The sequence below is a fragment of the Sebastes fasciatus genome, chromosome 6 (assembly GCF_043250625.1).
Source record: "Sebastes fasciatus isolate fSebFas1 chromosome 6, fSebFas1.pri, whole genome shotgun sequence".
NCBI lineage: Eukaryota > Metazoa > Chordata > Actinopteri > Perciformes > Sebastidae > Sebastes > Sebastes fasciatus.
In genome coordinates this window covers 1,169,399-1,241,487 of record NC_133800.1, presented here as the reverse complement: position 1 = coordinate 1,241,487, position 72,089 = coordinate 1,169,399, and the positions used below count along the sequence as shown (strand labels likewise).

The following is a 72,089-nucleotide window of genomic DNA, read 5'->3' as shown; positions in this document are numbered from 1 at the left end:
TATTAATATATGCTTTTTTATTAAATTTACTTGAAAGACAAGTTGTTACCTTGGTTTGTGTCTTGTTTTAACAGAAACTGCCACCACATGACCTTACTGCCCTTTATGCTACCCCATGTCCTACTATAGAATCTGTTTTGTCCTATAGTTTTGATATCTGTACAGTTATACTTTAACTGGAGCTCTTTTCTCATAGAAAAGAAAACTGTGGTGCAATAGATTCCTTTGTGGCTTAAAAACATGTTGCAGTTACACACAAGTCTGGACATGTGTTGGGTCACATCACGACCCAAAGAAACCAAACGTCTCCAGGGGTTTCCTGCAGCAGGACAGTTTGTCATCAGTAAAACTGAACACTACACAGGCTTTTAATCTTAATGCTGCTGCTGTATACTTATGATAAGGAGCTGACAGCAGACAACACATCTCCATTGTAGTTTAACTGCGTCACTCACACGGGCCATTGAAATTCTTTCCAACAGTCTTGGGTTCATTCAGTGACAGTTCAATGCCAAATAAAGCACCCTGAGGCGGAGCCCATCACGCCTATGATTATGGAAGAGGTCCAAACATAATGAGAGATCATTAGAAGTTGCTGCATGATTAATTCATAACATCATTGGCACACTGATGAGCTACAGTTCTGGTAATCTTTCATCAAAGGATGCAAAAACAGGATGTCTGATCAAATAGAGGATCTGAAGTTGAGCAGGGTAAAACACAGAGAAAGTAAAGAAATATCAGAAAGAGGAAGTCGGGTAATTCACACATTTCTTCCTGAAACCTGAAACGGAAAATCGACTTCTTCATGTGAATTTTGTAAAAGGTTAAAATCCCCCCAAAGCTTCATTTAGTTGGCTGAATGAAAACATTGGTTTGCTGAAGTCCTGTAAATATGAATTATTGACACTATTAAACTCTGCTTATGTCCATAAACTAAATTAAATCTCACCTAGCTCTGAAATATGTTGAATCATTTTCATTGTGCCCACATTGTATAATACAGATCATTGTGTTACATGTTGTTTAAAGGTTGAACTGGGATCTCTCTAAAATACTTGAGAAAGCAGTTGCCAGTCAGCTGTGTGACTTTCTACAGAACATTCATTTATTCAAGGATTATCAGTCAGGATTTAGAGTGCACCATAGCACAGAGACAGCACTAGTGAAAATTACAAATGACCTTCTAATGGCATCGGACAAAGGACTTTTCTCTGTGCTTGTCTTGTTAGATCTTAGTGCTGCTTTCGACACCATTGACCATCACATCCTATTACAGAGACTGGAACACGATATCAATTCCGATAGTTGTATTATCATTCTTTTACATCCACTGCTATTGAATTTTGTTATCAGTCCTACTTGTATTAGTTATTACAGCTGTTGTGTAATTATTGTGCTCTCTCTCTTTTTCTCTCTCTCTCTCTCTCTCTCTCTCTCTCTCTCTCTCTCTCTCTCTCTCTCTCTCTCTCTCTCTCTCTATCTCTCTCTCTCTCTGTAGTATGAGGTTGTAACATGTAGTATGAGATTGTAACATGTAGTATGAACTTGTAATGTGTAGTATGAACTTGTAATGTGTAGTATGAGGTTGTTGTGTAGTATGAGGTTGTTATGTGTAGTATGAGGTTGTTATGTGTAGTATGAGGTTGTTATGTGTAGTATGAGGTTGTAATGTGTAGTATGAGGTTGTAATGTGTAGTATGAGGTTGTTATGTGTAGTATGAGGTTGTAATGTGTAGTATGAGGTTGTAATGTGTAGTATGAGGTTGTTATGTGTAGTATGAGGTTGTAATGTGTAGTATGAGGTTGTTATGTGTAGTATGAGGTTGTAATGTGTAGTATGAGGTTGTTATGTGTAGTATGAGGTTGTAATGTGTAGTATGAGGTTGTTATGTGTAGTATGAGGTTGTTATGTGTAGTATGAGGATGTAATGTGTAGTATGAGGTTGTAACGTGTAGTATGAGGTTGTAATGTGTAGTATGAGGTTGTAATGTGTAGTATGAGGATGTAATGTGTAGTATGAGGTTGTAACATGTAGTATGAGGTTGTAATGTGTAGTATGAGGTTGTAATTTGTAGTATGAGGTTGTAACGTGTAGTATGAGGTTGTAACATGTAGTATGAGGTTGTAATGTGTAGTATGAGGTTTTAACGTGTAGTATAAGGTTGTAACGTGTAGTATGAGGTTGTAATGTGTAGTATGAAGTTGAAATGTGTAGTATGAGGATGTAATGTATAGTATGAGGTTGTAACGTGTAGTATGAGGTTGTAACGTGTAGTATGAGGTTGTAACATGTAGTATGAGGTTGTAATGTGTAGTATGAGGTTGTAATTTGTAGTATGAGGTTGTAACGTGTAGTATGAGGTTGTAACATGTAGTATGAGGTTGTAATGTGTAGTATGAGGTTTTAACGTGTAGTATAAGGTTGTAACGTGTAGTATGAGGTTGTAATGTGTAGTATGAAGTTGAAATGTGTAGTATGAGGATGTAATGTATAGTATGAGGTTGTAACGTGTAGTATGAGGTTGTAACGTGTAGTACGAGGTTGTTACGTGTAGTGTGTAGTTGTAACGTGTAGTATGAGGTTGTAATATGTAGTATGAGGATGTAATGTGTAGTATGAGGTTGTAATGTGTAGTATGAAGTTGAAATGTGTAGTATGAGGATGTAATGTGTAGTATGAGGTTGTAACGTGTAGTATGAGGTTGTAACGTGTAGTACGAGGTTGTAACGTGTAGTATGTAGTTGTAACGTGTAGTATGAGGTTGTAACGTGTAGTATGAGGTTGTAACGTGTAGTAAGAGGTTGTAACGTGTAGTATGTAGTTGTAACGTGTAGTATGAGGTTGTAATGTGTAGTATGTAGTTGTAACGTGTAGTATGAGGTTGTAATGTGTAGTATGAGGTTGTAACGTGTAGTACGAGGTTGTAACGTGTAGTATGAAATTGTAATGTGTAGTATGAGGTTGTAATGTGTAATGGATTTTCCATTTAGATATTTGGTTGGAATTGTTTGTTTTTATTTAAATTGAGACAAAAGCCTTTATATCTAAACGAACTGTATTATTATATTCTTTTCAAGCCATAATCATCAGTGATCAGTTATGTCCATTATGACATGACATTGTTAGTAATTCTGTGAAGTATTACAGTGATAGTAGTGATATGTCTTTTTAATAGTAGGCACTAAAGAGAGGGGAGGTGGCACTCAGAGCCTCACCATTGGTCAACACAGACCTAATGAACCATGAATAAACAAAAGTAATATCACTGATAAGGTGCTGTTATCAGAGGGGAAGTAGGAAAAAGCCTGGTTCTATTAACCGTAATAGTATATAATAATAAGAATAAGAATAATAATAATAATAAGAAGAATAATAAGAATAATATATCTGTTTGTTGGTTACTACCTTACCCAACAAACAACCAAGATCAGTAGTCTGGAGTAGTGAAGAAGCAACACTATCATCATGTATTATACACATTACAGTTACACTACTTAATACTTTTGTATAGTATAGTATAGTATAGTATAGTATAGTATAGCATAGCATAGCATAGTATCGTGCAGTATAGTATAGCATAGGCCTACCATAGCGCAGTATAGTATAGCATAGCATAGTATAGTGCAGAATAGCATAGCATAGCATTGCATAGTATAGTATAGTATAGTATAGTATAGTATAGTATGGTGCAGAATAGTATAATATAGTATAGCATAGCATAACATAGTATAGTATAGTTTAGCATAGTATATATACTGGGGAAAAAAAGTTAGTAAACTTGTGTTTGATGGATTATTTCTCTGTTGTTACAGTGTTACAGTCATTGTATTTTACATGGTTGGAAAGCCTGTTTATTTACCTTCACAATGATGTCCAACTTGTGAGGATCATGCATTTGTGGGATGAGCAGCACAGCTGATTATGTGGGTAGCGCCCAAGAAAAATGTTCCAAAATGCTCTGCCAATGGTAAACAGTGTATTCTCATAAGGCTACGAGGAAGCCTGCAATGACTGCCCTTCACCGTTGGCGCTGGTGTCGACAACACAGACAATGGAACCTGAACATGTGGGGGAATGTCATGTTCAGTGATGAGTCCAGGTTCTGTCTGCCAAAGTTGGATGGCAGGGTCAAAGTATGGAGACGACTCGGAGAACGCTATGCTGATTGTTGCACCGATGGAGTAACAGCTTTTGGTGGGGGCAGTGTCATGGTGTGGGGGTGGCATCTCCCTCACTGGCAAAACAAGGCTTGTCATCATTGAAGGCCATCTCAATGCAGGGAGATATCGGGATGAGATTCTGCAGCCAGTGGCGATCCCATATCTCCACAATCTGGGACCTAACTTCATCCTCCAAGAAACAACGCTCGCCCCCACAGAGCCAGGGTTATCACAGACTACCTCCACAATATGGGAGTAGAGAGAATGGAACGGCCTGCCGAGAGTCCACACCTCAACCCAATTCAACACTTGTAGGATCAGCTTGGGCGTGCTGTACGTGTTAGCGTGACCAACACAACCACATTGGCTGACCTGCAACGGATCCTAGTTGAGGAATGGAACGCCATCCCACAGCAACATGTGACCAGGTTGGTGACCAGCATGAGGAGGAGGTGCCAGGCTGTTGTGGCTGCATATGGATCTTCCACCGCTACTGAGGCTCCTGACGGTGTATTAAATGAATAAAGTGTAAAATAGCCAATATGTCTTGTTTGTTCCTTGTTACTGATAGAGAGTTCAATCATCCAATCCACCAAACAACTCAAAACAAGAGTCAGTACCAACAGGAGAATACACTGTTTACCATTGACGGAGCATTTTGGCAAATTTTTCTTGGGCGCTCCCCACATAATCAGCTGTGCTGCTCATCCCACAAATGCATGATCCTTACCAGTTGGACATCATTGTAAAGGTAAATAAACAGGCTTTCCAACGATGTAAAATACAATTAGCATTAACATTGTAACAACAGAGAAATAATCCACCAAACACAAGTTTCTGAACTTTTTTTTCCCAGTTTATATATACGTATAAAAATATATATAGGATATAGGCTGTGTCAACTGTTGCCTCATCAGAGTGAACATATAATCATCATAATACATCTGGGAAATAGGATTATGTACTGTATATAGGATATAGGATTATAAAGATAAGATACGATAAAATAAGATATTCCTTTATTAGTCCCACAGTGGGGAAATTTGCAGTGTGCAGTGTGATATATATATAGGATATAGGATTATATACTGTGTATAGGATATATGATTATATATATATATATAGGATATATGATTATATACTGGATATAGGATATAGGATTACATATATATATAGGATATAGGATTATATACTGTGTATAGGATATAGGCTATAGGATGATATTACATTTGTCTAACTGAGGCAGCATATGGGACTGGTCAGACTGGTCAGACTAGTCAGAGCTGCTGGGGTCAGAGACCCGGCCAACAAAAGGCTTCTTCAGGGAAAAACAAAGACCACATTCATCACCAGGGTGACCATCATTTCCTCATTCTGGTCCATAGATGGTAGACTCACATCACATGACCACAGCAGGCTGAGTCCAGGTCATTTCCCATCAGTAACAAACAGGCTTTCACTGGATCTCTGTGTTGGTGTTTGTCTGAGAGGCTGCTGTGTTTAGTCATGAGGATAAAACCTGTATATTTCTGTTGAAACAGAACAGCACATTGATTCATTCTGTCGGGACTCAGAGGATATCTGTTGTTGAGTCAACAGGAGAGGTGGGCCTGTTAGCACACGTTCAGCAGTCTGGTTGCATTCTAGTTTCACCTCATTCAGTCGTCCTTCTACAGCTCCTGCAGTCTGAATGCAGTCTGGGATGTTTTTAAAAGATGTTTCATCATCCTTATTTGAAACCAGATGTGTGCACAGTGAAGGCATTCTGGCCAGTAGTCTCACCAGCTGGGCCTGGTTTATACTATACCACCCTTCTTTTCTTACTGCATTCTTCCCAGTATACTCCAACTAATACCACCCAATTTTGTTTTAACATTTGCAAAGTGAAACGTCCCTTTCAGTGAGGTGATACGATACTCCAGATACTACACAAACATTTGGTTTTTGCTTTGTGAATAAACTGAAGAGAAACCAAAAGTGTGAGACTGAGAGTGTCTTCATAGTTTAACCAGAGAGGCTGCTGGGAATCCCCCCTAAGATCTACTTCCTCCTATCTCACATCACTCCGACTCTCTGTGTCCATCTGGTGGCAGCTCAACAAACGGCCAAGATACTGTAATATTTATTACATATCAGAGCACTGAAACCATTAAATAATACAAGTCACCAGAAAAAGACCCTTCAGCTAATCAAACAGAAAATGGAAAACAATCTTTAACACAGTGAGAGAGAAAATGATGTTGGTCTCACACAGCATGGATTAGATCAGCATGTTTGATTAGGAGGACTACTGTGCCCCAGAACCACACTGCAAATAACGGATTATCTGTTTAAATCACATACAGTTTCCATTGTATATTTCTGAGTTTATAAAAAGAAAGTACATACTAAAGCATTAAATAAATAGCCGCAAAAAGAGCAGATACTTTCATTAACACATTGGTTAAATTATCTTACATATACGTAAGACTATGCGGACTATTTACACTTCTTAGTGGGATTATTTAGACCAGTTTAAAGCTAAACTGCAGGACTTTGTGTTTTGGAATATAATGTGATATATATGATTTCTGAGGGTCGACTGGTTGACATGGAGCCAGCAGGGGGAACCATAGAGGGGCTGTAAGTGACCTCTGTCAGCTGGTTGATCCTCCATCACTGTTAGTGTGAGAACAGATATGGGCCTGAATACAGACCCTAAACAGCTGACCTTAAACAGCTGACCCTGGTGTTTATTGAATTAAAGTATAAAAGCCATATGTTAAAGTGTGGAGCTCTTGTGCCCCCAAAGCTGTGCTTGGTTTCTCTCAATGTATACGCTCAAGTGACCTCAGCTGACCTTCACAGCAGCTTCACAGTCAGAATGTGTCATATCTCTGCTACAACGCTGTTCCAAAATCCTCCAATGTCTAAACTATTTCATAAATATCAACAGAATTGAATGGATTGTCACTGATGAACATTTCCATCTGATTATTGTATGGAATATGCACAGAGGTGGTTCCATGGATATTTGTCTGTTTATAGCTGATCTGTACCGATTGTGTCAAATCAGCCTCCCTTAACATCAGGTCCTCTGCTTGGTCCTTTAATAGTCACAGTATTGGAAGGTTCGGAGTGTGGTAAGTCCTTACAACCAGGATGAAAAACCAGGCGGGATGGAGGTGTATGACTTTGTTGAAAGATGAGCCGATGCGTGAAACAGTTTTCCACAGAGCTCGGCTCTTTTTCCTGGTGATCTTTAGCAAGTGACCAAAAGAACATCCCAATCTCCCCCGTGGCAAACAGGCAGCTGGACAATGAAACAGGTTTCTTTCAGGTAACACAGACTTCGGTGACTGAAAAGACATTCAACATGCTCACTCTCACAAATTAGCTCTCACTCCCAAGCTGCTCTTCTTCTTGTAGGGGTTCTACTTTGGTAGGTTTTGGTTATTAGCAAATTAATTAAATAAATAATAATAGAATTATTAATATTAATAAAGATTATCAATAAACATCAATAATAAATGGGGCACCACCCTGGAATCAGGGACCAATGACCAAAACGTTAATATAGTCTCATTATATATGCTAAACTATCAATTTGGAACGTTGATTAATAATTAAATTAATAACTATAACCAAAATAGATAGTAAAGGTTGAAGGATATCGGAGTTCTTGACATAGCAGAGGTTGGCATTATTCACTCTTGTGCAACATTAAAGAGACCAGCATGTATATTCCACAAACATTTATTTACAAGATAATAAAGGTTCAAGACACAATATTAATCTAACTAAATAACTAAACTAAACAAACCAAACACAGTGTGTGTGTGTGTGTGTGAGTGTGTGTGTGTGTGTGTGTGTGTGTGTGTGTGTGTGTGAGAGAGAGAGAGGGGGGGGGAAACAAGATGGGTTCTTGTCTCAAAATGTCTGTATGGCCTACAAACAAAATGGCGGGCACTGTAAAACTACAAAGATGGCTGAATCAAAGATGGCGGAATCAAAGATGGCTGAATCAAAGATGGCCATCAGCATGTCACCACATGACCTCTTTGTTCTTCTGAGAAGAAGGACAGAGGGGGGGGGGGGGTGATGTGGGGTTAAGATTATCTGAAGCTGTATGTTTATGTTTAACTAATTCACAGTTTCTGTATGTGATCTTTATGTGTGTTAGATATGCAGTGGGTTAGAAAAGATGGTTAGTTGCATGCAAGACCTTGTCTATGTGAAGCATAAACTAAACACATCAGATGTGGCGAAGCCAGTTACCCAAAAATCAAATACAGATAAATCACCACAGTCAAACTCAATGAATAACATTAAACCAAATCAATACAAGTACTTTCTAGAAATCAAAGTTGGACAGTCTTGCTCAGCCCTGTGCGATTGCTAATGCTAAGGCCCAGTACGTTACCAATCCATGGAAGAACCGGTTTTGTGATTCCATGTGTTGAAGTTGTGGTTCCAAGTCAAAGATGTCGTCTTTGATGTGCACAAATCAAGTTGTGCAGATTGGAGGAAGCTGGTCGCTCCAATACTTCTTCCTTTTGGTTCCTTTAGTTGCTATGACTGTTTCCTAACAGGCCATTGATCAGAACCAGAACTGTTTTGCAAGTTCTGGACTTGAGAGCCGTTCACCTCAACCAGGTCAGCCTGGGTTGAGGAGATGAAGAGCAGAGAGAGCGCAGCAGCTCACCTCTGGCACGTCAGGAGAGATGAGCAGACATTCCTCTGGTTTTGTTCTGGCTGAATTTCACACCTCTGGGTGAAATGTTACTGTAGCCAATGAGGACTAAGCTGAGTCCTGTGGTCAAGGAGAGCATACCTCCAGGATTCTGGGAGACAGTTCACTGTGTCTGCCACCCGAAATGGCAGGTCCCTACATCCCCCCTGTTGTGGTCTTAAGATGTGTGTCATCCTTGAAGAGCAAAACAGAAGGTCGAACAGTTCACAGATCCTTGGAAACAACCTGTAGGTTGTACAGTCCAATCCCTGGGGACAACTGAAAAGTTGTTAAATCCATGATTGAAAAAGTTCATTCAACAGTTCATTCCATTTTGTAATGTCTGGGCAGTTCATTAACCAATTGGGCATTGGTTAAGACTATCTATCCTGGCTAAGCAAGAACAGTCCCTAAGTTACAAATAAAACCAGATAAACAAAAACAATAGCATTGTATAAAATACCTAACTATGTTTCTCTGTTATTTTATAGGTTAGTGAAGAACAGGAATGTTAGAGGTGTTAAGTTGTTAAGGTGAGAGGCGGAGAGTGTCACCTAAAACAATGCGGACAGGTGTATGACTGGTTCTGTACAGTCATAATGTGGTGTCCTAAGCTAGTGTTGTGCACTAGTGATCTCTAAACAAGATACTACTAAGGAGTTGGTCCAAGTGTACTTGTAAAGTTGGACAGTGGTGTCTGAGTTGAGTTTTTTTGCTGTTGCTAACAAACTCAAGTTTTCCCTAGTATCTGCAAAAGAGGAAAGGAAAATTAAGGCACCGTGATCTAGCGTCAGTCTCACTGTTAGCTAGGTGTTAGCTAGTACCGTGGGAAGGTAGCTCTGGATCTCTGATGCTTACCTCGTGGCTCAGGGCTGTAACGCTCCAGGTAGCCAGAGGCAGAGAGGCACTCAGAGTAGCTATCACTGTCTGCTAGATTATGTCCATGTTCTGAACCTTGTTCAGAGTCTGAAATGTGGTCAGAGATGCTGTGGTCATCGTCAGACCGGTCACGCCAATTCTGGGAAAGAATTTCAGCGTATGGCTTTCTAACACTTCTGTTGTGTGAATGCCTATCTCTATGCAAATGGGGGACATGGCGGTTACGCTCAGTGTCCCTATGCAACCTCTTCTGACCCCCCTTCGACCTGTTGTGAAGGTGGGCTTTTGAGGTGGCAGATCTGCTTGACACGTCAGTGTTTGAGCTGGTGGGCTCAGTTAATTTACCCCCCCTTTTGGAAATGACCAGAGTTTCCCAAGCTATCTGTGTCATCTTCCTTATCTCACACAGTGAGGGGTTACCCTCATGCATCCTTAGTACGACGTGAGTGCGTACACAGGGATGCAGATTCTGCAGAAACAAGGACTTGAAGAAGGCGTTTTCTTCTAAGCCTGGCGCATTCTTACCTTGGAAGTATGCATGCCTTAAACGTTTGTAGTAATCCCTAGGATTCTCACTACGTGAATGTTTAATCTGAAGGGCTGCAAACATCGCTGAGGTCTCGTCAGCTGTGGAAGAGAATTCTTCTATCAGTGCACGACGAAGCTTACTATAGTCATTTCTGACACTGGGAGGTTGTGACTGTATAAACTTGTGCACAGCTTTAGAGCTGGTTTTCCACACAAGTTTAACCTTCTCCCTTTGGGTGGCGTGTGTTAAGTCAATTAGATTGTGATCTAATTCCTTAAAATAGTCATCAATGTGTTGATCACAGTTGCCTGGATCAAAACATTCAATGTCCTTAGCTATGAATTCCAGCACTTCATGGCGTGGAGTCCTTTCTGCCGAAGGCAAGACTAAATTAGCATTACAATGCACTGGTGCATCACATGCTAATGTTCTCTCTGGCTGAGAGGCAGAGGCTGGACAGCTGTCATCACCCTTGTGACAGAGTGGAAAGGAGGCTGAGCAGGCTGAACTTTTGGAGGGAGGAGCACAGAGGAAGGTGTCATTTCTCTGTGGCTGAGAAGAACATGTGGCAGGATATCTTCTTGAAGATAAACTACATGTGTCTTCACTGTCAGTTTCAGAACAATAAGTAGTCAGGTAGCTGTTCACTCTTTCTCTCAGCGGAGGTTGAGGATCTGACTTAATTCCCAAAGATTTTAAGTCGGTTGGAAATCTTTCACTTCTGAGTGGAGAGGGAGTTAACCTCTCATCAAATGAGGGGAGTGAATCGGAGTAACCAGAATCACAGTGACTGACAGGTGGGGAAAGACATTCTAGTCTAAGCCCTAACAATTTCTCTTTGTATTGAAAAAGAGCTAACTCTGCTGAATGCAGGTCTTCTAAGTAACGCATGGCTTTCTTATCAGCTGTCTGAACTTCATGGAGGAGACTAGCACTTTGCGTTCTTAGGCTATCTACCTCTTTTTCCAGGGCTGCTTTACTCTGAATGGCAAGACTGGTCTGCCTGTGAAAAATCAGAAGCAAGCATTTTAACAATGAGTCTTTGGATGCGGTCTGCGCATCAAACCTGTCTGTGAGGAGCGATTCCATTTCTTTCCTGCACTCACTGAAACTCAACCTGCTGATGAGTTCAGGGCAGCCGGGGTTTAGGCTCTGTGCTAGGGAAGAAATAAAAAGCTCTACACAGGGGTTCTCCATTGTTAAACCTGGAATGGAGGGTGAAACTAAACAGGATGTCTAGTACAAAACAAAACAATGTTGTTGGCTATGGTGTTGCGTTGGCAGACACCTTGTGGTGTAGTTTGGGAGGTACACTAGCAAAACAACAATACCCTGGCCTACACTATGGGGGGTAGCTCCCCGTGGAGTAGCTCCTGTGGAGGAGGGGACCAACTAGTGACTCTAGTGGGCATCAAACAAAAGGCCAGTAAAGTAAACAAAGGTTTATAAAATAAGTTTGCTTACACACAACATGCACTAACTGAAATGCAAAGCAGTTACAGTTGTGATGATGTCTCTTAAGCTAGACATAGCAGAGGTTGGCATTATTCACTCTTGTGCAACATTAAAGAGACCAGCATGTATATTCCACAAACATTTATTTACAAGATAATAAAGGTTCAAAACACAATATTAATCTAACTAAATAACTAAACTAAACAAACCAAACACAGTGTGTGTGTGTGTGTGTGGGTGTGTGTGTGTGAGAGAGAGAGAGGGGGGGGGAAACAAGATGGGTTCTTGTCTCAAAATGTCAAGAACTCCGATATCCTTCAACCTTTACTATCTATTTTGGTTATAGTTATTAATTTAATTATTAATCAACGTTCCAAATTGATAGTTTAGCATATATAATGAGACTATATTAACGTTTTGGTCATTGGTCCCTGATTCCAGGGTGGTGCCCCGTTTATTATTGATGTTTATTGATAATCTTTATTAATATTAATAATTCTATTATTATTTATTAATTAATTTGCTAATAACCAAAACCTACCAAAGTAGAACCCCTACATTCTTCTTATTGATATAATATTTTCTTCCCTTCTTTTCCAGCCCACCTGTCTCCCTGCTCCAACATGTTTCTGTATAACGTACAGATGCCTTCCAGTTTCCTGCTCATCCCAGTACTCCTGCCATACTTTTTGTGCATAGTTCTTGATGAATGGTTTAGCCTCAGCTTTACTTAATGGAATTTGTAATTCTATATTCTTAATTCTTAGTGTTTGTTAGGCCAGAATGTCTACCTGCTCATTTCCTTCCACACCAACATGAGCAGGAACCCATATGAATCGTGTACCTGTGCCTTGTATTTCCATCCTATACATAATGAGAAATATTTCATTAATTATATCCGTTCTGACTGATGATCTACCAGATCCTATACTTGTGAGTGCTGAAAAACTGTCCGATGCAATAACGGTGTTTTTTATTTCCCTCTCCTCTATCCACTGCAGGGCCAATAATATTGCCAATATTTCTGTAGTATATACTGACACATCATTTGATGCTTGTTTCTTGATGTAGGTCTCACTCACCGGGATATAAACTGCTGCACCTGCACACCCTGTCTCAGGATCTTTGGAACCATCTGTAAATAAGAACACGGAGTCTGTGAAGTGCTGATCAGAATAGTTCTGGACTATGCGTCATGCTGGAATTTTCTTTGACTTCTCCTTCAATTCCTGCTGTATTTTGAGGTCAACATTTGGTAAGGGGAATAACCAGGGAGGAATAGAGGAAAATGAAACTGTAGAGCAATACTGGAATTGACATAACCCTATGTTTTCTGCCTTTGCATCACCTACCCACCCAAAGCTTATGTTCCCAGCAGTCTGTCAAAACACTTTTGGTAGGGTGAGTTTCATAATGCCCCTGAAGATTAACCCAGTATGCCAGCATTCATTTTATTCTTCTAATCCGTAGGGGCATTTCTCCCACTTCCACTTGCATTGCTGATACCGGAGATGTTCTGAATGATCCACAAAAGCCTGAGCTTGTAGTACATCTCATTTCTTGAGGTTTGATTCTGCTGCTGACATGTAAGCTACACACCCATAGTCAAGGACAGATCTCATGAGAGCCCAGTATATATTTTGTAAAGATGCTCTACTTGCTCCCCACTACTGTCCTGTCAAACAACGCAGTATATTGATGACTTTTTTACATTTGCTCTTGATTTTATCTAAATGAATGTTCCATGTGAGCTTTTCATCAAACCAAATCCCCAGAAATCTACAGCTTTGACTTGCTCCAGAGGTTGATCATACAGTTTTAGGGAAATGGGTGCGATTTTACGCCGTTTTAAGAAACAAATAACTTGTGTTTTTGCTACTGATAACTTGAATCCCCATTTATTCGCCCATTTCTCCACCTCAGCTATTGCAGCTTGCATTTTCTTATTAACAAATGATACATTGCGGCCTCTTATCCAAAGAGCTCTGTCATCCACGTACATAGACTTTCCTATGTTTTGCTCAACCTGAGAAAATATACCATTGATCATTATATTGAATAATAACGGACTACATACACTACCCTGTGGAGTTCCATTATCCACTGCATATACATTTGAATATTCTGCATCTACTCTTACCTGTATTTTCCTGTCAAATAAAAAGTCCTTCACCCAATTATATGCTCTACCACCAATTCCCAATGAATTCAATTTAATGAGTAACCCTTCTTTCCAGAGCATATCATATCCTTTTTCCACATCAAAGAAGACAGCTGTTACTACTTCTTTGTTGGTCTGTGCTTTCCTGATGTCTGACTCTAAGCATAAGACAGAGTCCATAGTATTGCGACCCCTACGGAACCCACTTTGATGTGGAGATAAAAGAGCTTTACTTTCCAGGAAATAGGTTAATCTCTCTGTAACCATTCGTTCCATAATTTTGCATAAATGAGAGGTTAGGGCAATAGGTCTGTAACTATATGGATCTGAGGGGTCTTTCCCTGGTTTTAGAATAGGCACTATTACGGCTTGTTTCCACACTGAAGGAAGTTGGCCAGTTTCTCAAACTCTGTTATCCAGTCTTAACACAGTGACCAGAGTGTTATCTGCCATGTTCTCTAACATTTTATAGCATACGCCATCTTTACCAGGTGTGGTCTGACGTGCACAAGTTATTGCTCTTCTCAATTCAAACCTACTAAAAGGCAGGTCTATTGGATCTTCTGATGTCTCGTTTTTCCTCTAATATTTTTGAATTCTCCAATTAAACTCTATTTCTACAGCGCCTGGCCTCATCTGTTAGATTGTCGGAGCTGTGAACTTTCCTGAATGTTTGCGCCAGAAGTTCAGCCTTTTCTAGGTTGTTGACAGCCATTTGATCCCCATTATTCATCACTGGTAACTTATAACTCCTTCTGATCCCACCCATTCTCCTGATCATGCCCCAGACATCTGAAAGCTGTACTTCTCTTCCAATACTGCTACAATATTGCCTCCAAAATGTGTGTTTTGGGGTTCTTATTGTTTTCCTTACTATTGCCTGTGCCCTTTTATACTGGATCAAAGCATCCTGCGAATGAAGTTTTTTGAGTTCCCTAAATGCTTTATTTCTGTTTTTATGGCTTTGCTACATTCGCTATTCCACCAAGGTACATTCTTAGTACGTTTAGTTCCTGTACTCTTTGGGATGGTTTCCTCAGCGGACTGAATTATTTCATGAACTAGTTCACCATTAAATATGTTTACATCCATTTGATAATCTTCTTTAATTCCCCCACATCTCGTTGCACTTATCTCTTGGTAAGCATCCCAGTTAGCATTTTCCAACTTCCATCTAGGAATTTTCTTTCCCTTATCATTATAAATCTTTGCACCAACTTTAATCAGTACGGGGTAGTGATCGCTGCCCATTATAGTATGCTTTATTACTTTCCATGTGCTTACACCTGCTAAAGTACTATTTTCAAATGTTAGGTCAAGTGCTGCTTCTGTTTTGAGTGCAATTACATCGTGTTCCCTCCCCATTATTAATACACACCAAACAGTGATCATCTATAAAATTCTTCTGCAACTACACCATTTGCATCTGTGCTATTGCTCCCCCACAATGAATTATGTGAATTGAAATCCCCACACCATCACTCCCAAGCTCCTTTTCCAGCTGGCCTAATTAGCAAATGGACCCTCCTAACAATAATGTGAACCTGAACACACCAAATAAATGAATTAACTGTATTTACAAATAAATCATCACCATACTAATATATACAAAATACACATGACTATACAGTCTAACACAAGTTAAATAGTATGTATGTAAGTATTATAAACTTAAGAAACATCAAACAATCCCAGGTTAACACAGAAACCCCACTACCCTCACCCCTCTCTCTTCCCTGCCACTTGGTTTGGTCTAACGAGGTGATTGATGGCAGCTGGAGACCTCATAGAGAGCGTGATTAGTAGTTTACCAAAATAAAAGCACAACATAAGCATATTCACTTCCTGTATTAGATTGTTTTGTCCAACTTTACACCGTCACTGTGCATGTGTGTATTCTGTCCACCTTGAGTGAGGGAGATGCTTTCCAGCTCTCACAATAATCTAATTAAAACTAGCATTACTCCAACACAGACTTAAAATATCAACATTTTGCAGATGACACAGTCCTGGATGTGTTTGGCTCATCTCAAACTGAAGCCATGTCTAGATTACAGATGGCCATTAACCTTCTACAGACATCTCTGCATTATCAATAAGACCAGATGTGTTTCATACGTCCATCTTGCTGTCATTCATACACTTAAAGGTAATGGTAATTTATGGTAATGCTTTAGATTATGACCTGCAAATTACAGGGTACAAAAATAATTAAATTTTTGTGTGGGCTTTTTCATAAAAAAACACATTGGCATTATGTAAACAAACTAAAAATTCTGAAAATGAATATTTGGTAGTTCTGGTTGGTTAAAAGATTTAACTCAGTGAAAGTGGAAAATAATATTAATATGTAATATTTTTATGGCAGTTTTTTGACATGGACATGTTTGTCCTCTGAGGACACCAGAGCAGCTGCTGTACAGTGAGACACCTTAACAAGGGTTAACTGTGCTGGTAGCCTCAAGGCAGCAGCTGCTGTCCTTTGTTAACGCAGGTATCTGAGATTCATGCACTGACCTGTGTGAGTAGTACTTTGTTTATGATTGTATATATACATTGTGTGTGTGTGTGTGTGTGTGTTTATGGCTTGCGGGTGGTGGTGGGGGGGACTATAGGAGGAACAGGTGCACCAGCAGGGATGACTCCGGTGGCCAGCAGGATGATGATGAGGACGATGATGAGGACGACCACCACGATGACCACGGTCAGCTTGGCGTTCTTACACCGGTAGCTGCGAGCGACTCTCCGAGACGTCTGCGTCAGTTGCTGAGCCTGAGGGGGGAGGGGAGGGGAGACGAGACAATGAAGCAAGACTTTGACCCCAAACTCGCCAACATCATCTTCTAACAGCTTCTAGAACAACATTTACACATTTACATTACGTCTGTATATAGGCATCATGGCAGGATGCACCATCTCCCTGCTAGCCTTCACCATGGCCATGGAGGTAGTGTTGGAAATAAACTTTTTTGTCCACCTGCCACTGTGGCTGGTGGATTCAAAATTTGACAAGCCACTCAGTAGACTACCATTGTTTTTTTGTCTGGTCAGTGAAGCAAATTTAGCAGCTACAAGCATATTTTACCAGCATTTGGCTGGTGCTAATTTCAGGTTCATCTGTGTTCTGCTACTGTCATGTCTTGATTATGGGATGGCCTCTACTGGCTTGTTGTAACACTGAGGTCATCGACCTCTTTATTTGACCTCACATCCCACTGTAACCACACAGTACACCAAACATGCATTAGTGTATGAATATGAACACTCACAACACTACCTACTTTACACAGATCATTAGAAGATAAACTACGGCAGTAACACTGACCCCTTTTTCCATTTCCTCTGACTTGGCGAGGAGGTCGGCGCTCTTTTCTGCTCGATTAATCAGATCTTCCATGTTCCCCTTCATCTGGTCTGTGACTCCGTCTACCTGATCCCTCAAGGTCTGTATCTTGTCCTGAGGCTCCGTCACTCCTCCCGGCTCCTGGAGAGACAACTTACTTAGTTAGTTAGTTAGATAGTTAGTTAGATAGTTAGTTAGTCAGATAGTTAGATAGTTAGTTAGTCAGATAGTTAGTTAGTTAGTCAGATAGTTAGTTAGTCAGATAGTTAGATAGTTAGTTAGTCAGATAGTGGCATTACATGCAAGAATTGAACTATATTTTACAGTTTAACTGAAACAACCTTTAATTTCCAGACTGTTTCACTGCAGCTACTGTTGGAAACAAATACTGCACCTTACTAAAGTATTTGCATTTGCTGTTTATTTATACTTTTACTCCGAGACATTTCAGGGAGTAATACTGTATTTAAAAAAAACATGATCTTTTTCCTCTGATTTGATGGTGCTGCCAGGGAGAGTGGAGCAGGTGGACCAAATCCAGGAGATTACAGGCAACAGGAGGTTGGCGAAATAATATGAATACAACATCCTGTGCAGACGAGGCAGAACGGAACATCTTACAACAAAACCAAGGTTCCAGCAAAGACTGAAGTGAAAACCAGGACTTAAATACAACTGATCTGACAAGGGTGGTACGCGGTGGTGCAGTGGTTAGAACTGTCGCAAGAGGGTCGCAGGTTTGAATCCAGCTTGGGCCCCTTCTGTGTGGAGTTAGCATGTTCTCCCCGGGTTCTCCGGTTTCCTCCCACAGTCCAAAGACAGCTTAATGTCTGACGATGTTAATTGTTGACTCTAAATGTCCCGTAGGTGTGAATGTGAGTGTGAATGGTTGTCTGTCTCTATGTTTCAGCCCTGTGCTAGTCTAGAGACCTGTCCAGGGTGTAGCCTTCCTTCACCCAATGTCAGCTAGGATCAGCTCCAGCGACCCCATCATCCTGAACAGGATAAACGGTTACAGAAAATGAATGAATGATCTGAGGAGAGGATGAAGTGCAGGTGGAGAGATGGGTGGAGAAGCTCAGGGGGATAGGGGAATGAGGTGATTAGACAGAGGAATGAGCAGGGAGCTGATTGGCTGGGAAGAACTAACGAGACTGATTCAGAGCAGGTGTGTAGATCATGGATGTATAAAGAGAAGTGGATCCAGCGTTGGAGGCGGGGCCCCGTTCATTCCTATCAGAGTGTCTCAGTGGAGTATGAAGACAAAATGACTCCACTTCTGCCTGGAAAAGTACCCGGATCATCTGGCGATCTTCCTCATCCATTGGGCACATAGAGCAGGCGCAGTAGCGTCCGCTTGGTCACGTGACTCGGTCACATGACTCGGGGTCAAAGATATCACGCTGTCGTCACAGCTTGCTAACTCCTCCTCCCAGCCCTCGATCCAGCCTCGGTCTGGGTCTCATTCACATGAAAAGAGGAAGGGAAATAACTCTGGATTCAGCTGTTAGTGCGTTTTATAACTTTTAGGACCTGATGATTTAAATCAGGACTATTAGGGTGTTCATACTGGGGAGTTGATTCACCTAAAAATAAATGATCCTCTGAGTTACAGACGTCTCTTTCCCAATGGAAGTCTACGGGAAAAGTCTTTTTGGGCCCGATGGCATCATGTGACGGACACGGAAATTGTAGTACCGCCGTCTGGCCACTACGAAAGTTGGCATCAACGACCGGCGCTCTTTCTGGGGGCTTGGCGTAGGTGGTCAAAGGAGGGAAAACCAGTACAGAAAACCCAAAACACAGATACAACTCAGTCCAGTCTACAAGCAGTCTGAGGACACCTGTCCCAGAACCAGACTGTGACAGGTGCATCGTTTTGTAACAGGATATAAAGTAGTTAAAATCTGAAAAGGCAAAATTTCAAAACAAGTTAAAAAGTTAAATATTTACAGGTGAGATGTTGAATGGGCGGTTTAGGTTGAAGCACTAAAAGTAGTTGATAACTTTAAGTCTTTAGATTAATAAAAAGATTTCCTCTCTAGTTGTCATCATGTTCCTCATTCTCTCCAGGTGTAATACGTTCCCTATCGCTCCCTCAGCCAAACAGCCCGTTCTCATTCCCAGGGTGTCAAATACCGGCGCTTTGTCACCGCCGTCGGCGTTAGATACCAACGCTCAAGACACCCTTTAGCGTCGGTATGAGATGCACCGGTTACAATAACTACAATGTCTACTCAGGGAAAATGTGCTGGGAGTGACTGTGGTGACGTAGCTTTAACAGACACCAGGTGGTGGGAGGGGAGCTGAAGGGTCCAACAAACACATCATCCAGGAGACCGCTGTTACTGTCCCGTATGTCACGTTACAATCAGCTGTTTTATGCATGTCCCGTGTTCACAACGTTCAGTTTCATTTTCACTGTATTAACGTAGTAGTTTTAAACCCAACCATGTAGTTCTTAACTAGATCGAACTCTAGTGGTTTTGTTGCCTAAAGCTAAGCCAGTGTTAGTCTAGTTGTTTACTTGACAACCTTAAACACGTGTTTAGTGCGACCGTAAAGTGACGCTGCCAAAGCGTCAGTATCGGACGAGTTGGGATGAGAACGTGTTGAGATGTCAAACGGAGGAACCTTCTCAAGTTTGCAGGATTGCAGCAGCTTTCTGGCTACTGACGTTGAGATGGAGACGGTCTGAGCCTCAGAGCTGCCTGGTCCCACAGTCCTGGTCCCACAGCCCTGGTCCCACAGTCCTGGTCCCACAGCCCTGGTCCCACAGTCCTGGTCGCACAGTCCTGGTCCCACAGTCCTGGTCCCACAGCCCTGGTCCCACAGCCCTGATCCCACAGTCCTGGTTGCACAGTCCTGGTCCCACAGCCCTGGTCCCACAGCCCCGGTCCCACAGTCCCAAACAGAGCAGTGAGTCGGGCTAAAGGCCTCCAGTCAATCAATGAACCCTGAATGATTATAACTGATGACATAACAAGAGGCGATGGTGCAGCTCCTCCTCCCTGAAGGAATGTGAGGATGCATCCTTCTGGTTCGGTAACATACCGTAGAGATGAGACACCGCCCAGCCGTCTGTGGTGTGATTTTTCGCTGCATGCTGAAGGTTTCTGTTCCTACTGCGGGACGTGAGCTCTAAAGAAATGTCTCAAGAGTAAGAAACCAAAGTGGTGAAGGTGAAGCTGGGACCCAGGATGTCTGCTCTGCTGTAGCTGATGAAGAGAGGCCAGGTGTCTCCTCTAGGGTGAATAGGTGTGATGTCTGGAGAGGTTAAATGTTAGAGGGAAAAAGCAGCACCCGAGGTCCAGTGGGGACAGTAATCCAACAAGAGACTGACAGGAGCCCTGCAGCAGGACATTCATAGAGCTGTTAGTATGCTGACAGGTTGCTCTTTGACCTTTGCCCTCTGAGCCACGACAAGAAGACACATTCACTGACATTCATCTCTCTTTTGTGAATCATAATTGTGATTTAAATAAAGAAGACTTTGCATGGCAGCTATGGTGTCCCATTGTCCCACTACTACCGTATGGGACAATGGACGATGTCAGAGCATATTCTTAAAAAGCATTCTCTCTAACCTTCATAGTAAAGCAGTTCCTCCAAAATAGAATATTCACTCACCATGTCTGTCTTGTCTCGTGCTGTGTTTGTGTTAAAGTCTGTCACCAACACAATACATCTAATGATCCCACGACGTCCTGAAGAAGCTTCCTGAAAAACAGGTTCTACCTTCACTGGTGACATGATCTTAATTAAAGGTGAAACACACTAATCAGAATGGATTTAACAGTCCGGCCTTTCACTGTCTTTCTCTCCAGAGCTGGTGGCCCACTGATTGACACTGTGGATTGACCCCTAACTGACCCCTACCAGCAAGAATCACATCACATTAAGGATTATGCCATCTGAAGGGACCTTTATAGAGCAGGAAGCTCAGCGTAGCAGCTCTTCTGGTTTCATGTACCTGGACGTCTCACATGAGACAACCCAGAGCAACGTTCTGCTGCAGCCTTCGTCACAGTGCCAGCGGTCTCCAGGGATGGTCACGTCCGTCTGTCCGTTGGTCCGTTAGTTCACCACTTTTCTCCAGATTGAACGATCTCAACTATAAAAAGGGTGCTGGTCCGTGTACGTTATAATACGAAAAAACACAAATGCCATGTTTTTTTCGTTTTCTGAAATGAAAAATGAGAAAACCTAATTCCACGAGGAGAAATGACAAAAAATAATTTGCAAAAAAACACAATTGGACGTCATGTGTAATGTGTAGAAAGGAGGAGACACCATCACAACAGAGTATAGGTAAATACTATTTATTTCATATCAGACCAGTAAAACCAGTAAAACCATTAAATACCATAAATCATCAGAATAAGAGCCTTCAGACATTCAGGTGGATCACAGGTGAGCTGAGCAGGATTCAGGTGTTTCATCAGTTTACAGAGACGGAGCTGCTGCAGCTGGGATGTGATGTCTGTTGTCACAGCTCAGGAAGAACAGCTGCTGCAATGCCGCCGCTGCCGCAAAGCCGCCGCTGCAGCAAAGCCGCTGCTGCAGCAAAGCCGCTGCTGCTGATGCAACGCTGCCGCCGCCGCCGCCGCTGCTGGGCATCTTATTAAACTAAACTAAACTGGCGCAGCATGGATTACATCAGTAGGAGTGTGAGGACTACTACTACCCAGAGCCTCCTTTATATACCTACTACTACAGAAAACAATGAACAGCAGAGTAACTGAGCTGTTCTGATGAATCACTAACTGTTTACACAGAAATCACATTCAGCTCATTGGTTCATTTCTGATTCAAAATAGAACATGAAGACATCAAGCATTAAATAAATCGCCTCTAAAGAACAGTCGTTGATTAAAGGCTGTTGCTAATATACATATAGGTGAGACTATGTGGACTATTTACACTCCATAGTAGGATTATTTAGACCAGTTAGGGGCTAAACTGGTCCTGTAACAGCAGACTGAGGTGGGAGTTTTTTTTGGGGGGGGGTTACTGGTGGACATGGAGCCAGCAGGGGGGGGAGGGCGCCATGGACTGTAACTGATGTCTCTCAGCTGGTTGGCTGGCAGTGACAGTTAAACACAGTGGGTGTTTAATATGACTAGAGTTAAACACAGTGGGTATTTAATATGACTAGAGTTAGACACAGTGGGGTGTTTAATATGACTAGAGTTAAACACAGTGGGGTGTTTAATATGACTAGAGTTAAACGCAGTGGGTGTTTAATATGACTAGAGTTAGACACAGTGGGGTGTTTAATATGACTAGAGTTAGACACAGTGGGTATTTAATATGACTAGAGTTAGACACAGTGGGGTGTTTAATATGACTAGAGTTAGACACAGTGGGGTGTTTAATATGACTAGAGTTAAACACAGTGGGGTGTTTAATATGACTAGAGTTAGACACAGTGGGGTGTTTAATATGACTAGAGTTAAACACAGTGGGGTGTTTAATATGACTAGAGTTAGACACAGTGGGGTGTTTAATATGACTAGAGTTAAACACAGTGGGGTGTTTAATATGACTAGAGTTAGACACAGTGGGGTGTTTAATATGACTAGAGTTTGAATAGATTTAAAAAGACCATCTGCAGATGATCACTTCTTCTAGATGGTCTGACTATAAAGAAACAGGAAGCACTTTGAACGGTAACACACCATAATACATATCCACCACACCACCACAGAGCCTTTCATTAAACACAGTGGGACCTTCAAATGGTCCACATTTAATGTCAACGTCAGCAGAAACAACACAGTGCCTGGTTGCTTTAGGAAGTACATCTCTCATCTTTTAGACCACACAAACTGCCTGTTGTCAAGGTGCACATCAGTGCTAACATTCAGGACAGACCTCACGTCTACTGAGAGGCTGGACACACGGTAAAGTGACAGGATGGAAGAACCACTGGAGGGGAAACGGTTAAACAAAGAGGAGCTAGTAGGAGGCGTCCTCTGAGGACAAGGACAGGGACAGGGTTTCAGGGTTTCTGCTGCTGTCGGGTGAAGACGTCACACCTTCCACTCACTTCTGTTTTAATTCTCACTAATTGATCAAATGTCTGGAAGGATTTTTTAAAGGTTTGTTCAGTTCCAGCTCCTTAAATAGATAAATAGATATGTGATACAATGAAAGCTATCAGTAGAAACTAAGTCAGGAGTAGTGAAGTCTTCACCAGACAGCAGCTATTTGATTGAGTCTATATATATATATATATATCTATCTATTACTTTGGCTTGGGGGTGGTGATGGGGACTATAGGAGGCACCGGGGAGGAGCCGATAGGGATGACGCCGGTGGCCAGCAGGATGATGATGAGGACGATGATGAGGACGACCACCACGATGAGCACGACCAGCTTGACGTTCTTCCACCAGAAGGTACGAGCCACTTTCTGAGACGTCTGCTTGAAGTGCTGAGCCTGAGGGGGGGGGGAGAGCTGTCAGTCCACTGAAGCAACACATCGTGGTCATACAGTACATGTTAACCTCAAACCTCAGACACTGATGTGCTTGACTGATGGTCCTACTCCAGAAAAATCTGAGTTTCAGAGACTTTGTTTCCTTCATTCTGGAGACTTGAAAAGAATGAAAATAACCAAATAATAAGTTCACTACAACAGCAACGTTATGTTCATAAACCTACTTTTAATTTGACTTTTAATTCTCAGGAAAGAAAAGTGAATCATTTGCCCCTCTAGTGTGAACTTGTGTGAATCTCTGGCTCATCGCTTTTTATTCACTTATTTATTTTGTGAGTCTTTCTCTCTCTCTGTACAGCACCAGAAACAGGTTGAGAGAGGGAGAGAGGGAGAGAGAGATAGAGAGAGAGGGAGAGGGAGAGAGAGAGAGCGCGAGAGGGAGAGAGAGAAAGAGAGGGAGAGGGAGGGAGAGAGAGAGAGAGAGGGAGAGAGCGAGTGGGAGAGAGAGAGAGAGAGAGAGGGAGAGGGAGGGAGAGAGAGCACGAGAGAGAGAGCGAGAATTGTATATATGTGTATATACAGACGTAGGCAAAGTTGTTGGTACCCTTCCGTTAAAGAGAGAAAAACCCACAATGGTCACTGAAATAACTTGAAACTGACAAAAGTAATAATAAATAAGAATTTACTGAAAATGAACTAATGAAAATCAGATATTGTTTTTGAATTGTGGTTCAACAGAATCATTTTAAAAAACAAACTAATGAAACTGACCTGGACAAAAAATGATGGTACCCCTAGAAAAGATGTAAAATAATGTGACCATAGGGACATGTTAAACTAAGGTGTGTCCTGTAAATAGCATCACAGGTATCTTCAAACTTGTAATCAGTCAGTCTGCCTATTTAAAGGGTGAAAAGTAGTCACTGTGCTGTTTGGTATCATGGTGTGTGCCACACTGAACATGGACCACAGAAAGCTAAGGAGAGTTGTCTCAGGAGATTAGAAAGAACATTATAGACCTTCATGTTAAAGGTAAAGGCTATAAGACCATCTCCAAGCAACTTGACGTTCCTGTGACTACAGTTGCACATATTATTCAGAAGTTTAAGGTCCATGGGACTGTAGCCAACCTCCCTGGACGTGGCCGCAAGAGGAAAATTGATGACAAATTGAAGAGACGGATAATACGAATGGTAACCAAAGAGCCCAGAACAACTTCCAAAGAGATTAGAGGTGAACTCCAAGGTCAAGGTACATCAGTGTCAGATCGCACCATCCGTCACTGTTTGAGCCAAAGTGGACTTAATTGAAGACAACCGAGGAGGACACCAAATCATAAAAAAGCGAGACTGGAATTTTCCAAAATGCATATTGACAAGCCACAAAGCTTCTGGGAGAATGTCCTTTGGACAGATGAGACAAAACTGGAGCTTTTTGGCAAGTCACATCAGCTCTATGTTCACAGACGCAAAAATGAAGCATCCAAAGAAAAGAACACTGTACCTAATGTGAAACATGGAGGAGGCTCGGTTATGTTCTGGGGCTGCTTTGTTGCATCTGGCACAGGGTGTCTTGAATCTGTGCAGGGTGCAATGAAATCTCAAGACTATCAAGGCATTCTGGAGCGAAATGTGCTGCCCAGTGTCAGAAAGCTTGGTCTCAGTTGCAGGTCATGGGTCCTCAAACAGGATAATGACCCAAAACACAGCTAAAAACACCCAAGAATGACTAAGAACAAAACATTGGACTATTCTGAAGTGGCCTTCTATGAGCCCTGATCTAAATCCTATTGAACATATGTGGAAGGAGCTGAAACATGCAGTCTGGAGAAGGCACCCTTCAAACCTGAGACAGCTGGAGCAGTTTGCTCACGAGGAGTGGGCCAACATACCTGTCGACAGGTGCAGAAGTCTCATTGAGAGTTACAGAAATCACTTGTTTGCAGTGATTGCCTCAAAAGGTTGTGCAACAAAATATTTAGTTAAGGGTACTATCATTTTTGTCTAGGCCAGTTTCATTAGTTTGTTTTTTTAAATGATTCTGCTGAACCATAATTCAAAAACAATATCTGATTTTCATTAGTTAATTTTCAGTGAATTTTTATTTATTATTAATTTTGTCAGTTTCAAGTTATTTCAGTGACCATTGTTGGTTTTTCTTTCTTTAACGGAAGGGTACCAACGATTTTGCCTACGTCTGTATATGTTTTATATATATATATATATATATATATGTTATTGTTTTTATTTTGTTATTTTTTATTATTATTATTATTGAATTGACGCTTTGGCAATATTGTTCACCTGACAGTCATGCCAATAAAGCAAATTGAATTGAATTGAATTGAGAGACAGAGAGAGAGACAGAGAGAGAGAGAGAGACAGAGAGAGAGAGAGAGAGAGACAGAGAGAGAGAGGGAGAGGGAGGGAGAGAGAGAGAGAGAGAGAGAGAGAGAGCAGCGATGGTAGAGCGAGCTACAGAGTGAATGTCAACCCCTCCTGAATACCTGACAGCTGGTTAGAGGCGCAGACTGCTGCTAGGACTCACTCACAGGCTGGTTGGTCGAGGGCTTCAACCACTCAGGATGTCCTAACGGGGCTAACCAGCCTGTAAAGTGCTGAGCTGTCTCTGCTGTCATTGGCAGCCGTCATACATAGCGGAGACGCTGCTGCTCCTATCACCTGAGAACTGAGGAGGCCGACTGTCTTTACTACTGTTAGTCAATCTGACACACTGATAGCATCACTCTGCACTCAGCAGAGGAGAGAGAGATGAAGAGCAGGGAAACACTGAAGCACATTAAAACAACCCGCTGGTCATCAAATACCGCCTCTATGTATCACACACGCTAACAGGTGCCTCGCTATCAGACGGCGAGGGCCGTGACAGCGTCGGTATTTGATGACCTGAGAGCGGGCTGCTGTGATTGATGAATGTGATGAATATGTCAATTTGATTTGATCCGATTCAGCGGCGTGCGGTCGATATGAGACGACATCACATGTCCATTTAACACAATCAGTTCCATTTATATTTATATGAACTCACAAAAAGAAACTCAAATATGATGTGACAATTTTACTGGTGTGTGACTGATGGCTCATTAGTACGGCTACCTGGGACACATGGTTGCTGTTATCACCTGAACTCATGAAGCAGGCTGAACCAGCAGGCTGAACCAGCAGCCTGGACAGCGAGGAGCCTCAGACCAGATGTTGGCGGGTTAACGAGCTTCATCACCTAACGAGGTGCAGCTGGAACAACGCCTCACTAACAAGTTCATCTGTGTTCTGTAATGAATCTGACTAACTGGTTCTACTGGTCCACCAATCAGAGGTCCAGGATGAACGTGGACTATAGTCCACATCTCAACCCACTGGTCCACCAATCAGAGGTCCAGGATGCGGTAGGACTCACCCCGGCCTGCAGGTCCTCCGACTTGCCCATGAGGTCATCCAGTCTCTCTCCCCGGGCCAGGATCCGGTCCACATTGTGCGTCATGATGTCTTTCACTCCATCTACCTGATCCTTCAGGGTCTGCACCTTGTCCTGAGGCTCTGGCGCCGCCGCTACTCCCCCCCGCTCCTGGGACGGGACACAAAATGAGTTGAGGAACAAAGTAGAACACGTGAGCTGCAATAAAGACTTTTTATTAGTGGAAAAAAAAGAGAAAAACACTTTGGAATTCAGCTGCCAGTTTATCTCATGTGTTTGTGGAATCGTGTCAGTGCAGCTGCTGAGGTCCTGACAGTAATGAAGCTCAGGCAGGATCACTGACTACATGTAGCCTGCTAGGACTGGACTCCTTCTCTGCTGTCAGTCACACCGTGGTCCTCTGACGTCTAGAGCTGGGACCATTCACCCAACTCCTGATTCAATACAATCACCATACTTGGGTGCCGATTCGATATGTTTTGTGATTTTTAAGTCTTGTGATTCGATATTCTGCTTTATTGTGATTCTTGTTAACTTTGTTATCACAAGACCATGAAGGCAACAAGATGAATCAGACACTTCTAGAGACTTTGACTTTGGACAATATCTAATTTGATCCAGTAAAATGTTTGATTTTCAGCATGTATGTAGTCAGAGATGTCCTGAAGTCAAATATATCAGGATCATTGTCAGGAATTATTTATGAAATTTTTTTATCCAGCAAACCAAAAATCAAAGAATAAAGACATTTCCCTCACAGATTAGTGGTATTTTCTTTTTAATTTATAAGGGACATGTAATGTTTTATACTTCTGGTGAATATAATCCATCAATCTTATTTCCATAGATGTATTTTGTATATACAGTTCCCTTTGTTAACACCTTATTTTGAAAAGCGGACGTAGTCCCACGTGTCTACTTCCCACGTGTCTACTTCCTCTAACTTCTCCAAGGTGGTCTCTAGCTCTCCCGTCAGCTCCGTTCTCTTTATCCATCCATGGTCAGCTCCATCGGGGCCGTTTCAATGCAGAGAACACAAATGTCAGTATCTGGGTGCTCTACAGTTGTAGCGTCGGCCCATTTGACCACGGAGACGAGAGCGACGGCCGGCTCCACCGCACGTTACGGCGATACGATAATGTTTCCTGTCCGTGACAGAGTTAGCATGCAGCTTAAGTCGTGATGTCTAGCTCTGCTTTTCCTGCAATGTGTGAACCTAAAGTGTTTCCATCCTTTACTGGATGTGTAGTGTTTACCACGCTGGATTTAACAATGGAGGGTGCAGGTCGTATCCACGCTGACGTCACGCTACTTAGACTACAACAATAAAAGCGGTAACTTCCTTCTACCTCCAAATAGACTCAGATTAAGCAAATATATCAATTCTGGTATTAAAACATCTATTTAGAAATAGTAAAAAAAAAAATAATAAATTGCGATACACAAGTGAAGCGATTTATTTCCCCCTACTGACGTCTCTGGGAACGCTGCTACAACGAGTCAGCCCTCAACAGGAAGATCAGCTGTGATCTCACACAGTCTGACATGGGATTTCAAAGCACAGAGGTTATATACAGTGTGTGTGTGTGTGTGTGTGTGTGTGTACGTGTGTGTGTGTGTGTGTGTGTGTCTGCAGGGCCTTCATGTCCCATGAGCACCAGACTGTAAACAACCCGTCTCCAGGAAACAGAGCAGGTTTTACTGCGTCATCTGCCGTCTACCTCCTCCCTCTGTTCCTTCTTTATTCCTGTCTTTTGGTCCATTATCTCTCCTCCTTCATTGTTCTCTGATTTATTCTGTTCATTTTCCTCCACTCTTTCTTTTCCTTTGCCTCTGGATCTGTTGGTTGATGCAGTACCGTTTCTTTGACACTCTCTGTAGCTGTTTGATCATGTTACATATTTCTTTATGTCCTTATTATATCATACATACATACTGTACTTATGTCTTTATTATATCATACATGTTAGCCTTCGTATCAGATGTGCCTCTGCCTTTCTAAAACCCTGTAGCTGGACCAGGTCCAGTGGTTTAGAGAGACCACTGAATGGCTGACGGCTCTCAGGTATCACCACTCACAGAGAGAGAGGGAGACGGGACAGACACATGCCCGTACTGACTTCCATGCATTAACACTGTTCTGTTCTAACATCTGGACAGGTGTTCCTCTGCTGTACATGGAGAGTGACTTCTGGACAACTCAAACAAAAGCCTGGCGATAAGGCACCTAGTAATAAATACGCATGTGATTCATAATAATGACACATAAGGAAGTGAATGAGATAAATCCCATCTTTCCTGTTCCACTGTTTGACTCCCACCGACGGTGAGGGGACTGTGGCTGGAAATGCAAAAGATGGATTCCGTCTGACGGTCACATTAAATCCTCCCTGCTCACTTCTAATCTAGTCAAATGTGAAACCGCTCTAATGTGGAGACGGACGCTGATATCCGTCTGTCTGATGGATGATGACGTAGAACCTTTTATCAACGCTCCCTGATGGATGCTGACGTAGAACAGACAGTAGTGAACGCTGCAGGCTGTTGGTTCATCTCGTCTCTCCTCTGTACAGCTCAGTCAGGAGAGATTCACCTCACATGTTTACTGGACTTTCAGAGTAAAGCAAGGAGGTAAAGTTTCACAGCCTCAGAGGTCACTGGTTTAACTGTGAAAGGTCTGGTAGTCCAACAGAGAACCATTAGAGCCACCGGTCCCTCACTGGACAACACACATCTGCACGTTTACTACCTCAACTAGTTATTATTAAAGAAGAAAACGGATCTTGCACACTTGCTAATGTATATAGTTATTCTATGTGTATAATTTAGATTATTTATGCTAGTTGTAGTAGTAGGGTATATTTATAGTGTATTCCAATATTCTTTATATTTTGTATTCTATGGATATATTTCTCTAGTGTTGACATGTACATTTTATGTACAGTTGCTGTACATTGTCTGGATAACCTGCTGCTGGAACACAATCATTTCCCAACCTGGGATCAATTAAGTACATCTATCTATCCATCTATCCATCTATCCATCTATCTATCTATCTATCATTAGATTTAAACCACTCATTAAAGTTCAATGTACTGTTTGAAGATCCTGGATGTCCTGGAAGACTTCCAAAGACCTGGAGCCCTGGTAGGGGGAGTTCAAGATGTTTAAACTGAGTTTAACTACGTTGACACATATAGTTTAATTTAATGTTATTAACAAAAGCATCTGTAAAAGTTGTCGTGTTGTGGAGTGAAGTTTTGTTTTACTCATATATTATTCTGAAATAAATTCTAAAATATAATATTATACCTTAAACTATATGTGTCAACGTAGTAAAACTCAGTTTAAACATCTTGAACTCCCCCTATCAGGGCTCCAGGTCCTTGGAAGTCTTCCAGGACGTCCAGGATCTTCAAACAGTACACTGAACTTTAATGAGTGGTTTAAATGATCTCATTGTTTTAGTGTGTTGTCCAGTTAGGGACCGGGGCTCTAATGAGGATCTACCTCCAACATGAAACTGATGCTTTCACAGTTCAACCATATATTACTATATTTATTATTATATGATTCATCTACATATAGTTAACATATAGTTTAAGGTTTAATATGATATACAAATATATTTAGAATTTATTTCAGAATAATATATGACTTCACTCCACAACATGACAACTTTTACAACTCTTTTAGTTCTGAGGAAATATTAACCCACTGTGCTGCTAACGCATGGGAGGCACCGACTGCTAATCTAAGAGTAGCTCATCGAAATTAGCTAATCTAAGAGTAGCTCATCTAAGAGTAGCTCATCTAAATAGCTCATCTAAGAGTAGCTAATCTAAGAGGAGCTCATCTAATTTAGCTAATCTAATTAGCTAATCTAAATAGCTAATCTACGAGTAGCTAATCTAAATTAACTCATTTAAGAGTGGCTAATCTAAGAGTAGTTAATCTAAATTAACTAATCTAAGAGTGGCTAATCTAAATAGCTCATCTAACAGTAGCTAATCTAAGAGGAGCTCATCTAAATTAGCTAATCCAAGAGTAGCTAATCTAAGAGTAGCTAATCTAAATTAGCTAATCTAATTAGCTAATCTAAATAGCTAATCTACGAGTAGCTAATCTAAATTAACTAATTTAAGAGTGGCTAATCTAAGAGTAGCTAATCTAAATTAGCTAATCTAAGAGTGGCTAATCTAAATTAACTAATCTAAATTAGCTAATCTAAGAGTGGCTAATCTGAATGAGCTAATCTAAGTAGCTAATCTGAATGAGCTAATCTAAGAGTGGCTAATCTAAATTAGCTAATCTAAGTAGCTAATCTGAATGAGCTAATCTAAATAGCTAATCTAAGAGTGGCTAATCTAAATTAGCTAATCTAAGTAGCTAATCTGAATGAGCTAATCTAAATAGCTAATCTAAGAGTGGCTAATCTGAATGAGCTAATCTAAGAGTGGCTAATCTGAATGATCTCCAGATGTAACAGTTGAGTTTAGTGTCAGTAGAGAGTTGGGGGTCCCGTTCAGAGTGTCCCAGTCCCCCTGGACCGTCAGGGTTTCACTTCTCTCACTAGAGAAACTAGAGAGCGTTAAATTAGCACTTGTCTTTATGGAGTTTGGCTGCAGGCGACCAACAACAACCGACAGACAGTGAAGCGGAGTCGGACGTGTGAAATATGCGGAAAAACACCGTTTTCTCGGTTAGTGACTGAAATAAAAACCTGACTTTATAAATGATATATTAGCGGATTCAAAGTTTATGTGAAGTGTGTGAAAGCAACATTAAGAGAAACAGTATTTAGACCTGATGAGACTGTCTGCTTTCTGCGCTGGAATCAGGCCCTTTAGTTAAGATCAGTTAGGATAGAAGTTTAAACTCTCTCTCAGGTAACTAACTAACTAAATAAGTAACTTTCAGACGGCAGGTACAACAGGTTGAAGTCAAATGTAACTTATTCTATCCGGTAATCCACCTGTTGCATGTCGAGTCTGCCGTTAAACACGGTGAACAACAGTAAGGTTTTATCACTTACCGGATCAATGTCCATCTCGGTGGTAACGAGGACCTCTGACCGGAACCCGCAGGATCAACTCCTTCTTTAAAGTTAACGCTCTTATTTCAAAGCTTTAGAGCTTTAGAAGAAGATGTTCGAGAGTTTGATTCTGTTTGTTTCCTCCTCTGTTACTTCCTGGTTGTTTTCTTCCTTCAAACTGAACTCCTTCAGGTGTCAAGTGACCAGCAGTAGCAGTCACACACTGTTTCCTCACCAGACTCCATACAATAAATCACCACCTCAGTCTGTAGGCTACCTGTGTGTTAACTGGTTAGCTGTTACCTCACCAGACTCCATACAATAAATCACCACTTCAGTCTGTACCTATGTGTTAACTGGTTAGCTCACTATCAGAAGGTGAAACGGGAAAATTAAATACTATATATATATATATATATATATATATATATATATATATATATATATATATATATATATATATATATATATATAGTTTGTAATTTACTATAAATATTTTATTTATTTATAGTCTTATTGATGTTGTGTAATTCTCTATGTAAAACACACACCCATAAGCCTAGGGGTTTTGTAACAGCAATAACACTGTAAGTGGTAAAATGACTGAATATGGGATCATTGCACATTTAACCTCGAGTGTTTTCTACATTAATTAAGGTGATTTTTAGGTCTTTTAACAGACGTATTGTGTCCCATATTAGGAAAAAAAGATTAGTCTGAGACAACTTGTCAATAAGAGTACTGATATGTCTACCATTTCTTTTATGAGTGTGATATCTGCATTTTCTTTTCTTGGTTTGATTAGGACACATCCTGGAGATTTCAGAGTGGTGCTGGGTTTGATTTAATGTATTGGCTTCATATCACAATAAATTAAAGAAGTCTGAAATGCAAGATATGTCCCACATTAGGCTAATTCACCCTACAATCGACAGAACAAGAGCTTCTTTAGCAAAGAAACACCTTTTCTTTTTTTCTATTGTATACATTTATTTTATCATCATGTTTGTATAATTTGTTATTTTTTGTAGTTTAAAATATATGTAATGAGCTAATGTATTTTGTTAGCCTGTCATCCACGTTGCACCATGACAATTGCATGCTTTTATTTTGAAGGCCCTTTCCCTCCATTTCCTGTCTTGTTGTACATAACACCTTGATATTCATCTTCATCCTCAACCCAAGGTGTTCATCACATGTTGGCTGTGTGCCTGAATCACTCAGAGAATAATTCTTATTAATAATCATGTTGTATTCTTCATGGCTGAACTTGACAGTGTGACCTACAGGGGTCAGAGGTCATCTCTTGTGTTTAAGGCCTGAAGGTGTGCTAAGCCACACTAACATACTCACCTACAGTGAGCAGACCTGCTGCCAAGAATCAAAACCAACACAAACTACATCTAATCCACCAAACCAACGATGTTCTTCCTCCAAGAAAAATAGCTCTTCATGAACAGCAGCTGAGCAGAAATAATAAATAATACAAATAAATAGTTATGAAATTGGTTATTTCTTAGAACACTGGTGTTTAATTATGTTTAATGAGGTTTTCAACAAAACAGACATCAGAAGGATAATATGAACATGCACATTTATTCCATTATTATGTGTAAATATTACAAATACGAGTGTAAAAGCATAAAGAGTTGTTTTTAGCACTAATCAGTCCCTGATCTTACAGCTCCTCTCTTGTTTTGTTCCATGGGATGTTTGTTTCACTGACATGTTGGATCATTCCACTCTCAGGTCACACTGATCCATCCATCACAGGAGAAGAACTCTCTTCATGCTGTTGTCTTGCTGATGGTGGTCTACTCTAGACCAGCTCATTCCTCAACACGATAACATGAGCAGCACAGATCCAATCGTCTGAGATAAAGATGTGAGGAGCTGATAATGATGAGCAGCCGGGACTCCTCCCTGTCCTGCAGCTCCTTGACTTTATGCTGATGTCATAGCGAGTCCCACCCAGAGCCCCGACCAACTGGTTCCACCTCTATCTGGGAGGGTGGAGGTGGTGGAGGTGAGGCCTGAACGCTGTTCATTATCTGCTGTCCTGTCAGACAACTTCTGCTGGCAGCTAAAAATAATCCAAACCATTATGTCTATTCTGGAAAACAATTTGCCTGGCAGGCATCAGCAGGTGAGCTAAAAATACCACATGAACAAAACATGAACTCAATAATTTAGAAAGAACCTCTACAGCAGGCTTTAGAAAAAGGATTTTATTTCTTTTGACAATATACAGATTTCGTGCGGTGGTTAAATTATCTACACGCAGGATAAAGATCAATAGTACAGAATGAAATGAAAAACAGAATAAAAAGGAAAGACAAACGCTATAATAATAGAGGCAGACTGGACTTTTGAACATTTAGAAAATGAATAAAAACATGATCAAATCTAAGCAAGCGAGTGTGACAGAGATACATCAGATAGTATACATACATCCCATCATTCATTGCTCCTCAGTGGCCTTGTCTGATGATGATATCTGACATGTCATCAACCTTCACCAGCTCCAAGTTCTGCAAAACAAACAAAACATATTCTACATTGTACATCAAATCAAGTGCTTCCTAAACTAACAGCCACCAGCTAGTGATCCAGATGTTTTGACTTCACTTTGGGGATAGATATTATCTATAAAACCAATGTTTTTATGATCCAATTAAGAGCACAAAATAGTTTATTTAGCCTCTTAATGTTGATCATTTTGCTCTCAAAGTGCACCAGATTGATGCATTTAACTTTAAAATATAGCTAGCAAAAGGGTAGGGTGAATATTCCTGTATTTATTCATATTGCCGACTTCGTTGTTGCAGGGGTATAAAAATATTGCAATGTCAGTTTTTTCCAGCATGGTGCAGCCCTAATTTGTACATTAACAGGAATGTAACACAGCATGAACATGAAAACAGCACTCGGTTTATTTTAATGGGAAAGTGCAGTAATACAAATTTGCTGTCGCTAAAATTAATGAATAATCATGATAAATAACCGTGATCTAAATATTGATCAAAATAATCCTGATTATCATTTTGGCCATAATCGTGCAGCCCTAACAATTTCCTTTCAAAGTCCTTCTACCTTCTTAGTTTGAAGTATTCCATGTAATGTCTAATGGAGGAGGATTCATTTAAGGTGAACAACACTACTATGAGCAGCAGAATACATTACAGTAACGTATTAATCATGTACAATAGTTTTCATACAAGACAGCTTTGAGTGTATTATCACACTTAGAGCAGCTATTTTATAATGATTCTTCATAGTCAGTTGAACCCAGTTTTGTTAGTTTCACCAGCAACAGTGACCCATCAGTGTTGAGTATTTCTGGTACACCTCATATTGCTTTAGGAGGATCAAATAATGGAAACGAGATAGAACCTGGGATTTAGATTTCATATCGGGTTTGATGTTAAACATAGAGGAATAGAGAGACACTCTAGCAGAGAGGTAGATGAGGAGACAGATACCACTCAGGTCTGTACACTAAAGATGAAGCTAAAGCCACGTAGCACGTAAACAACAGCTAGCCTGGCTCAGTCCAAAGGGAACAGAATCTGCCTTCACCTCTAAAGCTCACTAATGAACCTGTTAAATCTGAATCATTGGTTTCATCACAACCAAATCTGAAGGCTATGTTACCACTATTTCTTGTCCAGCAACCACAGAGGAGATTTTTTTCTCTCCAATGACTTAAACAACAATGTCATTTCCTTTTAGCCTCACAAACATCCAGCCATAAAACAACACTCACCTTTTCATTGGCAAGATGAAGCAGAGCGACAAAAGCCAGAGGCACCGACAGGTTCTGAGCCATCGTGTTTGGTAATCTGGACCACCACAAAGAGAAAGAGAGAGAGAGACACAATAGACGTTACATTCCGCCAGTCATGCTGTTCAAACCTTTAAGGAAGCCTTAGTTTTAGTTGTGCTGCTAGCTGCTTCACAGCACGGTTCAAATGGTGCATATCCGTCAGGATAAATGTAAAACTTTCCCCGTCAAATCTTCATGGAAGATTGTAATATACTTATCAAATGAGGCAAGGTGACTCTACAGGTGAGATTCATTCTTCACGAGAACACAGACATATTGGACAAGAGACAGTGTTTATGTACGTAGAAAGCCTGATCCATCCCAACAACAGTGTAAATCTGTACATGTATTGGTGAGTACTATCCAGTCATCATTATTCCTCAATAGTTCTGTGCCGTGGCACGCGTGGTAGGAGGCCTGCTGGTACCTTTGAAGCAGCGTCTTTGTGGTCTGACTGAAGACTTTCTCCCCACACACCTCTTCTTTCTCCACAGTATCCGCCTCCTGTAAGGAACATGAAGGCACAACTAATACAGACCGCTACCAACAGATAAACACAGGTACATCTCTGAGTGCTGTACACCAAACTGATGGATTTATCATCGTATATACAGTATATACACCTGCAGACAGAAGAAGCTGCTACTCGGCCATCAGTACTATTTACCTCTGTGGGTTTTCCTGGGCTTTCGGTCAGAAGAGTCCACATGCCGTTCTTGAGTCTCTTCATGTCCATTTTCTTTGCCGTCTTAGCGTAATTGATCTCAATCTTGTTGACCTACAAACACAATTACAAGTATGTAAAACTGCTAACAAAAACTTAGAAAACACTTATAAAATCAATCTTTGGTGTCAATGTGGCCCCAGTCCCCCCCCACTCAGGTTTCCTACAGTGAGTGTTTTCTTACTGACTGTAATGGAGGTCAGTAACTCTGGATTAATAGTAATGTCACTACAAGTGTACTGTTAGGTAGAAACATCAGAAGATAGTTTTAAGTGCAGCCACTGTTGTGAAAATTGTGGTAAAAATAAGATGAGAGGAGCTTCTGAGCAGAAAGATGCTTAAAGACCCCCCCACACTAAAACCTGGTGTTCCTCACCCTGTGTGGTTCAGGTACCAGATCCTCCTCCCCGTAAGTCGAGATGCCCTCTCCATCTGGTGAGAGCGGAGGTATACCGTCACCTGAAGGCTGTGTGTCGTCTGAACCAGCAAACCCTTCCACATCATCATCACTGTCACCCCCCTGAAGAGGAAGACGGACAAAGACATTTGACATGTGGTTCCTGATCAGTTTTAACTGTTGATGACAATCCTCCATCTATCACACAAGCTGTGGAACAACAGGGGCTTATCCATCACCGGTAAACTGAACTGAATAGGCACTAAAGATTCTCCCTCAGTCACAGATGATCTGTGAATCCACCAGGTATCACCAAGACACCACACAGGGCCATGCTGTACACATCTAACCACACTAACTCAAAGACATACAATATCTAGACTATCTTAAAGCTGCTGAGATAAAGAAGGTCTGTTAATGAAAAGGTGGAGTTCAGACCTGAAGACCTGGACAGAAGTTGGCGGTGTCGTTGGCATTGTTGTAGTCGTAGTCTCCGATGCCTTCTCCGAGCTCTCCGGACAGCCTCTTCTGGCCTTCTTGACTCAACTAGAGGTAACAAAAACAAATATATCCTTCCTTCCTAACACAACACATCATCTTGATTTAGTTACAGGTAGGGCACATTATGTGGTGACTGTAGCACGTCTGAATTATGTGAAAAGTCTAATTTAGTATAAATGAGAATTATGTGATTACTGTACCTTTTTGTGTGTGTACATTGTTTGTGGGACTGAATTGATAATGATTTCATAATTCAGCCAACATTGGGCTCATAGAGAGGTGAAGTCTTCCTGTGACCACCATGGGACCTTATTTCAGAAAATATGAACGGTAGTCAACGGAGAGTGAAAAATATAGTTTGGATCCCTGTTGAAGTGCTCCATGAATCACACATATGATGTTTGTACATTTAAAATATAATATATCAAGTCTCAGTTTGTAGTAAAACTGTTGACTGAGAAAATACGTCATTAGAAAGACGACACAGCCTAAAGTGTGGTAATGACGTCTCTCTCTCTCTGAAGCTACGATGTCCGAGTGTTTCCTACTGGGATGAACTCACACCAGCAACACCTCTGATCCTCCTTTCTCTTCCTCACTGATAGAACACATCAGGAGTATTGATAGAACACATCAAGAGTCACTGATAGAACACATCAAGAGTCACTGATAGAACACATCAAGAGTCACTGATAGAACACATCAGGAGTCACTGATAGAACACATCAGGAGTCACTGATAGAACACATCAGGAGTCACTGATAGAACACATCAGGAGTATTGATAGAACACATCAAGAGTCATTGATAGAACACATCAGGAGTCACTGATAGAACACATCAGGAGTCACTGATAGAACACATCAAGAGTCACTGATAGAACACATCAGGAGTCACTGATAGAACACATCAGGAGTCACTGATAGAACACATCAAGAGTCATTGATAGAACACATCAGGAGTCACTGATAGAACACATCAAGAGTCACTGATAGAACACATCAAGAGTCACTGATAGAACACATCAGCTATGATAACGCTTCATCTGTACGTGGTAGCTAAGTTAGCTAGCTAGCTAGTGTTGGTGACGTGGAACATAGCTAAGTTAGCTAGCTAGTGTTGGTGACGTGGAACATAGCTAAGTTAGCTAGCTAGTGTTGGTGACGTGGAACATGGCTAAGTTAGCTAGCTAGTGTTGGTGACGTGGAACATAGCTAAGTGAGCTAGCTAGTGTTGGTGACGTGGAACATAGCTAAGTGAGCTAGCTAGTGTTGGTGACGTGGAGCATAGCTAAGTTAGCTAGCTAGCTAGTGTTGGTGACGTGGAACATAGCTAAGTTAGCTAGCTAGTGTTGGTGACGTGGAACATAGCTAAGTTAGCTAGCTAGTGTTGGTGACGTGGAGCATAGCTAAGTTAGCTAGCTAGTGTTGGTGACGTGGAACATAGCTAAGTTAGCTAGCTAGTGTTGGTGACATGGAGCATAGCTAAGTTAGCTAGCTAGTGTTGGTGACGTGGAGCATAGCTAAGTTAGCTAGCTAGCTAGTGTTGGTGACGTGGAACATAGCTAAGTTAGCTAGCTAGTGTTGGTGACGTGGAGCATAGCTAAGTTAGCTAGCTTGTGTTGGTGACGTGGAACATAGCTAAGTTAGCTAGCTAGCTAGTGTTGGTGACGTGGAGCATAGCTAAGTTAGCTAGCTAGCTAGTGTTGGTGACGTGGAGCATAGCTAAGTTAGCTAGCTAGCTAGTGTTGGTGACGTGGAACATAGCTAAGTTAGCTAGCTAGTGTTGGTGACGTGGAACATAGCTAAGTTAGCTAGCTAGTGTTGATGACGTGGAGCATAGCTAAGTTAGCTAGCTAGCTAGTGTTGGTGACGTGGAGCATAGCTAAGTTAGCTAGCTAGTGTTGGTGACGTGGAACATAGCTAAGTTAGCTAGCTAGTGTTGGTGACGTGGAGCATAGCTAAGTTAGCTAGCTAGCTAGTGTTGGTGACGTGGAGCATAGCTAAGTTAGCTAGCTAGCTAGTGTTGGTGACGTGGAACATAGCTAAGTTAGCTAGCTAGTGTTGGTGACGTGGAACATAGCTAAGTTAGCTAGCTAGCTAGTGTTGGTGACGTGGAGCATAGCTAAGTGAGCTAGCTAGCTAGTGTTGGTGATGACGAGAGATGTAGTTCACTGAGCAGTTTCACACTAAACTAAATGATACTACGACAAACTTAGGACAAACTGAGACTATCTTGACTTGCAAAATGATGTTTTAAATGTACAAACATTGTCTGTGTGATTCATGGAGCAATTCAAACAGGATAAAAAAAAAGATCTCTCTTAGTTGACTACCGTTGATATTTTTTTGAAAATAAGGTCCAATGGTGTCCACCTGAAGGGGCGGGACTTCGGCTCTCTATATCAGTGCTGAAGAGGACGTCTGTGTTTGTGGACGTGGTACACCAGCCCCGTCAGCTGACAGCAGTAATGATGAGGACTCACCGAGCTGGAGGGTTTGAGGCTGAGCTGGGACAGCGTCTCAGGGGGAAACTGGAAGTCTGCTGGCAGAGTTGTTTTCTTATTGCTGGCACTGAGGGCAGACTTGCTGTTGGTAGTGGCAGCCTGAGAAGGGAAAGCACACAGTGTCACATTCAGTTCACATTTCAACATTACCTACACACTAGAGCTAAAACTGTAGTTGTTTCATATGTATTGTGGAGATATGAGCTGGATCCTGTGCTCAGATCAGACATGTTGATAAAATGTTCACAATGTGGTGTATTAGCTCAAACTATCACACTGCTCCTTTATCTGCATCTACTCAAACATGCTGGATTAGATTTATAGTCAGACCATGACCATCCTGTGGGCATACAGACACATAACAAGAAGTGCAATAGTTCCCAGAGCTGTGTAGTTATGTAGAATTCATGATTACAAATTCATGCTGGTTCACCAACAACTAATGTCAGGCTGAGACATAAAAGAGTGCCAGGGTTGGTAACTGGGCATCAAAATATTTCCCCAAGTGCTGAATGCTGTGTTGCTATGGCTACTACAACCAGAGGTGCCAAACATCTGTCCAAAGGAAACAATATCTGCCTGCCAGCACCTCGAAAGCTCACTAATTAACACGTAGCGTTTAATTTGAACAAACATGTATTAATTGATGAGATTTTCTGACTTCTGGACAGAACCAGGCTGGCTGTTTCCCTGTCTCCAGGTTTTATGCCAAGCTAATCTGACTGCTGGCTCTAGCTATATATTTACCGTACAGCTAGGAGTGGTAGGAATCTTCTCACACAACTCTTGGCAAGAAAGCATATATGTCACACAATTCCTTTAATACTAAGCACTAAACATCAGGCACCATTTCTACCAGATGACACTCCCCAGCTGTGAATATATTGTGTTTGGAGCGACAGCAGCAACGAGGGTTCTTACTCTGGTGGTGCGGAAGAAGGTGTCAAAGTTGACATCATCATTGAAGTCTATTTCAAAGGTCTTCTTGGGCTTCCTTTTACGCGTCTCCTTGTCAGGCAAATGGTCCACTGCAGAAGAAGAAGAAGATGAAAACAGGCAGACAGATGACACAGATAATTGTTACTCTGCACACATTCAACCATCATCTTGACTGTTAGAGAGAAAATATGGAAACACAAAATAAACCTAATGTGCCTACATTATGCTGCAGTATAACACAGCACCCAAACACATCTCTGCTTTATGACATTAAATGTAATAAACTAGAAACAGCCTGGTGAGCTCCACATGAAGACGGCACAAAGAGGATATACAGCTGGTTGAGGCTACATTAACTCTCATCACAATAAATAAAAGAGCAAAATATAGGTTTATTACAATGGTATAGCACATAGTACACAAGTACATGGACAAATAATAAGAAGTAACATTTCTTGCTCAAGGGAACTTACTTCTCACTTGCCTCTAATGATGTGTTAAACTATGATTTTCACTCACACTTGTGCTTCGGCTTGAACTGCCAGTAGCCGGGTCCAGCCCACGTGGCCATGGTCCTGGGGCTGAAGTAGGAGTACTCCCTGGGCTGAGAGGACAGCTGCAGACACATCGTGGTGATGTCTCCCTCTCCAATGGGAATCACATCCCTGTACCACCATCACACCAGTGTGAGGAACCATTCAAACCAGCAGGCACAGACACAAATCAGCCTTCTGCTACTGGAGGCTGGAAGAGTTTGACCCATTCAGTACGGCTGAATGAATTAATACCTACTCTCCTGGTGATAATAGGCAATGCAATTACTTTACCCCCATGGTTACATAATGCATTTCAAACCTGCAAGTTTAAGCAGGCATTTAGAGGAGGCTATTTTCCTGTAAAGAACTTAATGGAGGCCATTATCTCATCCTAACACAAGGTACAGACAGCATTAAAGAGTAGTGGGAGGGTGAAGAGAAAGAAACTTGAGCCTGAGACTTTAGAAACTATTTAAAAACAAACAAGAGAAAAATCCATTAATCAGAAGGTCTGCATTCCTCCACCTCTCAGCAGAAGACAAACTGATCAACTGCCCTACAATCCATGATCTTACCTTCCTTTGCCGGAGCCAGAGGCCTCACAACCCTCCTTGGATTTCTCCTCACAGTCACCAAGTCCCTCCTCGTAGTCGGCGTCAAAGTCAGGGCAGTCATCGTCTTCAGGCTCTGGCCCGGGATCAGCGTTCACATCAAACACGTGTTCGCCCTGCTTCATTTTCTCCAACAGCTGATTCATGGTCTGAAAGAAGACGTACAGTCTCAGTCAGCTGGGATCCGACAGTCTCTTTGAATAAGACTTAGTACAGCTGATTTAAAACCATGTGGATAGAAGAAGATCCTAAGCTGCCATCCCAGAGAAGATTCCTGGATGGTAAATCGGTCCAAACTGTAGTCTTTACTGCATGTTGACGAGCACATTTTAAAGAAGACCTAATATGCTTATTTCCAGGTTCATTCTTGTATTTTGGGTTTCTACTAGAACATGATTACATGCTTTAATGTTCAAAAAGATGTTTGAGCTCCTGACCCACCCCACCCTGCCACCAGTGTAGAAACCAAAACTAGTGTCCTCCTCCATTTTATATATTTGCTTAGTTCATGGACAGATCAACAGGTCAAGCTGATAGTGAATTTTAAGAGCACCCTCTGCTGGACCACAAGGCAAACTACTTTGATTTGAATTTTAACAGGTCAATATAGATTGAATATTTCATATTTTTTCACGTGGAACTGAATTTAAAATTAAAAGTGACAGCTAACGTATGTACTGGAACAAAGACGCCTTTTACAAACCTCGCTAAGATAAGATAAGATATTCCTTTATTAGTCCATCAGTGGGGAAATTTGCAGCCAGTTGTAGCTACAGTTCGACTTTGAAATGCCGTTATGACGTTAATATAACTGGGTCACATTTTCAGCTTTGGGTTTCTACCAACAGGGTTCAACAAGTTACATTTAAGACATTTTCAGTGCCATATAGAATGTCATTTAATACCTTTTTACAATCAGAGTATGAAAGTATGTCGATAGAAAACCAGTAGGGACAATATGGCCTACAATTATTTATCATTATATCACATCTTTCAGTACTCCCAGCAGTATATAACAACTATTTCTAATGATATAATAATGTGACCTGGTTAAGCAGCATAAATGGATGGATGGATTAACCAATGAAAAGTCTTCCTAGCTACTGTAGCCAGCAGTAGGGACAGTATTTGCTCTCATTCTGATGGTGTTGACTGAAATTCCACTAAAAAGGATTCAACAGCCTCCTGCAGCACAATTAGGGATTGGCATTTCAGACAAAAATAATATTCGATAATTATCACCGGAAACTATTCGACCAATGTTGGAAGATCGACGCCTGACCACCCCACAGATTTTTTTTGAGGAAACTAAACTCAATGCCTTTTCAGACTTTGACACCTGCTGCTTACAGTCCAGCTGTATGGCAAAATATTGTTGATAATAAGTGTGAACAAAGTAAAGTGCAAAATCTATGAATACAGGCAAGTTTAACAATTAGTCTGACCTGCAGGATGGAGGGTCCACCACCACATCAAAGAGCAGAGTGACATTAGCAGACCATTGCCCCAATGTTTCACCTACACTGTGTGCACAATTATTAGGCAAGTGAGTATTTTGACCCTATCATCATTTTTATGCGTATTTTTTCCAACTCCAAGCTGTACAAACTTGAATGCTTATTGGATTTAAGCATATCAGGTGATGTGTATTTGTGTAATGAGGGAGGGTGTGGCCTAATGAGATCAACACCCTATATCAAGGTGTGCATAATTATTAGGCAGCTTCTTTTCCTCAGGCAAAATGGACCAAAAAAGAGCTTAAACTGACACTGAAAAGTCAAAAATTGTAAAAAGTCTTTCAGAGGGATGCAGCCCTCTGGAAATTGCTAAGATATTGGGGCGTGATCACAGAACCATCAAACGTTTTGTTGCAAATAGTCAACAGGGTCGCAAGAAAAGTGTTGAGAAAAAAAGATGCCAATTAACTGCCAAAGATTTGAGAAGAATCAAACGTGAAGCTACCAGGAACCCATTATCCTCCAGTGCTGTCATATTCCAGAACTGCAACCTACCTGGAGAGCCCAGAAGTACAAGGTGTTCAGTGCTCAGAGATGTGGCCAAGGTAAGGAAGGCTGAAACCCGACCACCACTGAACAATACACATAAGTTGAAAGGTCAAGACTGGGCCAAGAAATATCTGAAGACAGATTTTTCAAAGGTTGTATGGACTGATGATATGAGAGTGACTCTTGATGGACCAGATGGATGGGCCCGTGGCTGGATCAGTAACGGACACAGAGCTCCACTTCGACTCAGACGCCAGCGAGGTGGGGTACTGGTATGGGCTGGTGTTATTAAAGATGAGCTAGTTGGATCTATTCGGGTTGAAGATGGACTCAAAATCAACTCCCAAACCTACTTCCAGTCTTTAGAAGACACTTTCTTCAAGCAGTGGTACAGGAAAAAGTCTGCATCTTTCAAGAAGACCATGATTTTTATGCAGGACAATGCTCCATCGCATGCATCAAAGCACTCCACTGCATGGCTAGCCAGTAAAGGCCTTAATGATGAAAGAATAATGACATTGCCCCCTTCCTCACCTGACCTAAACCCTATTGAGAACTTGTGGGCCCTTCTTAAACGGGAGATTTACGGTGAAGGAAAACAGTACACCTCTCTGAACAGTGTCTGGGAGGCTGTGGTTGCTGCTGCAGAAAAAGTTGATCGTCAACAGATCAAGAAACTGACAGACTCCATGAATTGAAGGCTTATGACTGTTATTGAAAAGAAGGGTGGCTACATTGGTCACTGATTTTTTTTCTGAAATGTTTATTTGTAAATTTTGAGTTGTTTGTTTATTATTCTCACTTTAACAGATGAAAATAAACAAGTGAGGTGGGAACATTTTCGTTTTTCATTTAGTTGCATAATAATTGTGCACACTAATAGTTGCCCAATAATTGTGCACACATAGATATTCTCCTAAGAAAGCCAAAACCTCACTTTTTACTTTCTTAAATATTCAGGTTTGATGTTTATTAACATTTTGGATTGTGTTTTTACACATTAGAAAAATTTGGTCTTGGTAATAATTTTGTGAAATGGGTTGAAATCATTTATAATGATCCTCAAGCTGCGGTTATGACTAATGGACTTAGATCAGAGTATTTTAGTACACATAGAGGAACTAGACAGGGCTGCCCTCTATCGTCTCTCCTGTTTGCATTGGCCATTGAGCCACTGGCTGAGGCCATTAGAAGAGAGCCCTCAATATGTGGTTTGGAGGTTGGAGAGATATGTCACAAGATAACATTGTATACTGACGACGTCCTGGTTTTTCTAACTGACCCTGAGACATCAGTTTCAGCCCTCATTAAGGTGATTAACATGTTTAGCAAATTCTCTGGAATTAAGATTAATTTAAGCAAATCAGAAGCTATGCCCCTGGGTACTCTAACTACTATACCTAATACTGTCCCATCCTTCCCATTCAAATGGTCTCCTGCAGGATTAGTCTATTTAGGTATTTTTATTACCCCATCATTTAATCAGTTGTATAAAGCCAACTTTGTCCCTTTATTTGGTAAAATAAGGCAAGATTTAGAGCGTTGGAACTCATTTCCTGTTTCTTGGTTAGGACGTATAGCCCTGATAAAGATGAATGTGTTACCTAGGTTACTTTATCCCATTCAAATGATTCCCATATTGTTTTCGAATAGGGTTCTTAAAGATTTGAATAGCTGGCTCAGCTATTTCATATGGAGCAAACGTAGACCTAGACTCAAAATGTCAGTTCTACAAATGCCGGGTTCAATGGGTGGTTTAGACCTGCCAAATATCAAAGTATACCAGCTGTGTGCTCACTTGAGATTTATATCTGAATGGGTGAAAGATGAGGCATCTTCTGCTTGGCTGAACATTGAAGCATCATTGTCCCAGCGTAGACTACAGGATTTATTATTTTTTAAGAATTTTAAGGACATAAGAAATAATTGTATAAATCCAATAACTATCAATTTATTAAAGGCATGGCGATCAGTCCGTCGTCTGGAGGAGAGGTCCAAATTAACTTCCACACTTACCCCAATAATTAACAACCCTGAATTTTTGCCAGGGATATTGGATTCTGGTTTCTGACAATGGAACAATAAAAATATTACAAAATTGGGAGACTTACTTTCAGATAATAGTCTCATGTCATTTGAACAATTGATAAAGGAATACCAACTCCCAAAACAAGATTTCTTTAGTTTTTTTTTACAAATAAGGCATTATAGATATATATCTATATATATCTATATATATAAAGATATATATAGATATATATCTATATATATATAGATATATTATAGATCATCCTGAGGTTTCTGTTGTTGAGAAAATGCTGTTTCAACCACCAATGAAGGTGTCTGAGTTTGCTATATAATTTAATGAATGGCAAGTATACTACAAATACACAGAGGATTAGGAGTGTGTGGGAGAAGGAACTGTCAGTGACTATTTATGATGAGACATGGGAAGATATTTGGAGTCATGCCAAAAAGATATCCATCTGTACCCGGACGAAAGCAATCCAATTTAAAATTATACATAGAATACATATATCCCCTAATCGCAGGCATTTTTTTGACCCCTCACTTTCTCAAATGTAAAACCGAAATAGGTACCTTAACCCATTGCCTTTGGCCGTGTCATAAATTACAGAAGTACTGGTCTGAAATAGTATGTCAAATGGAAAAGATATTTGATAAGGATTTAGAAATTAATCCAATGTCTCTGATTTTAGGAATCCCAAGTACAAATATAATTACTGCAGCCAACAAAAGGTTATATAACATTCTTACATTTGCTGCTAGAAAAAATATTTTACTACAGTGGATCAGTGATAAGAAACCCTCTGTACAAGGCTGGCGAAAAGTGATATTTGAGATGGTCCCTTTGGAATATCTCACAAATGTTATACATACCAAAGTAGATCAGTTCCATAATATCTGGCAACCCTATCTGAATTATATTGGACCCGAACTCTCTTCCATTATCTCACAAGGAGTCTCTTGAACATGAACTCATATATCCTGTGACTTCCCTGCACTATGGACTATTTCCTATGACCTCCTATATACTTTTTTTTTTATCTGAGCTGTACCAGTGTTTGTTGTTGTTGTTTTTTTTCTTTTCTTTATTCTTATTGTGTTTGTGAAAATAAGAAAACCCAATGAAAATATTAGTGAAAAAAAAAACACCAACAATTGTGGAGTGGTATAGACTTATATTTGAGCTAATATCAATGGAATATCTAACGGGTGATTTCTTTAAGACTTGGACATCCTTTTTTAAATATGCTGGTGAAAAACTTACAAATATTGAACTAAAGGGTCTGATAGATTGCAATATTGAACTAAAGGGTCTGATAGATTGCAATATTGAAAATTCGCTAAGTGCCATTTTTGGGTCGTAAGGCGAGATATTTATTTTCTGACTTATTTATTTTATTTTGTTTGTTTTTTCTTACTTTTCTTAAAATGTTTTGTTGTTGCATCAGTGCCGATTGCGATACACTGTACGGACTGAGCACCTCCTTATCCTTATACATATATATACATAGATGCTTTGATATTTTCAACCACTTATGTGATTGTGTACAGTCATCTCTTTGAATATATTATGTGCTATGTATACTGTGTGTTAGGGATCTAAATCTGGTGTTTAGTTATTGTGGCCACTGTGTGTTGATTTATTATTGGTTTTGTCGGTGTTTGTGTTTAAAAGCATGCTAAAAATATTGTTGAAAAAAAACAAAAAAAAACATTTTGGATTGACAGAGCAATGTAGTTGTTCAATAATAAAATGAATCTTCAAAAATACAGCTTGCCTAATAATTGTGCACACATTGTAAATGTCCAAGAACTATTCGCCTGTTCCTCAAACCGTGAAACAACACGCCAAAATGCCTGCATGCAACGGATTTTCATCTCTGTTTCTCCACTCAATATAGCCTCACGTCAGCACCAAGCTGGTCATACAGTCTTATAGAACAACTTGGATATTAAAACTAGAAACGTTAAGAGAACATGCTAAACAATAAAAGGATCAAACGTTTCTGTACGGTTGATACTGCGTTTCTTCTCCACATCAACGATGGTAAACTTTTAATAGGAATTGCTGGTTTATTACCACTTAATGTGAGAAAAATTAAAGATTTCCATCAGATGAATTAATAATATCAGGTTGGTGGTTAAAAGGTTTGTCTGACCTGCTCAGGGTTCCAGCTAGTGAAGGAGAAGTCCTGCAGCGAGGGGCAGATGGAGCTCTTCTCCTTGCAGCACTGCAGTCTGGCTGGAAGAAACACAACACAGAAAGCTGGGAGGGTTAGAATCTCTGCCGAGGACTACGACACAGCTAGGTGGCACTAAGGTTCAGACAGACACCTAATGGGACAGTTTAATGACTACCTCACAGCTTATGTAAATTAATTGGGCCTGTTAAATGTGTTTTTACCCATGAACGGGGATGCAGGGACTCCCTGTGGGGGTGGAGGAGAGTGTGAGGGTCTGGACTGCAGGAGGGTCATGTAGGAGGGAAACAGCAGCTCACAGCGACTGTTCTCACTGAAGAGAACCGACAGGAAGACGCCGGCCGTGCTGCTCTCATCAAAGGATGACGCCATCCGCTGAAACATGGGGTCCACCTGGGAGGGGAAGAAGGACAGTTGATTGTTGAGTGTTATCACAGCCATCTGATAACAGTACTAAGGTCATAAATACTCAGACACTGAAACAGACTTCACAGTAAAACGTCCTTCATTTATGTTCATGTCTTCTGGTTATCTGAGCTGGAGGATCAGTTGGGTTTGGAAAGGTGAGGCAGAGAACAAAGATAAATCCCTCAATGCTCCTCAGATGATAGCTCAGTGACCCATATCTAATAATTCATTTTAATCATCAAACATGAACTTATCAGTCATCAGTCAGACATTCAGTGGATATCAGGTGATTATGAAGCTTTAATTAAGACTGTAACTGCAGGGCTGTTGCCTTGGCTTACACTGAGTCACTTTTGTACATGAGTGCATACAAAACGTATAAAATATAGAACCAAAGCACTGATCCAATACACCAGATCAGTACTGGTGCTGATACTAACCCTTCTTAGTCAGTTCTACTCTGGATGTACCAAGATATTAAACAAACAAACCGGCATCACGTCTGTGTCAATCAAACAATAAAACAAGTATCAGAAGATAAAAAGTGGGATTGGTGCATCCTTTTGTCTTGGTAAGCAGGGGACTAATGTCAGCATATAGACCCTGTTTGACCAAAAGGTCCCAGGATCTATGAAACAAGAGGAACTACTTCTGTCTGCACGTCTCCACCGCATCTGAAGAACCGTGAAAATTAGGCAAATCAGACCGTGGATGGATTCAAAAATGATGTTGGTGTTTGAAATGCTAATTTCATAAAAGAGGAAACGGCAACAACACAGTGTCTGTTGTTGTTGGTATTTACTGTTGTGTGACTCTCATGTTGGAGTTAGATGGAATGAGTGAATAAAAAGGAGAAATATAGAGGTGGAAAAGGAGACTGAAAACTCCTGAGCGCACTCTCTCTTTAAAGCCCCCTTTTTTAACTACTCAGGAAGTAGACAAGATAACTTTAAAATTGAATAAAGCTCAAGAGATGTATACCGCTCTTCCTAATATTGACACAAGCGCCGCCCAGTACTGTCCACCAGTACCGTTGCTTCAACTTGTTTGATGTACAGCCGTAACTCGTACAGGAACTAGTTCCTCCGCTCAAACACAGGTTTAGTTCCTGACTTCCTCAAAAGGTTCATGTGGATGGAGCAGCTTTCAAGCACATGAATTAATGAGGAATGTTATTATTCAAGTGCAATAGATTTAATGACACAGAAGATAGTAGATGTCATTATTACACGGCTTTGTTGAATACTCGATTCTGATTGGTCAATCACGACGTTCTACCGCCTGTTATTTCTTTATAACAGACCGTTGCTATGGATACAGCTCTGATGTTGGACTCTGGAGGACCGTGTTTGTGTCAAATTATTGATTTCTTAATAAGTACTCGTGTAATAAGCGAGATAATGTACAGCTAGCGGGTCACTGTTGTGAAATAAACCCCCTTTGCGTCGGGGTCCATGTGCGGCATCGCCCTGTTGGGGTTTATTTCACAACAATGACAGACTCACTGTACACTATCCCTTACATATTACGTGATAAAGCTGCTAACTGAATTCTATCCAACAGCACAACTACCGTCCTGTTAGAACTGGGGTGGGTGTGATTTGAGCTAAAATTGTTCTGTAAAGATAACACCGTACCTCACACTTCCTCTCGGCGCTGTTGATGTTGCTCAGGTTCTGCTCTACGGTCCTCTTAGGAGGCCTCTTTTTCTTCGGCTGCTTGGCCATCACTTCACCTTCGTTATCCTCCTCCTTCGGACCGAGGTCTGTATATACACCAACAAAAAGTAGAAAACTTCAGTGTTCAGATAACGGAACAATGTGGGTAGATCACCATTTACATCTCATGTCCTGTCCACAAATGAAAGTCACGTTGCTGAGGCTCTCACCTTCTCCAGGTTTGGTCTCAGCCCCGAGGCCACCCAGCACCCTGTAGGCATCAGCATGAACAGCATCCACCCGCACGGCATAGATCTTTGTACTGGCATCCAGAGTGCCAGCTGCCACCTTCAGGAGGAGACACACACAGACACACACAGACACCAGGGGTGAAGTCGAATGACTCACTGCTCATATTTTCTTTCTTACTTTTATCAATAATTTCAACGATCCATTCAGACTTCTGTAACAGCGTGTCTGCAGCTTTCATTAGGTTCACTCAGGATACTGCAGACTTTATCAGAGTAAGTGGATCAGATCAGATAAAAACACTGTGCTAGACAGCGTAATTTAAGACTTGAACGCTCTACTTCACTCAATTCAAGACCTTTAAAGGATAATGTAAAACTTTTTCAGGACCTGCAGGCAGACATGCATAGGCATATACACTCACCGGCCACTTTATAGGCACACCTGTTCAATTGCTTGTTAACACAAATAGCTAATCAGCCAATCACATGGCAGCAACTCAATGCATTTAGGCATCTAGCAGTGGTGAAGACGACTTGCTGAAGTTCAAACCGAGCATCAGAATGGGGAAGAAAGGGGATTTAAGTGACTTTGAACGTGGCATGGTTGTTGGTGCCAGACGGGCTGGTCTGAGTATTTCAAAAACTGCTGATCTACTGGGATTTTCACGCACAACCATCTCTAGGGTTTACAGAGAATGGTCCGAACAAGAGAACATATCCAGTGAGCGGCAGTTGTGTGGACGGAAATGCCTTGTTGATGTCAGAGGTCAGAGGAGAATGGGCAGAGTGGTTGGAGATGATAGAAAGGCAACAGTAACTCAAATAACCACTCGTTACAACCAAGGTATGCAGAATACCATCTCTGAACGCACAACACGTCCAACCTTGAAGCAGATGGGCTACAGCAGCAGAAGACCACCCGGTACTAGAAAGGTGTACCTAATAAAGTGGCCGGTGAGTGTATATAATATGCCTATGCATATCCGACCAGGCAATTTATTTAGATCACTGTTTCTACGAAATAAATCAGCTATCATCCAACTGATTTAATGAAAAATTACAATTTTTTTGTTGGATGGCGACTACAAAGTCTGTGTTTCTAGGTTTTTCAAGGTTAAACTGGGTAAATAGCTACAGCAGATAAAGTATGATGCATTTGATTCAACTTCATTTAATTAGACAAAAGTTTTAATTCTTCTGGGGAACCAAGGGATTTATGAAAGACTCATAAAACAGATTAAAAAAAAAACCTCAAACCTTGAAGTTTGTGAGCTCAGAATCCTTCTGTTTGAGAATATCAGCCATGTAATCAATCAGATGCAGACCAAAGGCATTTTTGGTGGTGATTTTCTGCCAAAAAGAAAAAAAGAAATGCATCAATGTTTGAACTTTCCTTTTCAGGCTTTTAGACTCTCTATTTCAAAAGTAATAAGAATAATAAGATATACATCTTAAAACACAGGGAAAATGTGTCAAACATATCTATCTGTCTATGCATGCATGCTCACAGTGCACATGTACTCACATTCTCAGTGGAGAGCTTTATGCAGGTGGAGTAATGCTCTGAGATCTGTGCATTTGACAGCTTGGGCACGGCAGCAGGAGTCCCCGCGGCGCTGCATACAAAAAAGAGATTATCTTTAAGCTCTCAAGATACATATTAGCGGGACAGACAGACAGTGGCTGTTAAAGCCATGATTGGAAATCAACGTCCCTCAAACACTACAAACACTACATGACACCCTGTCACCAAAGTCATGCGGAAAACAGTCAGAAGCACGGTGATCTCTGCAGCTTACCTATGAGACGCAGAGTCATTGAAGGAAGAGTCGGTGACAGTTTGAAGGTCAATGACTCTTGACCTTCGGCGCTGACGTCGTTCCTGCTCGTCATCATTGCCGGGGAAGGCTGCCAGCAGCGGGGTGCTGCAGGCTGCAGGGGACAGACCCTTGTTCTTCAAGGAGGATGATGTCCATCCTGGACGAACCCGGGACACCGGTGTGGAGGCTGCACTCATCTTAGCTGGACACAGAGAAACACACCATCACACAGGTCCAACTTCACCTTCAAGAAAACTAGCTGGGATCATATTTCAGTGTTTAGAAAGATACAAATAAAGTAGAATGTCACACACACTGAAAAGTATTTGTATCTCACTACTTGTACTGTGTTATTGTGTTTCAGGGTATTATATGATAATGTACATTTTAACATACCTAAGTTGTTAATTATAAGGAAGGGATTTCAAGAGCAACATGCAGCATTTTATATTACTTTTTTTTGTATGAAACGGCTTGCAGTGGGAGAGACTTGAATCTTAAATCCCAGTTTGACCCCCTTCACTCCCATTGAGCTGACACACAGAGAGGTTATGGCCAGATGTAAACACAATCAGGATTCAAGTTGAGGATGAATGAGATTCTCAACACAAATATACATTTATACCACAGGATTAAGTTCACTTTAAATTTGCTTTTTTCCTGTAACAGTTTTTAAACACTAAATGTCACAGTTATATTTTCATTATATATTATATATAACATTATGTATCTCGTCAAAACAAATCACTTTGTCTTTGTCTCCAATCCATCAGCGTGTTCCACCCACAGAGGGTGTCAGTCCCACAGTCACGTTACTTTCTAATCCAGCTTGGTTTAGAAAGGGTTGTTCTGTGGTTCCGTCTCTGTAACGTTAGCTATAGTCCATCGGTTCTGATCGAACTTAACATCGCTAGAACTAGAAGAACAGACACACACAGAAACAAAAGGACTCCAGCGGGTTCATAACGTTAACTTCACGTTAACCTAGTTAAAAAGCGATTGAAGTTAACTCTAATATCCTCTGTGAGAAACCGGAACGTGATCTTAACACAACATATCTGCTAAACTGTCTAATAACATGTTAACAGGAAGAAAAGAAACAAAACAAGCCAACGCTGCCAGATCAGTGAACTCCGCTACTTCTACATGCAGCACCGCTAGCTGCGGCTAGCATTAGCTTTCTCTAGCATTGTTAGCTAACCGGCTAACTGACACACACACACACACACACTTTACCACTAAACTTAGTTGGTCCTCTCAACGTACCGCGAAATGTGTCAAATCCGTCGTGGCTCCCTGGCTTCTCGTTCTAATGTGTGACAGAGAACAGAGCACACTGAAGCTCTACTTCTCTACTTCCTGTACAGCGTTTGAATTTTTGCGCCGAACGGTTTACGTAACACCAGCCTACGTCATGACGTTAGACCACGCCCACTGCCATGTTGTTTGGAATAAGATAATATAAAATGAGCTACAATCAGATAAGATCAGATATTCCTTTATTAGTCCTGCAGTGGAGACATTTGCAGTGTACAGCAGCAAAGGGGATAGTGCAAAAAACAAGATGCATCAGCTAACACAGAAAAAAAAGAGCTAAACAAAGTGTAACAAAATATGAACCATTTATTAGAAGGAAGTATAAAAAAATAGGAGCAGTATATATAGTATTGACAATAAACAGACTATTAACAAAACTGCACAAGTGGAAACTTATATTGCACAGTGAAAATGAATGAAATTCCACCTGAAAATATCAGGTTATTGACAGTTTTTATGTGTAAGTGGTCATGGAATGAGTCACGTGGAAGGAAAAACAATGTTTTCATGCTTTCTTTTTTTTTTTTGTCACTTTATTCTTTATTGCTTTTTTGCATACACAAATAAAACACACATATAGAAACGAAACTTGCAACAGTGCAGTGAGGGGTTCAGTTTACAATTGATGATGCAGTATTCAGGGTTATTTTCTTATTAAAACATTTTCCAATAACTTACAGTTTTTACAATACAATTATACAGTGCTTATGTCTTTATGTCTATACCTAATCCATTTTTCCCATTTTCTGTTAAACTCATCTTCTTTCCATGCTTTCTTTTTTTGGTTGGATTTACAGAAGAACTTCTCAAAACATGAAAAACACATCATAGTAACAAAGATTGAGTTATTACTCACTTTTAACAATCACAGTTTTTTGGCAGATTAGATTAACATAATTAATTTGATTAATATCTAGAAACATATTACAAAATATATTAAAATATTATATACATAAAATGATATGGCTTAAAAGGATACAATGATTGAAAACCTAAAACTCAAAAATTATAAATTGGCAAAAACTATTAGATTGTTAGACATTTCAAATTTATTCCAGTTGTTTAACAGACCTTGAATATTTTTTATTGTTTTTATTTTGTTTGTATTCATCTTTTCCTTTCCTTACATTTTATTTGTTGTATAATTTATTTGTATATTATTTTATACTGTAAAATATAGTTTCAGAATCTTTTGTAATGAAAAATCTGAACATGTTTATGAATGTACTGTATTGAACTTTTGAAATAAAGTATGAAAAAAAGCCCTTTTACTAAACCGATAGCATTTAATAAAGTGTTATTATTATCTTTTCATTTGAAGCCTATTCAATCATGTCCTGATTCTGTTTTATAAATCACTCTTCTCACACTTCATCAATCTCAAGTTTTACATTTTGCACCTCCAAAACCCTGACTCATTTTATGTGCTGAATGTTCTAACTGTTGACTTGGCTGAAAATAATATAATATTTGTTTCTCCAGGCAGTGATGTGTCTTTATGCTGCAGCTGCACAAGTATTAACAACGTAATTGATATCTCTCATAAACACTTGATACAGACATTGTATTGCTATGACACAATGACATAATGTGCATGCTCATTACCCTTCTGTTTAACACCTGATGATGAGGAGGTTGTAGGGCACTCAGCTGTGACTCAGTAAAATAAAAGTAATGTTGTAGTTCACTGTAGAACAAAACAGACATCACTACTCCTTGTTTTATCAAATTGCCTCTGAGGGTCAGCACATACGAAACACCGTGGTGGCGCTCTGGGCCATCCATGTGAATATGTTAAAAAAAAATGGAAATGCAATTTACCTTCACCAGCATTCAACAGATTTCCTGTTTACGTCACGTCAAGTTCAGTTAAAATGACTTTTCATCAGTTTTTTGTTTAAAAAAGACCATTTCGATCTAACCACTGGTATCTGAGGGGTTTCCTTGTTCCTCTAACAACAGAACATTTCATCAACTAGACTGGAAATCTGCAGATCTGACTCTCATAATTGAGTAGTACGATGACGTCTCTTTCAAGCCCATGAAAGTACATTCATGATTATTATAGAACTGGAAAAGATTATGAATTTCTTAACAGTGCTATCATAATTACAGACTGAAATGACAGAATGAAGCCCTGATTTGCTGATTAGGGATGAAATCTGATGAAATGGTGGTCTGTGGCCCAGCGTGGACACACTGTATCTGCTCTGTTTATGTTTCTGGCAATAAATTATTTTATGTCAAATCTATTTCTAACTGGAATATGTGGTGAAAAGGGAACAGAGTGGTAGAGTTGACAATGAAAAAAACAACAGCTGCTCACTAGGTGGCAGTAAGAAATAAGACACCATTCTGGCCAGTTCCAGTATACTGTATAGCTACAGCTCTGGTAAAACACTGTCTGCTGTGTTTCCCCTATTCCCCTAGTATTTCAATTTCATTTCCCAAATGACAAACTCTTCAGTGCACCCCCTCTTTTTAAGTATCGCCTCCCTCCTGAGTTTTCTTTCTATCTGATTTAACCCGCGGGATGTCTGGCGGATTGATGTCAGCCTTGTTTCAGCCAACACAGATACCAGTAAAAACGCTGATGATGGCAGCTAACTGGCATCAATTCAGTTCACTATGTTTGCAAAAATAATAACCATCAAAATGTCTTTTTCCCAGTGAGGGCCTCTTTGTAGATCACATTGCTCTATATCAGGCCTATTCAACTGGCGGCCCATGGACCGAATCCGGCCTCAATCCGACCCTTTGATCATAAAAAATAATAATAATAATAATAATTTCTTCCAATAAGAGAGTTTATTCCTGTTCATCAACGTTACCACTCACACTATTGACCCTTTTACAGACTGTTAAAAGAAATATCAATGTGCTTTCATTTAAATAAACTGCACACATGATAAATTAATGTGTGTTTACATTGTTATATTATTAGAATATCATAATTTTATTAGTAGTCCAATCATTAGTTATGTCTTATTTTGTTAGAACGTTTTAACCCAGGCTGTTTAAGCAGAGGGGATTTATGAGAGTCAAACTGAACAAAAACAGATGTTAACATTGTGTTTATTAAAACAACCTACTAAAATTAAAAAGGTGTGCTGTTTTCACATTTAAATGTGTAGTTTTGCAGACTAGACAGGAAATGTAAATCTGTCCCTTCTATAATAATAACTGAATAGACCTGCTGCTCTATATGAACGGCCCTGCCTCGCTCTCAGACAACACAGTCATAGTCTTCTTCATGTGCAGCATTTTCTCAAGTCATACAACTATAAAGTCCTTTAGTCATTTAATCTTTTCTCCAGTTCAAGTCTTCACATATCGTAGCTGATTTATTTTAATCTGACTCCTCACAGAGAACAGTATAACACCACCGAGCCAGAAACTGATATCTGAGTCTGGATATGTATATACATATATATATATGTATGACGGTGAGCAACCTTAACATCATCATCTGTCCTCTGACACCACTATACTACAGTATGTAAGCTATATGTGTAAACTCTAATACAGTATGTAAGCTATATGTGTAAACTCTAATACAGTATGTCAGCTATATGTATAAACTATACTACAGTATGTCAGCTATATGTGTAAACTATACTACAGTATGTCAGCTATGTGTGTAAACTCTACTACAGTATGTAAGCTATATGTGTAAACTCTACTACAGTATGTAAGCTATATGTGTAAACTCTACTACAGTATGTAAGCTATATATGTGTAAACTGTACTACAGATATATGTGTGAACTCTACTACAGAATGTAAGCTATATGTGTAAACTCTACTACAGTATGTAAGCTATATGTGTAAACTCTACTACAGATATATGTGTAAACTCTACTACAGTATGTAAGCTATATGTGTAAACTCTACTACAGATATATGTGTAAATTCTACTACAGATATATGTGTAAACTCTACTACGTATACATCCTGACCAGCAGGAGACTCTCTAGTGTGCACTTCATATTCACTCTATTAATCTGCTGGTTGTGGTTTTAAATATAACACAGGCAATGTATATGTGTGTGTGTGTGTGTGTGTGTGTGTGTGTGTGTGTGTGTGTGTGTGTGTTTGTGTGTGTGTGTGTGTGAAATCTCTAATGCCTCTAAAAAGCCCTTTAGCGTGATATATGGTCATGGCATTAAAACTGAAATGAGTGTGTGTGTGTGTGTGTGTGTGTGTGTGTGCGTGTGTGTGTGTGTGTGATATGAAACCACACATCACACAATCACATGATCACGGCTGGTTGAAACGAGCTGGAGAGATAAATGCTGCTGCATGCTGACATATCCTTATGGTTGGGAGATAATGAGAATTATTAAATGACTCATGTTTCTCTGCCCTCTGTGCTTCTCTGGAACTCTGATTCTTTTTACTGAATCGAGTTGTCAATACTGAACATTTCTTTCTGGAAGCTATTTTTACCATTGAAGCTCAGTTATTACTGTATGTCCCCCGCTCAGTCAGGACGATAAGACACCGACACTGTGCTCTTGTTATCTCAGGGTTAATGGACCACTTCACTTCCAGCACACTCAGACAATACACAGGACCTCCACTAGATTGCTTTGTTAACTTAAATCTGCCTGGCAGAGGGAGGATGGGCTGAGGTCCAAGTCATTGAAGGAGATATACTGTATGTACTGTAGCCGTCCAATGCTTTTAATGAAATTACAGAGCAGGATGTGCTGTGAATGGGTTCACAGGGCTGTTAAACAGTGGCAGACTGAGGCAGTAGACCCGGTTCTAACAATAGAGAGCTGGGCAGTGGTGTAAAAATCGACACTGTGGCCCAGAAGCTGTCAGGGGCCCAAAAATAGCATTCCTACACCGTGTCCACTCTTTATCTGTTATATACAGTACATTTCTGTTACATCATGTAGACAAACCACGTAGGCCCTAATCCACCCTGTACCTATCAGCTGTGGGCTGGAGATAAGACTGGAGACTTAGTGCTGTGCTGCACCGTGCATGTTAGTAGTGATAAACCTACAGCAAATTCTCAATAATCAACAAGATGCGGCTGTGGCTCAGAGGTAAGGCGGGTTGTCCATCAATCGGAGGGTCGGCGGTCACATGTTGAAGTTTCCTTGAGCAAGATACTGAACCCCAAACTGCTCCTGTAGACTGAGCCATCGGTGTGTGAATGAGTATTTAGATTAGATCCTGATGGACAGGTTGGCTCCTTGCATGGCAGCCTCTGACATCAGTGTGTGAATGTGTGTGTGAATGGGTGAATGCTGACATCAGTGTATGAATGTGTGTGTGAATGGGTGAATGCTGACATGTAGTGTAAAGAGCTTTGAGTGGTCGAAGACTAGAAAGGAGCTACAGTATATAAAGTCCATTTACCATCAATAATGTGCAGCTCCCCTCTGCTTGTGTTCCAGCTGTTTTGTCTTGGTGAACTCTCACCTCTGTCACAGTTTTGCGGCCACAGCAGCAGTATTTGGTGGCAGCAGCAGTATTTGGTAGCAGCAGCAGCAGCAGCAGCAGCAGCAGCATTTGGTGGCAGCAGCATTATTTGGTAGCAGCAGTATTTGATAGCAGCAGTATTTGGTAGCAGCAGCAGTATTTGGTAGCAGCAGCAGTATTCGGTAGCAGCAGCAGTATTAGGTGGTAGCAGCAGTATTTGGTAGCAGCAGCAGTATTTGGTAGCAGCAGCAGCAGTATTCGGTAGCAGCAGCAGTATTCGGTAGCAGCAGCAGTATTTGGTAGCAGTAGCAGCAGTATTCGGACGCAGCAACACTATTTGGTAGCACCAGTATTTGGTGGTACCAGCAGTATTTGGTAGCAGCAGCAGTATTTGGTGGTAGCAGCAGTATTTGGTAGCAGCAGCAGTATTGGGTGGTAGCAGCAGTATTTGGTAGCAGCAGCAGTATTTGGCAGCAGCAGTATTTGGTAGCAGCAGTATTTGGTAGCAGCAGCAGTATTTGGTAGCAGCAGTATTTGGCAGCAGCAGTATTTGGCAGCAGCAGTATTTGGTGGCAGCAGCAGTATTTGGTAGCAGCAGTACTTGGTGGTAGCAGCAGTATTTGGTTGCAGCAGCAGTATTTGGTAGCAGCAGCAGTATTAGGTGGTAGCAACAGTATTTGGTAGCAGCAGCAGTATTTGGTAGCAGCAGTATTTGGCAGCAGCAGCAGTATTTGGTAGCAGCAGTATTTGGCAGCAGCAGTATTTGGTAGCAGCAGCAGTATTTGGCATCAGCAGTATTTGGTAGCAGCAGTATTTGGTGGCAGCAGTAGTATTTGGTAGCAGCAGTACTTGGTGGTAGCAGCAGTATTTGGTTGCAGCAGCAGTATTTGGTAGCAGCAGCAGTATTAGGTGGTAGCAGCAGTATTTGGAAGCAGCAGCAGTATTTGGTAGCAGCAGTATTTGGCAGCAGCAGTATTTGGTAGCAGCAGCAGTATTAGGTGGTAGCAGCAGTATTTGGCAGCAGCAGCAGCAGCAGTATTTGGTAGCAGCAGTATTTGATAGCAGCAGTATTTGGTAGCAGCAGCAGTATTTGGTAGCAGCAGCAGTATTCGGTAGCAGCAGCAGTATTAGGTGGTAGCAGCAGCAGCAGTATTCGGTAGCAGCAGCAGTATTCGGTAGCAGCAGCAGTATTTGATAGCAGTAGCAGCAGTATTCGGACGCAGCAACACTATTTGGTAGCACCAGTATTTGGTGGTACCAGCAGTATTTGGTAGCAGCAGCAGTATTTGGTGGTAGCAGCAGTATTTGGTAGCAGCAGCAGTATTGGGTGGTAGCAGCAGTATTTGGTAGCAGCAGCAGTATTTGGCAGCAGCAGTATTTGGTAGCAGCAGTATTTGGTAGCAGCAGCAGTATTTGGTAGAAGCAGTATTTGGCAGCAGCAGTATTTGGTAGCAGCAGCAGTATTTGGCAGCAGCAGTATTTGGTAGCAGCAGTATTTGGTGGCAGCAGCAGTATTTGGTAGCAGCAGTACTTGGTGGTAGCAGCAGTATTTGGTTGCAGCAGCAGTATTTGGTAGCAGCAGCAGTATTAGGTGGTAGCAGCAGTATTTGGCAGCAGCAGCAGTATTTGGTAGCAGCAGTATTTGGCAGCAGCAGTATTTGGTAGCAGCAGCAGTATTTGGCATCAGCAGTATTTGGTAGCAGCAGTATTTGGTGGCAGCAGTAGTATTTGGTAGCAGCAGTACTTGGTGGTAGCAGCAGTATTTGGTTGCAGCAGCAGTATTTGGTAGCAGCAGCAGTATTAGGTGGTAGCAGCAGTATTTGGAAGCAGCAGCAGTATTTGGTAGCAGCAGTATTTGGCAGCAGCAGTATTTGGTAGCATCAGCAGTATTAGGTGGTAGCAGCAGTATTTGGAAGCAGCAGCAGTATTTGGTAGCAGCAGTATTTGGCAGCAGCAGTATTTGGTAGCATCAGCAGTATTAGGTGGTAGCAGCAGTATTTGGCAGCAGCAGCAGCAGCAGTATTTGGTAGCAGCAGTATTTATCAGCAGCAGTATTTGGTAGCAGCAGTACTTGGTGGTAGCAGCAGTATTTGTCAGCAGTAGTATTTGGTAGCAGCAGCACTGCAATACCGGGTCGATGCGTGGAGTGAATGGAGCAAGCCCCTTTTTCAGCTCCTGATGCTAAAAATCCGTTTAATATGTTGTCCCCTTATAGAGGACATATCAGATATTAAACTGATAAGAACAGATACTACACTTGATCTTAGCCAAAAGGCCGAGAAGCGATGACCTCCAACTGTTTGCTGCCCGACCCCAGCTCCATGCACAGTTGTCACTTGTTGTGGTGCAGTACTTTTTATTTGGGCAAAACCATGGCTGCTGCTTAGCAGCCCCGCCCAAGCCCTTCATGGTGAAGCAGCTAAATCTAGCTGAAGACAGCTTTTTTGTCTTTCACAAATGCACAAGGCTCAGCCAAACGGCAAAGCCTGCTAAAAATAGGTTTAACTCATTGGTGTCCCTCTCCACGGAAGTCTTTAGTAAAAGGCGAAAGACTTGTACGTTATGAAGAGAAACCAGAGTAAGTACAGCCCTATCTCGAGAGCAGTCCAAGACACTAGGTGTCCCAGTCAATGCGGTCACGGTAAGCCTCACTTGGCGTGCCACGTTCCAAATCCGAGGCCACACCCATTCCCCCACTGTCACGGTGGCAATATTCCGTCTGGCCTGTTTTTTTTTTTCTGCCAATCAAAAGTGCAAGTCTAGCTGCATCTTTTTGAGGCTTTGTCTTGCTGCCGATTCGACGCTGCACTTTTCCCCCAGTTGTCACGGCTTATAGAGCCATTTCTGACTGAGACCCCCCAATGACGTTCTATATGGAACCTCAGTGAGGAGTCAACAGAGCCTTTTTTAGCCACGACTCCAGGCAGCAAAGACCACCATCCACTGTGACTCACGTGTCTTTCAGTGCAGTGTCAAATTTGGTGGTAGCAGCAGTATTTGTCAGCAGCAGTATTTGGTAGCAGCAGTACTTGGTGGTAGCAGCAGTATTTGGCAGCAGCAGTATTTGGTAGCAGCAGTATTTGGCAGCAGCATTATTTGGTAGCAGTAGCAGCAGCAGCAGTATTTGGTAGCAGCAGCAGTATTTGGCAGCAGCAGTATTTGGCAGCAGCAGTATTTGGTAGCAGTAGCAGCAGGAGCAGTATTTGGTAGCAGCAGCAGTATTTGGCAGCAGCAGTATTTGGTAGCAGCGTGCACTCTCTTCACTACCGGCTCAGCCTCAGACTAGCTGCTGGTGAACATATGGAGCATTTAAGAAAGAGATATTTCCCTCAGGAGCTGGTGGAGACCAAACACAACTTCCAATGAATGATAAAGCTGCTCTGTAACAGCTTGACGTGTGAATAAGCATATTGCATATTATATTCATACTACATACTGAACTCACAGAGGACTTCGGATGTCTTTTGAAGCGGATGCTGCTGATTCCCTAAGCGTGTCCCTCCGATGTGGACCCGCCTGGGATTGGTTGACCTGGACAGATGGAAATATGTATAACAGAGAAAATAACCCTCACAAAATACATTTACAGAGACCCAGAAGAAAGTAGCAACGAGCACGTCTCCAGATCTTGAACAGTATCAGGTACCAGGTAGTGATAAGAACAGAAGAAACACTCACAGATAAAGAGTCTGTCTGAGTTTATTCTGGCTGTTTCAGCTATAAGCTTGTCACAGCCCGGCTCTAGAACTGTGACAAAAACGGGAGACACGGGTATACTGAATAAATAAAGTGATTTATTAACCAAAAACGATTTAAAAAGTCAAACGAATGTATGGGAGGAATCTGTAGAGTCAGTAGTGTAGGGAGTGGATGTGTGAAAATGTGCTGCATGGATGTTGTGCTGTAAAGACAAAGAACCGAAAACCATGTAACAAAGGTAAAATGTGCAAGGAGGTCTGCCAGACACAGACCGCTGCATGCTCTGGCTTTTATATAGGGAGCACACTGGGCCCAGGTATGTCCCATGCTGCTGATTAGCCTCATCAGGTCTGCAGCCCTGATGAGAGAAAGCAAACACAGAAGAAGATCCACAGAGGGGCCATCACCCCACCTTCCTAGAGCAGGAAAGTGGAAGACCAGTATGGGAAGCAGTACAGCAAAACATTAACATGGGCCTGCAGCATCAGCCACCAAAAAACAGTGGAAACAGTGGAGTTTTAGCTTGTGGAGCAACGTCAGACTTACGGTTATGGTGATTAATTTTGTCATGATGAGGCTTACTGAACTTAGTCGTCCGTGCTTTGCTCACAGTCCGCATAACAGGAGCTGAGGACATCACAGGACACGACTGAAAACATTCAGGCTGTCCTTAAAAACAAGAGGACGTCAGCACAGGTGGTGGAGGAACATCAGCCCAGACCCGATTACCAGGCAGACCATTTCCCAGAATGACAGCTATGGCCTCAATCGGCAGCGCAGGCCGCGCACCCATTCTAACCTCACCCCTCACAAGCTCACAGTCAAGCATCAACTTATGTAGAGGAACTGAAAACACTTCCATCCCCATACCACGGACCGAGACAAAGACACCAGTATTACTCTCCTGAGAGAACGGCAGAACTGAGCCCAAAACAAAGGAATCCAAGGAACCAGTACCCCTCAAAATTTTAACTGGCACTCATGCAGGACACCCTACCAAAGACAAAAACCCAGCAGACACAAACGGAAGGTAATCTGAAACTTTACCCTGAGTACTTGCTTTCACATCTACCCGGCTGCAAGACAAAGCAGAACTCGTCACAGTGCGAATAGATGCGGCCATCGCGGTAGATCTAACACTCACATCCCTATTATGCTTGTTCTTTACCCTTAGTGCAGGACATTCAGCTTTTCAGTGCCCCTTTTCCTTACAATAATTACATACTTCAGTATCAGATTGTACCCCTGGCAACCGTTCTGGCCTAGCAGCCCAGTCATCTGACAAAAGTTAAGCCAGGACTTAAACCAGCAACACCAGGAGCAGACAACTCAGCTAAACCTGGAACAGACCTGACAGGATGCGCCATCATTTTGAAAACACCATCCTCAAACAAGTTAGCCTTCAAAATTGATTTAATGTTCTCTTTCATTCGTTTGTCACCAACGTCCGTTTCAAAATGCTCTGCAATTTTCAACAGCTGCTCTCGACTACAATGCTCCAAAACCTCCTCTGATGGGGCTTTTAGAAAATCCTCACCCGCCATACCCAAACAAGCAGACTTGATACGTGTAACAGACCGCTGCTATGTGTAGTAGACCGTTGCTACATATAGCAGACCGTTGCTACGTATAGCAGACCGTTGCTACGTATAGCAGACCGTTGCTACGTATAGCAGACCATTGCTACGTGTAGTAGACCGTTGCTACATATAGCAGACTGTTGCTACGTATAGCAGACCGTTGCTGCGTGTAACAGGCCATTGCTACGTATAACAGACCGTTGCTATGTATAGCAGACTGTTGTTACGTATAACAGACTGTTGCTACGTATAACAGACCGTTGCTAGTTATAGCAGACCGTTGCTATGTATAGCAGACCGTTGCTAGGAATAGCAGACCATTGCTAGGTATAACAGACCTCTGCTACGTATAACAGACCGTTGCTAGGTATAGCAGACCGTTGCTAGATATAGCAGACCATTGCTAGGTATAACAGACCGCTGCCACGTATAACAGACCGTTGCTAGATATAGCAGACCGTTGCGACCGTACATTATCCCTTACTTCTTAACTCCAAGTAGAGTTTACTTGAAATATCATCTGTAAAATCTACTCAGAATTCCTGTGTGTAAATTGTTACCTAGCTTTTTCTAAGTACATTTCACTCCACATTTTTTCAGCATATATACCTTTTGTGCCAATACAAAAATTGAGCATAATAATGTGTTGTGGTTGAGTGTGTCGCCATTCTTTAATTTGTATGGTATGGCTCTTGTCATATTGTCATATTTTTGCGGTCTTGGTCTCTCTAGATATTCTGTACTGTGTTGCTGGTTGGTTCTGACGGTTGTTCTTGTGAGTCTGGTGTCCTGGCGGTTCATCCCCAGATGAATCCTATCATGTAATCATGTCGTCTCTTTCCTGATTGGTGTCTGAGCCTCACCTGGATGTTTAAAGCTGACACACAAGGACTCAGATGTGAGCTAACACTCACAGACATGCACACACACGCACACACACAGTATATGTGCAATATATTTCCACATTAGTATTTATGCAGTGTTTACTTGGGAGGCAGGCGTAAGCCATGAAAAATTAAATCACCTCCAGCAGATTCATGACATCCTTTAAGATATTTTGCAGTAATCGGACGGGGAAGTTGAAGATAAATGACCCATATAGCTCCATCAGCAGCCCAGAGTGGTTCCATGAATACTGATGGCTCATATCAGGAAAGCAGGTGGCTGCAGTCCAAATATTGATTTCATTTCTCGATCTACTGATTAGAGGTAAAAAAGTGTGATTAGCAAGAGACTGACGTGAGCTTATTTACTGTCATCGATTCTCATGACAGCCATGCAGTTGGAATCAATGAGGCTTCTATGAGCACCGCAAAGCTCCTTAAATCAGCCGGCGCTGCTCAGGAATTATTAATGATGTCATTTGTCTCGTCTTCAGCGATATTTGACGGAAAACCCATTCTACATATTGTAAGCACCCCCAGAGAACCAGGCCGGTTCTATTGTTAGAGTTACTTATGGTCCCTCTGAAGAGGAGATATGGGAAAACGCCTCAAGGGCAAAATAAAATAAAGGCAAATTACATCTGCTATAGAGGTCTTACCTCAATGCAGCGTGGAACGAAGGGGAGTTTTAGTTCCCAGGCAACAGAGCAAGATGAATAAAAGGCCATCCAATTTCTATGATTGAGTGGGACAGGCCAGTGATGAAGCTCCCACTATTTCACACCAGAGGGGGGAAGAGGATGATGAAGAGGAGGCCGAGCCACTGTCTGTGCTGTAATGATGCAGAGAGAGAGGTTAGTGAGCAGCCTCTCACCACAGGAAGCTGTTAGAAACCTGCTCAGGACCTTTAGACCACCACACCACCTGTCCCCCTGCGCTGTGGTCTTTAGATTAAAACATGACACCACTTAGCTCATCACCAGAACACTGATTAATACAAGCATGCATTCAATTACACAGGTGGGACTGAGTCTCCCAGCACGCTCTTTCCCATTGTGCTTGTGGTGTGCTAATCATGTGGCCCTGCGGGGAGCAGACGTTGGCATTTTCAGGCCGATAGGATTGTGGGGAGGGAAAGTAAACAGAGGAAAGGGGGGTGGTAGGCAGGCAGGCGACAACACAAAAGACGATCTGAGAGAAAACGGAAATAAATAAAATGACGATAATCAGCGAAGCAATGATGCCAATCAGGAGCAGGGCACGCTTTTCATGCGCTTCTTATCATTGTGTCAGGGAAACATGTTGAAGGAAACAGGTTGTTTGTGGTCGGAGTCTGCAGAGGACGTCTGTCCTCATGATGACATCCTGTCAGACTCTCAGTCAGTGCTGCTGTATTCCTCTTATTCATGCCTGCTTTCCTCCAGGGAACAGATGAAGTGTGAATCCCCATGAGAGAAAACTCAACCACATGTTGCTGAGGTTGGATTAAAAGACACGTAGCGAAGCACTGAAATACATTTTCACATATCTGGTATTTGTACGATAAGGAGACGCAGAATAAACTCATCTTTTAGTGCAAAATGCACAGCAAACCCTGATATGTGACTTATGAAGAAGTCTGCTATATATGAACTGTGTGTGTGTCCATATAAAAACTGAGAATGCACTCAGCACTGAGAGCGGGTCTTGGACTTCAGCTGATTCAGAATTATTTCTGTTCAATGCGACAGACGGAGAACACTTGCTGTTCAGTTCAGAATCGAAGCACATTTTTCCTTTTCTTTTTTCAATCTTTAGGTTCATAATGTATATATGGTTAGGGTGTATAGAAAAATAATCCCCCTCAATCATCACTATGACCCAGAGGTGGGAGTAATTCACACATGTGCAAGTCACGAGCAAGTCTCAAACCTTAACCTTCAAGTCTCAAGCAAGTCCCAAGTCACTGTGGTAAATCAAGCAAGTCAAGTCGAGTCCCTGCTGTAAGTCAAGCAAGTCAAGTCACTGCTCAGGTCAAGCAAGTCACAAGTCAAGTGATACGAAATTCTGATGAACTAACCCAGTTTCCACATTTAAAATCAGTTCAAAGACAGTGGTCATGAAAAGATGACATACTTTACAGGGCTCATGGCGAGGCAAATTAAAATGCTCACAATGGCAAATAAAAAAAAAAGTTGCAAGTGAAGTGTCCCTTGAAAATATTGAGTTATGGATAAATTAATATTGTTAACAAAATCTGTATTCTTCATTCCTTCTCTCTTCCTTTTATTTCGATTTGGAGGCTGCTTTAATACTACTACTACTACTACTACTACTAATAAAAATAATAATAACAATAATAACAATAATAATAATAATAGTAATAATGATGATAATAATATTATTAATAATAATAATAATAATAATAATAATAATAGTAATAATGATGATAATAATATTAATAATAATAATAATAATAATGATGATAATAATAATAATAATAATAATAATAATAATAATAATAGCAAATGTTATGGGAATATCACGTATTCAAATGAAACGTTTACAAACCTCCTCTGATTATTAATTGTGCATTGGTAGGCTATAAACTATCCCTCAGCTATAAAACAACAAAGGCATACATTTCATTGCATCAGATACTTCTAGAAAAACATTTAACAACGAACTTGATCATCAGAAAATAACGCATCGTAATTATGAATGAAGCAATCTCTGCCGTGATAAAAATCAACACCTGGGCTGTAATCCCATCTGTCTGGTGCTGTGGCTAATCTACCTAAAGCCTGGTCACCATATCGAACACTATAGATTACTTTACATAACCTTAGCTAACGGGCTCAGAGTTCATTTAACTGTTGAAACCCGGAACATTTGAGTGTTTTAAAGATATTTGTCGGGACTCGGGACACATCAGCTTGAAACTGGGACTGTCCCGGACAAACCGGGACGTCTGGTCAGCGTAAACAACACACCAAAATACCATCACCCAGATTGATAACCTGTGAAATTGAGCACGCAGCTGTGTTAGCTAGTAACGTGCCCCCATAGTTTAACTGGTTATATGTCCCCGAATCAGTCCCCTGATTGTCTTTTACATTAACGATATGTCTTCTCAATAAAATGCATAATCGATTTGAAGCCAAGTCTAACGTAGCTTAAACTTAACGTTAGCTTTCTAGCTAACATTTGACCAGCCAATAAGTTAGCTAAAAAGACTCACGTAGCTTCTTTTCTTTGTGGGTTTGTGGTGACGGATGAAGTTGGATGTTGCGGTGGTCGTGTCACTGATTTTTGAGCCGCAGACCTCGCATACCGCTGTTCTCTTCTTACTACCGTCATCGACAACATCATTTTTGAATCCAAATTTTATGATTTTTGTACTAGGCCCCTCCATGACAGCTCGCTGCCTCCTGCGTTGGCCTCTGCTGCGTCCTAGTAGGTTGCCAGGTTTGCTCGCATTGTACTAGAAATCCCCCAATGTTTCAAAAACAAAACGGAACATCTCAATACCTAGAAAAATTAAAAATATTTAATAAAAAAAAAGTCAAGTCCTTTCGAGTCATCTGTCTCAAGTCTAAGTCAAGTCTCAAGTCATGAATACTGAGTCAAAGTCAAGTCGAGTCTTTTATCAATGTAAGTCAAGCAAGTCTCAAGTCCTCAAATTTGCGACTCGAGTCTGACTGGAGTCAAGTCAAGTGACTCGAGTCTCCCACCTCTGCTATGACCCACTAGCAGTGTCTGCAGAGACCCTGCACCCCTGGGCCCGGATGTCCTCTTTTCTTCTTCTGTTGCTGTGTGTTTCTGATTCGCTGATTTATTCTCACTAACGCCGCTCCCTCTCTTCAGTCACTCTATAGCTCGCTCCACTAACGCCGCTCCCTCTCTTCATTCACTCTAAAGCTCGCTACACTAACGCTGCTCCCTCTCTTCATTCACTCTATAGCTCGCTCCACAACGCCGCTCCATCTCTTTTTTTATTTTTTTAATTTATTTATTTATTTTTTATTTAAGGTTAAAGGAATACATACACATACTTGTAAAAGGGACATAAAGACAGCAACAACAACATATATAAAACAAAAAGAAGAAGAAAAAGAAAGGAACATAAAAAGAAAAGTAATAAATAAAAGTACTACCCGTTGTAATAGTGCAGTGTCAAGAGATAAGTTCATATTCATATACATACATATTCGTGTCTATATACATACATCCAACCTCATATATAGATACACACACACATACAGTATATACATATGTCTATATCCACACGCGCATATATATAGATATCCACTTAGACACATTTGCTTACACAGTTATCTATTCTATTTTACAGACCAAAAAAAAGGACATATTTACAGTACATCCCTTTAGTTGACCTTTTATCGACATTATTTATTAATTAATTTTGTTTAACTCCAATCCTCACCCTGACTCAAAATATCCCACCAACGCTCAAAAATGATATTCTGTTCTTTATTTCTATTAACATCCCTCTCAAGAACCCACTGATGTTTCAAAAACATTTTGAAACGTTCAGTGTTTAACTGCTGTCTTTTTATGAATTTGTTTGTTGTATCTATAAACTCTTTATCCTTCAATAGCTTCTGATTTAATTTCCAGTATCTTGGACCCCTATGAAACGTTGTGGTACAAATGCTCAAAGTTATAAGATGATGATCTGACCTAAATCTCTCTTTAATCTCGACTTTATTAATTTTTGGAGTCAATGAAAATGATGTTAAGAAATAATCTATTCTGCTAGCCTGATTTCCTCGTCTCCATGTATATCTTGTTTGCTTTGGATTTTGCAATCTCCATATGTCAATTAAATCGAGTGAGGTCATGATGCCAGAAATAGCATTATATGCTCTAGAATGGTAATTCTTAGTTTGTTTGCCTTTTCGATCCAGATCTACATCCAACACAGTGTTGTAGTCTCCTGTCATTATCACATTTTTATCATGTAGTTTTTTTTCTTGCAACATGTTGAATATATCTTGAAAGAAGAGTGGATCGTCAGAATTAGGTGCGTACAGATTTACTAATACAAATTCTAGGCTATCCACTAATATATCTTGTATAATATATCTACCTGCTTGATGTGTTATTGTATCTTTGACCACAATATCTACTTCCTTTTTATACATTATCATTACACCTTTAGAATTTGAGCATCCATGTGAAACGTATATGTTACCCCCCCACTCTGTTTTCCATTTAATCTCATCCAGTTGGGTAGAGTGAGTCTCTTGTAAACAAAATATATCATAGTTTTTATCCGTAAGCCAACTAAAAAAGTGTCCCCTTTTCTTCCTATCAGCTAAACCGTTACAGTTGAAGCTTGATATTACTAACTTGGACATATTTGATCTTCAGTGGATTCTATACTTTCGTGATTCTTGAAAAAAGAGGAAGGAAATAATAATAGTGACACCAAAACAACGGGAATGGGCTGAAAAAAAACAAAACATACAAAAGGCAAAAACAACTAAGGTAATATAATAAAGTAAATTTAAAAAATAAAATACAGAAAACAGAAGCACATAACATAGGATCATATTTGGATCCCTCGAGTAAACTGACGTAAGATTGGGATGCTCAGTCTGAGCTCGCCTTGCTTAATTATAAATTATAAATTATAAATGGGGCACCTTAAGTCTGATTGTCTTAATTGAAGGTGGTTCAAATAATGCAATTTGCTTTGCTACACTAAGCTATTCCCCGCTCCCCTCTTCTCATTGCCCATTCCTGGACACACCTACCAACCCCACTTCCCACCTTCACTTATTTCCTGTTTCCTCCATCCTCTGCTGATATATTTCCCATTGTCATATTTTTCTCCCTTTTTAAATAGCGTCTAAGAGAAACATTTTACTATAACAAAACATCCAATCCCAAAATATGAGAACAAAACTAAGAACAAAAAAACATCAATGCAGAAAAAAAAAATAAAAAAAAATTATTCCCTTTAAATAGGGATAAAAAAAATACAAGACCATTTCGCAATTCTATCAAAGAGAACGGAGGGTGTTTCTAGTAGTATACAATAACTTCAAATTCCACAAGCCAGATGTAAAGGGGTGAGGTAGCACAATGCAGAAGACTGGGCTCTAACAAATGCAGCCTACAGCACAAAAAAAGCTTGTATATACATACAGTATCTTGTGGAGGAAGATGGTTGAAGGGGGGGGGGGCTTTTAGGGTGAGGATCAGAATAACCCCTCCATGAATTTCCGAGCTTCATCAGGAGAATCAAACAGGAGGGTCTCTTTATTATGGGAGACCTTCAACTTGGCAGGATACATGAGAAAGTTCTATACTCCTTTTCCTCGTAGATCTTTCATGATAGGAGCAAAAGCCACTCTGCGTCTTGAGGTAAATGGGGAATAATCAGCAAACAGCAGCAGCTTATTTTTCCCATGGGCGATAGATGAGCCAGCCGCTCGGTAAGCATCCAGTATGGCCTTCCTGTCGGTGTAACGAAGTAGCCTGAATATAACTGGTCTAGGTTTGTTATCACCTAAGGATTTTGTGTACATCCAATGGGCCCGCTCCATCTCCATAACCCCGTTGGCCGACAGCGCTGGGAGCCATACAGGGAG

The 72,089-nt window shown here is 41.0% G+C and overlaps 3 protein-coding genes, 1 long non-coding RNA gene and 2 other non-coding genes across 7 annotated transcripts; all 6 read right to left on the bottom strand.

The window, feature by feature from the left end:
• Window positions 1–15,166: 15,166 nt before the first annotated feature.
• On the bottom strand, window positions 15,167–21,455 carry LOC141768743 (vesicle-associated membrane protein 8-like). Of its 2 annotated transcripts, none has more exons than XM_074637055.1 (3): window positions 20,874–21,455; window positions 17,226–17,384; window positions 15,167–16,672 (listed from the first exon to the last, which is right to left on the bottom strand). In XM_074637055.1, the coding sequence occupies exons 1-3, from the start codon at window positions 20,994–20,996 to the stop codon at window positions 16,481–16,483; spliced, it is 474 nt and encodes a 157-aa protein (XP_074493156.1). In that variant the 5' UTR covers window positions 20,997–21,455; the 3' UTR covers window positions 15,167–16,480. The 2 variants fall into 2 exon arrangements, with proteins under 2 accessions (XP_074493156.1, XP_074493157.1); XM_074637056.1 differs by lacking the exon at window positions 20,874–21,455 and adding an exon at window positions 18,174–19,203.
• Window positions 21,456–21,549: 94 nt separating this feature from the next.
• Window positions 21,550–32,431, bottom strand: vamp8 (vesicle-associated membrane protein 8 (endobrevin)). Its single transcript, XM_074637058.1, has 3 exons — window positions 32,159–32,431; window positions 27,106–27,273; window positions 21,550–23,688 (listed from the first exon to the last, which is right to left on the bottom strand). Exons 1-3 carry the CDS (start codon window positions 32,171–32,173, stop codon window positions 23,494–23,496), a joined length of 378 nt encoding a protein of 125 aa, XP_074493159.1. The 5' UTR covers window positions 32,174–32,431; the 3' UTR covers window positions 21,550–23,493.
• A 1,940-nt stretch (window positions 32,432–34,371) lies between these two features.
• On the bottom strand, window positions 34,372–53,970 carry ncaph (non-SMC condensin I complex, subunit H). The gene is made up of 18 exons (XM_074637054.1): window positions 53,836–53,970; window positions 52,549–52,771; window positions 52,275–52,365; window positions 52,007–52,099; window positions 50,729–50,846; window positions 50,478–50,605; window positions 48,636–48,825; window positions 48,391–48,473; window positions 42,162–42,346; window positions 41,570–41,715; window positions 41,033–41,139; window positions 40,091–40,210; window positions 37,544–37,651; window positions 37,085–37,228; window positions 36,652–36,762; window positions 36,412–36,488; window positions 35,925–36,000; window positions 34,372–34,689 (listed from the first exon to the last, which is right to left on the bottom strand). The coding sequence occupies exons 2-18, from the start codon at window positions 52,764–52,766 to the stop codon at window positions 34,630–34,632; spliced, it is 2,055 nt and encodes a 684-aa protein (XP_074493155.1). The 5' UTR covers window positions 52,767–52,771; window positions 53,836–53,970; the 3' UTR covers window positions 34,372–34,629.
• Window positions 53,971–61,419: 7,449 nt separating this feature from the next.
• LOC141770281 (U2 spliceosomal RNA) lies at window positions 61,420–61,611 on the bottom strand. Its single transcript, XR_012594508.1, has one exon. It is a non-coding gene; the product is annotated as a U2 spliceosomal RNA (small nuclear RNA).
• Window positions 61,612–61,789: 178 nt separating this feature from the next.
• On the bottom strand, window positions 61,790–61,906 carry LOC141770282 (U5 spliceosomal RNA). Its single transcript, XR_012594509.1, has one exon. It is a non-coding gene; the product is annotated as a U5 spliceosomal RNA (small nuclear RNA).
• Window positions 61,907–64,997: 3,091 nt separating this feature from the next.
• On the bottom strand, window positions 64,998–69,040 carry LOC141770170 (uncharacterized). The gene is made up of 3 exons (XR_012594445.1): window positions 68,708–69,040; window positions 66,147–66,319; window positions 64,998–65,480 (listed from the first exon to the last, which is right to left on the bottom strand). It is a non-coding gene; the product is annotated as an uncharacterized LOC141770170 (long non-coding RNA).
• Window positions 69,041–72,089: the final 3,049 nt, after the last annotated feature.

Coding starts and splice junctions, on each gene's coding strand:
- LOC141768743 (XM_074637055.1), bottom strand. CDS start 20,996: ATGTCACCAGTGAAGGTAGAACCTGTTTTTCAGGAAGCTTCTTCAGGA. Junction 17,385..20,873: donor CACGAGACAAGACAGACATG/GTGAGTGAATAT, acceptor TTGTCTCTCCAG/GAGCCGGGAGGAGTGACGGA. Junction 16,673..17,225: donor CAGAGGAAATGGAAAAAGGG/GTCAGTGTTACT, acceptor CTCCCCCCTCAG/GCTCAGCAACTGACGCAGAC.
- vamp8 (XM_074637058.1), bottom strand. Junction 23,689..27,105: donor CGGAGGACCTGCAGGCCGGG/GTGAGTCCTACC, acceptor CCCCCCCCTCAG/GCTCAGCACTTCAAGCAGAC.
- ncaph (XM_074637054.1), bottom strand. CDS start 52,766: ATGAGTGCAGCCTCCACACCGGTGTCCCGGGTTCGTCCAGGATGGACA. Junction 52,100..52,274: donor TAAAGCTCTCCACTGAGAAT/GTGAGTACATGT, acceptor TCTTTTTGGCAG/AAAATCACCACCAAAAATGC. Junction 42,347..48,390: donor CTAGCTGGAACCCTGAGCAG/GTCAGACAAACC, acceptor GTCTTCTTTCAG/ACCATGAATCAGCTGTTGGA.